The sequence below is a fragment of the Lithobates pipiens genome, unplaced genomic scaffold (genome assembly GCF_037356315.1).
Source record: "Lithobates pipiens isolate NorthernLeopardFrog02 unplaced genomic scaffold, aLitPip1_a1.2 Scaffold_73, whole genome shotgun sequence".
NCBI classification, from domain to species: Eukaryota; Metazoa; Chordata; class Amphibia; order Anura; family Ranidae; genus Lithobates; species Lithobates pipiens.
Genome location: NW_027507896.1, coordinates 68,200 through 135,644, shown reverse-complemented (window position 1 = coordinate 135,644; position 67,445 = coordinate 68,200). Strand labels below are relative to the sequence as shown.

At 54.6% G+C, this 67,445-nt stretch overlaps 1 protein-coding gene across 1 annotated transcript; it reads right to left on the bottom strand.

Moving 5' to 3' along the window:
- Positions 1-28,600: 28,600 nt before the first annotated feature.
- On the bottom strand, positions 28,601-38,815 carry LOC143959391 (claudin-7-like). Its single transcript, XM_077468028.1, has 4 exons — positions 38,554-38,815; positions 30,144-30,308; positions 29,329-29,413; positions 28,601-29,208 (listed from the first exon to the last, which is right to left on the bottom strand). Exons 1-4 carry the CDS (start codon positions 38,774-38,776, stop codon positions 29,031-29,033), a joined length of 651 nt encoding a protein of 216 aa, XP_077324154.1. The 5' UTR covers positions 38,777-38,815; the 3' UTR covers positions 28,601-29,030.
- Positions 38,816-67,445: the final 28,630 nt, after the last annotated feature.

Genomic DNA, 67,445 nt, shown 5'->3' with positions numbered 1-67,445 from the left:
CCCGTCCCTCATTCCCCCCGTCCCTCATTCCCCCCGTCCCTCATTCCCCCGTCCCTCCTTCCCCCCTCCCTGATCCCTCATTCCCCCGTCCCTCATTCCCCCCGTCCCTCATTCCCCCCTCACCCGTCCCTCATTCCTCCTCCCTCGTTCCCCCTCACCCGTCCCTCATTCCTCCTCCCTCATTCCCCCTCCCCGTCCCTCATTCCCCCCTCCCCGCCCCTCATTCCCCCCGTCCCTCATTCCCCCCGTCCCTCATTCCCCCCGTCCCTCATTCCCCCGTCCCTCATTCCCCCGTCCCTCATTCCCCCCGTCCCTCATTCCCCCCTCACCCGTCCCTCATTCCTCCTCCCTCGTTCCCCCTCACCCGTCCCTCATTCCTCCTCCCTCATTCCCCCCTCCCCGTCCCTCATTCCCCCTCCCCGTCCCTCATTCCCCCCTCACCCGTCCCTCATTCCTCCTCCCTCATTCCCCCCTCACCCGTCCCTCATTCCTCCTCCCTCATTCCCCCCTCCCCGTCCCTCATTCCTCCTCCCTCATTCCCCCCTCACCCGTCCCTCATTCCCCCCTCCCCGTCCCTCATTCCTCCTCCCTCATTCCCCCCTCACCCGTCCCTCATTCCCCCCTCCCCGTCCCTCATTCCTCCTCCCTCATTCCCCCCTCACCCGTCCCTCATTCCTCCTCCCTCATTCCCCCTCACCCGTCCCTCATTCCCCCCTCACCCGTCCCTCATTCCCCCCTCACCCGTCCCTCATTCCTCCTCCCTCATTCCCCCCTCCCCGTCCCTCATTCCCCCCTCCCCGTCCCTCATTCCCCCCTCCCCGTCCCTCATTTCCCCCCTCCCCGTCCCTCATTTCCCCCCTCCCCGTCCCTCATATTCCCCCCGTCCCTCATTCCCCCCGTCCCTCATTCCCCCCGTCCCTCATTCCCCCCGTCCCTCATTCCCCCCGTCCCTCATTCCCCCCGTCCCTCCTTCCCCCCTCCCTGATCCCTCATTCCCCCGTCCCTCATTCCCCCGTCCCTCATTCCCCCGTCCCTCATTCCCCCGTCCCTCATTCCCCGTCCATCCCTCATCCCCCGTCCCTCATTCCCCGTCCATCCCTCATTCCCCGTCCATCCCTCATTCCCCGTCCATCCCTCATCCCCCCGTCCCTCATTCCCCGTCCATCCCTCATCCCCCCGTCCCTCATTCCCCGTCCGTCCCTCATTCCCCGTCCGTCCCTCATTCCCCGTCCGTCCCTCATTCCCGTCCGTCCCTCATTCCCCGTCCGTCCCTCATTCCCCCCGTCCCTCATTCCCCCCGTCCCTCCTTCCCCCGTCCCTCCTTCCCCCGTCCCTCCTTCCCCCGTCCCTCATTCCCCCGTCCCTCATTCCCCGTCCATCCCTCATCCCCCCGTCCCTCATTCCCCGTCCATCCCTCATTCCCCGTCCGTCCCTCATTCCCCCCGTCCCTCATTCCCCCCGTCCCTCATTCCCCCCGTCCCTCATTCCCCCCGTCCCTCATTCCCCGTCCATCCCTCATTCCCCCCGTCCCTCATTCCCCCGTCCCTCATTCCCCCCTCCCCCGTCCCTCATTCCCCCCGTCCCTCATTCCCCCGTCCCTCATTCCCCCCGTCCCTCATTCCCCCCGTCCCTCATTCCCCCGTCCCTCATTCCCCCCGTCCCTCATTCCCCCCGTCCCTCATTCCCCCCCTCCCTGATCCCTCATTCCCCCGTCCCTCATTCCCCCCTCCCCGATCCCTCATTTCCCCCTCCCCCCGTTCCTCATTACCCTTCCCCCTCCCCATCCCTCATTCCCCCCTCCCTGATCCCTCATTCACCCCTCCCCCATCCCTCATTCCCCCGTCCCTCATTCCCCCGTCCCTCCTTCCCCCCTCCCTGATCCCTCATTCCCCCGTCCCTCATTCCCCCCGTCCCTCATTCCCCCGTCCCTCCTTCCCCCCTCCCTGATCCCTCATTCCCCCGTCCCTCATTCCCCCCGTCCCTCATTCCCCCCGTCCCTCATTCCCCCCGTCCCTCATTCCCCCCGTCCCTCATTCCCCCCGTCCCTCATTCCCCCCGTCCCTCATTTCCCCCGTCCCTCATTCCCCCCCCTCCCCGTCCCTCATTCCCCCCATCCCTCATTCCCCCCGTCCCTCATTCCCCCGTCCCTCATTCCCCACTCCCTGATCCCTCATTCCCCCGTCCCTCATTCCCCCCTCCCCGATCCCTCATTTCCCCCTCCCCCCGTTCCTCATTACCCTTCCCCCTCCCCATCCCTCATTCCCCCCCTCCCTGATCCCTCATTCACCCATCCCTCATTCCCCCCGTCCCTCATTCCCCCCGTCCCTCCTTCCCCCCTCCCTGATCCCTCATTCCCCCCGTCCCTCATTCCCCCCGTCCCTCATTCCCCCGTCCCTCATTCCCCCGTCCCTCCTTCCCCGTCCCTCCTTCCCCCGTCCCTCCTTCCCCGTCCGTCCCTCATTCCCCGTCCGTCCCTCATTCCCCGTCCGTCCCTCATTCCCCGTCCGTCCCTCATTCCCCGTCCGTCCCTCATTCCCCGTCCATCCCTCATTCCCCGTCCATCCCTCATTCCCCGTCCATCCCTCATTCCCCGTCCATCCCTCATTCCCCGTCCATCCCTCATTCCCCCCGTCCCTCATTCCCCCCGTCCCTCATTCCCCCGTCCCTCATTCCCCCCTCCCTGATCCCTCATTCCCCCCGTCCCTCATTCCTCCTCCCTCGTTCCCCCTCACCCGTCCGTCATTCCCCCCTCCCCATCCCTCATCCCCCCCCTCCCTGATCCCTCATTCACCCCTCCCCCGTCCCTCATTCCCCCGTCCCTCATTCCCCCATCCCTCATTCCCCCCGTCCCTCCTTCCCCCCTCCCTGATCCCTCATTCCCCCGTCCCTCCTTCCCCCCTCCCTGATCCCTCATTCCCCCGTCCCTCATCCCCCGTCCCTCATTCCCCCCGTCCCTCCTTCCCCCCTCCCTGATCCCTCATTCCCCCCGTCCCTCATTCCCCCCATCCCTCATTCCCCCCGTCCCTCCTTCCCCCCTCCCTGATCCCTCATTTCCCCCCGTCCCTCATTCCCCCCGTCCCTCATTCCCCCCGTCCCTCATTCCCCCCGTCCCCTCCTTCCCCCCTCCCTGATCCCTCATTCCCCCGTCCATCCCTCATCCCCCCGTCCCTCATTCCCCGTCCATCCCTCATTCCCCGTCCATCCCTCATTCCCCGTCCATCCCTCATTCCCCGTCCATCCCTCATTCCCCGTCCATCCCTCATTCCCCCGTCCCTCATTCCCCCCGTCCCTCATTCCCCCGTCCCTCCTTCCCCCCTCCCTGATCCCTCATTCCCCCCGTCCCTCATTCCCCCCGTCCCTCATTCCCCCCTCACCCGTCCCTCATTCCTCCTCCCTCGTTCCCCCTCACCCGTCCCTCATTCCCCCCTCCCCGTCCCTCATTCCCCCCTCCCCGTCCCTCATTCCCCCCTCCCCATCCCTCATTCCCCCCTCCCTGATCCCTCATTCACCCCTCCCCCGTCCCTCATTCCCCCCGTCCCTCATTCCCCCCATCCCTCATTCCCCCGTCCCTCCTTCCCCCCTCCCTGATCCCTCATTCCCCCGTCCCTCATCCCCCCGTCCCTCATTCCCCCCGTCCCTCCTTCCCCCCTCCCTGATCCCTCATTCCCCCCGTCCCTCATTCCCCCCATCCCTCATTCCCCCCGTCCCTCCTTCCCCCCTCCCTGATCCCTCATTCCCCCCGTCCCTCATTCCCCCCGTCTCTCATTCTCCCCGTCCCTCCTTCCCCCCTCCCTGATCCCTCATTCCCCCGTCCCTCATTCCCCCCGTCCCTCCTTCCCCCCTCCCTGATCCCTCATTCCCCCGTCCCTCATTCCCCCCGTCCCTCCTTCCCCCCTCCCTGATCCCTCATTCCCCCGTCCCTCATTCCCCCCCCGTCCCTCATTCCCCCCGTCCCTCATTCCCCCCGTCCCTCATTCCCCCCGTCCCTCATTCCCCCCGTCCCTCCTTCCCCCCTCCCTGATCCCTCATTCCCCCCGTCCCTCATTCCCCCCGTCCCTCATTCCCCCCGTCCCTCATTCCCCCCGTCCCTCATTCCCCCCGTCCCTCATTCCCCCCGTCCCTCATTCCCCCCGTCCCTCATTCCCCCGTCCCTCATTCATCCGTCCCTCCTTCCCCCCTCCCCATCCCTCATTCCCCCCCTCCCTGATCCCTCATTCACCCCTCCTCGTCCCTCATTCCCCCCGTCCCTCATTCCCCCCGTCCCTCATTCCCCCCGTCCCTCATTCCCCCCTCCCTGATCCCTCATTCCCCCGTCCCTCATTCCCCCGTCCCTCATTCCCCCCGTCCCTCATTCCCCCGTCCCTCATTCCCCCCGTCCCTCATTCCCCCCGTCCCTCATTCCCCCCGTCCCTCATTCCCCCCGTCCCTCATTCCCCCCGTCCCTCATTCCCCCCTCCCTGATCCCTCATTCCCCCTGATCCCTCATTCCCCCCGTCCCTCATTCCCCCCGTCCCTCATTCTCCCCGTCCCTCATTCCCCCCGTCCCTCATTCCCCCCGTCCCTCATTCCCCCTCCCTGATCCCTCATTCCCCCGTCCCTCATTCATCCGTCCCTCCTTCCCCCGTCCCTCCTTCCCCCCTCCCCGATCCCTCATTTCACCCTCCCCCCGTTCCTCATTACCCTTCCCCCTCCCCATCCCTCATTCCCCCCCTCCCTGATCCCTCATTCACCCCTCCCCCATCCCTCATTCACCCCTCCCCCATCCCTCATTCCCCCCGTCCCTCATTCCCCCCGTCCCTCATTCCCCCCGTCCCTCCTTCCCCCGTCCCTCCTTCCCCCGTCCCTCCTTCCCCGTCCGTCCCTCATTCCCCGTCCGTCCCTCATTCCCCGTCCGTCCCTCATTCCCCGTCCGTCCCTCATTCCCCGTCCGTCCCTCATTCCCCCCGTCCCTCATTCCCCCGTCCCTCCTTCCCCCCTCCCTGATCCCTCATTCCCCCGTCCCTCATTCCCCCGTCCCTCATTCCCCCGTCCCTCATTCCCCCGTCCCTCATTCCCCCGTCCCTCATTCCCCCCGTCCCTCATTCCCCCCTCACCCGTCCCTCATTCCTCCTCCCTCGTTCCCCCTCACCCGTCCCTCATTCCTCCTCCCTCATTCCCCCCTCCCCGTCCCTCATTCCCCCCTCCCCGTCCCTCATTCCCCCCTCCCCGTCCCTCATTCCCCCCTCACCCGTCCCTCATTCCTCCTCCCTCATTCCCCCCCTCACCCGTCCCTCATTCCTCCTCCCTCATTCCCCCCTCACCCGTCCCTCATTCCTCCTCCCTCATTCCCCCCTCCCCGTCCCTCATTCCTCCTCCCTCATTCCCCCCTCACCCGTCCCTCATTCCTCCTCCCTCATTCCCCCTCACCCGTCCCTCATTCCCCCTCCCCGTCCCTCATTCCTCCTCCCTCATTCCCCCCTCACCCGTCCCTCATTCCCCCCTCCCCGTCCCTCATTCCTCCTCCCTCATTCCCCCTCACCCGTCCCTCATTCCTCCTCCCTCATTCCCCCCTCACCCGTCCCTCATTCCCCCCTCACCCGTCCCTCATTCCTCCTCCCTCATTCCCCCCTCACCGTCCCTCATTCCTCCTCCCTCATTCCCCCCTCCCCGTCCCTCATTTCCCCCCTCCCCGTCCCTCATTTCCCCCCTCCCCGTCCCTCATTTCCCCCCGTCCCTCATTCCCCCCGTCCCTAATTCCCCCCGTCCCTCATTCCCCCCGTCCCTCATTCCCCCGTCCCTCCTTCCCCCCTCCCTGATCCCTCATTCCCCCGTCCCTCATTCCCCGTTTTCCTCATCCCCCCGTCCATCCCTCATTCCCCATCCATCCCTCATTCCCCGTCCATCCCTCATCCCCCCCGTCCCTCATTCCCCGTCCGTCCCTCATTCCCCGTCCGTCCCTCATTCCCCGTCCGTCCCTCATTCCCCGTCCGTCCCTCATTCCCCCCGTCCCTCATTCCCCCGTCCCTCATTCCCCCGTCCCTCCTTCCCCCGTCCCTCATTCCCCCCGTCCCTCATTCCCCCCGTCCCTCATTCCCCCCGTCCCTCATTCCCCGTCCCTCCTTCCCCCCTCCCTGATCCCTCATTCCCCCGTCCCTCATTCCCCCCGTCCCTCATTCCCCCCTCACCCGTCCCTCATTCCTCCTCCCTCATTCCCCCCTCACCCGTCCCTCATTCCTCCTCCCTCATTCCCCCCTCCCCGTCCCTCATTCCTCCTCCCTCATTCCCCCCTCCCCGTCCCTCATTCCTCCTCCCTCATTCCCCCCTCACCCGTCCCTCATTCCTCCTCCCTCATTCCCCCCTCACCCGTCCCTCATTCCCCCCTCCCCGTCCCTCATTCCTCCTCCCTCATTCCCCCCTCACCCGTCCCTCATTCCCCCCTCCCCGTCCCTCATTCCTCCTCCCTCATTCCCCCCTCACCCGTCCCTCATTCCTCCTCCCTCATTCCCCCCTCACCCGTCCCTCATTCCCCCCTCACCCGTCCCTCATTCCTCCTCCCTCATTCCCCCCTCCCCGTCCCTCATTCCTCCTCCCTCATTCCCCCCTCCCCGTCCCTCATTTCCCCCCTCCCCGTCCCTCATTTCCCCCCTCCCCGTCCCTCATTTCCCCCCGTCCCTCATTCCCCCCGTCCCTAATTCCCCCCCGTCCCTCATTCCCCCCGTCCCTCATTCCCCCGTCCCTCCTTCCCCCCTCCCTGATCCCTCATTCCCCCGTCCCTCATTCCCCGTTTTCCTCATCCCCCCGTCCATCCCTCATTCCCCATCCATCCCTCATTCCCCGTCCATCCCTCATCCCCCCGTCCCTCATTCCCCGTCCGTCCCTCATTCCCCGTCCGTCCCTCATTCCCCGTCCGTCCCTCATTCCCCGTCCGTCCCTCATTCCCCCCGTCCCTCATTCCCCCGTCCCTCATTCCCCCGTCCCTCCTTCCCCCGTCCCTCATTCCCCCGTCCCTCATTCCCCCCGTCCCTCATTCCCCCCGTCCCTCATTCCCCCGTCCCTCCTTCCCCCCTCCCTGATCCCTCATTCCCCCGTCCCTCATTCCCCCCGTCCCTCATTCCCCCCTCACCCGTCCCTCATTCCTCCTCCCTCGTTCCCCCTCACCCGTCCCTCATTCCTCCTCCCTCATTCCCCCCTCCCCGTCCCTCATTCCCCCCTCCCCGTCCCTCATTCCCCCCTCACCCGTCCCTCATTCCTCCTCCCTCATTCCCCCCTCACCCGTCCCTCATTCCTCCTCCCTCATTCCCCCCTCCCCGTCCCTCATTCCTCCTCCCTCATTCCCCCCTCACCCGTCCCTCATTCCTCCTCCCTCATTCCCCCCTCACCCGTCCCCTCATTCCCCCCTCCCCGTCCCTCATTCCTCCTCCCTCATTCCCCCCTCACCCGTCCCTCATTCCTCCTCCCTCATTCCCCCCTCACCCGTCCCTCATTCCCCCCTCACCCGTCCCTCATTCCCCCCTCACCCGTCCCTCATTCCTCCTCCCTCATTCCCCCCTCCCCGTCCCTCATTCCTCCTCCCTCATTCCCCCCTCCCCGTCCCTCATTTCCCCCCTCCCCGTCCCTCATTTCCCCCCTCCCCGTCCCTCATTTCCCCCCTCCCCGTCCCTCATTTCCCCCCTCCCCGTCCCTCATTTCCCCCCTCCCCGTCCCTCATTCCCCCCCGTCCCTCATTCCCCCGTCCCTCATTCCCCCCGTCCCTCATTCCCCCGTCCCTCCTTCCCCCCTCCCTGATCCCTCATTCCCCGTCCCTCATTCCCCGTCCATCCCTCATCCCCCCGTCCCTCATTCCCCGTCCATCCCTCATTCCCCATCCATCCCTCATTCCCCGTCCATCCCTCATCCCCCCGTCCCTCATTCCCCGTCCATCCCTCATTCCCCGTCCATCCCTCATTCCCCGTCCATCCCTCATTCCCCCCGTCCCTCATTCCCCCCCGTCCCTCATTCCCCCCGTCCCTCATTCCCCCCGTCCCTCATTCCCCCCGTCCCTCATTCCCCGTCCATCCCTCATTCCCCGTCCATCCCTCATTCCCCGTCCATCCCTCATTCCCCGTCCATCCCTCATTCCCCGTCCATCCCTCATTCCCCGTCCATCCCTCATTCCCCCCGTCCCTCATTCCCCCCGTCCCTCATTCCCCCCGTCCCTCATTCCCCCCGTCCCTCATTCCCCCGTCCCTCATTCCCCCCTCATTCATTCCCCCGTCCCTCATTCATCCGTCCCTCATTCCCCCGTCCCTCATTCCCCCCCCCCCATCCCTCATTCCCCCCTCCCCCGTCCCTCATTCCCCCCGTCCCTCATTCCCCCGTCCCTCATTCCCCCCGTCCCTCATTCCCCCCGTCCCTCATTCCCCCCGTCCCTCATTCCCCCCTCCCTGATCCCTCATTCCCCCGTCCCTCATTCCCCCCTCCCCGATCCCTCATTTCCCCCTCCCCCCGTTCCTCATTACCCTTCCCCCTCCCCATCCCTCATTCCCCCCCTCCCTGATCCCTCATTCACCCATCCCTCATTCCCCCCGTCCCTCATTCCCCCGTCCCTCCTTCCCCCCTCCCTGATCCCTCATTCCCCCGTCCCTCATTCCCCCCGTCCCTCATTCCCCCGTCCCTCCTTCCCCCCTCCCTGATCCCTCATTCCCCCCGTCCCTCATTCCCCCGTCCCTCATTCCCCCCGTCCCTCATTCCCCCCGTCCCTCATTCCCCCCGTCCCTCATTTCCCCCGTCCCTCATTCATCCATCCCTCATTCCCCCCCTCCCCCGTCCCTCATTCCCCCGTCCCTCATTCCCCCCATCCCTCATTCCCCCCGTCCCTCATTCCCCCGTCCCTCATTCCCCACTCCCTGATCCCTCATTCCCCCGTCCCTCATTCCCCCCTCCCCGATCCCTCATTTCCCCCTCCCCCCGTTCCTCATTACCCTTCCCCCTCCCCATCCCTCATTCCCCCCCTCCCTGATCCCTCATTCACCCCTCCCCCATCCCTCATTCCCCCCGTCCCTCATTCCCCCGTCCCTCCTTCCCCCCTCCCTGATCCCTCATTCCCCCGTCCCTCATTCCCCCGTCCCTCATTCCCCCGTCCCTCCTTCCCCCGTCCCTCCTTCCCCCGTCCCTCATTCCCCGTCCATCCCTCATTCCCCGTCCATCCCTCATTCCCCGTCCATCCCTCATTCCCCGTCCATCCCTCATTCCCCGTCCATCCCTCATTCCCCGTCCATCCCTCATTCCCCGTCCATCCCTCATTCCCCGTCCATCCCTCATTCCCCGTCCATCCCTCATTCCCCGTCCATCCCTCATTCCCCGTCCATCCCTCATTCCCCCCGTCCCTCATTCCCCCCGTCCCTCATTCCCCCCGTCCCTCATTCCCCCGTCCCTCATTCCCCCCGTCCCTCATTCCCCCGTCCCTCATTCCCCCCTCCCTGATCCCTCATTCCCCCCGTCCCTCATTCCCCCCGTCCCTCATTCCTCCTCCCTCGTTCCCCCTCACCCGTCCGTCATTCCCCCCCTCCCTGTCCCTCATTCCCCCCTCCCCATCCCTCATTCCCCCCCTCCCTGATCCCTCATTCCCCCCGTCCCTCATTCCCCCCATCCCTCATTCCCCCCGTCCCTCCTTCCCCCCTCCCTGATCCCTCATTCCCCCGTCCCTCCTTCCCCCCTCCCTGATCCCTCATTCCCCCGTCCCTCATCCCCCCGTCCCTCATTCCCCCCGTCCCTCCTTCCCCCCTCCCTGATCCCTCATTCCCCCCGTCCCTCATTCCCCCCGTCCCTCATTCCCCCCGTCCCTCCTTCCCCCCGTCCCTCATTCCCCCCGTCCCTCATTCCCCCCGTCCCTCATTCCCCCCGTCCCTCATTCCCCCCGTCCCTCATTCCCCCCGTCCCTCCTTCCCCCCTCCCTGATCCCTCATTCCCCCGTCCCTCATTCCCCCGTCCCTCATTCCCCGTCCATCCCTCATCCCCCCGTCCCTCATTCCCCGTCCATCCCTCATTCCCCGTCCATCCCTCATTCCCCCCGTCCCTCATTCCCCCCGTCCCTCATTCCCCCGTCCCTCCTTCCCCCCTCCCTAATCCCTCATTCCCCCCCCGTCCCTCATTCCCCCGTCCCTCATTCCCCCCGTCCCTCATTCCCCCCTCACCCGTCCCTCATTCCTCCTCCCTCGTTCCCCCTCACCCGTCCGTCATTCCCCCCTCACCCGTCCGTCATTCCCCCCCTCCCTGATCCCTCATTCACCCCTCCCCCGTCCCTCATTCCCCCCGTCCCTCATTCCCCCCGTCCCTCATTCCCCCCATCCCTCATTCCCCCCGTCCCTCCTTCCCCCCTCCCTGATCCCTCATTCCCCCGTCCCTCATCCCCCCGTCCCTCATTCCCCCCGTCCCTCCTTCCCCCCTCCCTGATCCCTCATTCCCCAGTCCCTCATTCCCCCCGTCCCTCATTCCCCCCGTCCCTCATTCCCCCCGTCCCTCATTCCCCCCGTCCCTCATTCCCCCCGTCCCTCCTTCCCCCCTCCCTGATCCCTCATTCCCCCGTCCCTCATTCCCCCCGTCCCTCCTTCCCCCCTCCCTGATCCCTCATTCCCCCGTCCCTCATTCCCCCCGTCCCTCCTTCCCCCCGTCCCTCATTCCCCCGTCCCTCATTCCCCCCGTCCCTCCTTCCCCCCGTCCCTCATTCCCCCGTCCCTCATTCCCCCCGTCCCTCCTTCCCCCCTCCCTGATCCCTCATTCCCCCGTCCCTCATTCCCCCCGTCCCTCCTTCCCCCCTCCCTGATCCCTCATTCCCCCGTCCCTCATTCCCCCCCGTCCCTCATTCCCCCCGTCCCTCATTCCCTCCGTCCCTCATTCCCCCGTCCCTCATTCCCCCCGTCCCTCCTTCCCCCCTCCCTGATCCCTCATTCCCCCCGTCCCTCATTCCCCCCGTCCCTCATTCCCCCCGTCCCTCATTCCCCCCGTCCCTCATTCCCCCCGTCCCTCATTCCCCCGTCCCTCATTCCCCCCGTCCCTCATTCCCCTGTCCCTCATTCATCCGTCCCTCCTTCCCCCCTCCCCATCCCTCATTCCCCCCTCCCTGATCCCTCATTCACCCCTCCTCGTCCCTCATTCCCCTGTCCCTCATTCCCCCCGTCCCTCATTCCCGCGGTCCCTCATTCCCCCCGTCCCTCATTCCCCCCGTCCCTCATTCCCCCCTCCCTGATCCCTCATTCCCCCCGTCCCTCATTCCCCCCTCCCTGATCCCTCATTCCCCCGTCCCTCATTCCCCCCGTCCCTCATTCCCCCCGTCCCTCATTCCCCCGTCCCTCATTCCCCCCGTCCCTCATTCCCCCCGTCCCTCATTCCCCCCTCCCTGATCCCTCATTCCCCCGTCCCTCATTTCCCCCGTCCCTCATTCCCCCCGTCCCTCATTCCCCCCGTCCCTCATTCCCCCCTCCCTGATCCCTCATTCCCCCGTCCCTCATTCCCCCCGTCCCTCATTCCCCCGTCCCTCATTCCCCCCGTCCCTCATTCCCCCCGTCCCTCATTCCCCCCTCCCTGATCCCTCATTCCCCCGTCCCTCCTTCCCCCGTCCCTCCTTCCCCCCTCCCCGATCCCTCATTTCACCCTCCCCCCGTTCCTCATTACCCTTCCCCCTCCCCATCCCTCATTCCCCCCCTCCCTGATCCCTCATTCACCCCTCCCCCATCCCTCATTCCCCCCGTCCCTCATTTCCCCCGTCCCTCATTCCCCCGTCCCTCCTTCCCCCGTCCCTCCTTCCCCCGTCCCTCATTCCCCCGTCCCTCATTCCCCGTCCGTCCCTCATTCCCCGTCCGTCCCTCATTCCCCGTCCGTCCCTCATTCCCCGTCCGTCCCTCATTCCCCCCGTCCCTCATTCCCCCCTCCCTGATCCCTCATTCCCCCCGTCCCTCATTCCCCCCCTCCCTGATCCCTCATTCCCCCCTCATTCATTCCCCCGTCCCTCATTCATCCGTCCCTCCTTCCCCCGTCCCTCCTTCCCCCCTCCCCGATCCCTCATTTCCCCCTCCCCCCGTTCCTCATTACCCTTCCCCCTCCCCATCCCTCATTCACCCCTCCCCCGTCCCTCATTCCCCCCGTCCCTCATTCCCCCGTCCCTCCTTCCCCCCTCCCTGATCCCTCATTTCCCCGTCCATCCCTCATTCCCCGTCCATCCCTCATTCCCCGTCCATCCCTCATTCCCCCCGTCCCTCCTTCCCCCCTCCCTGATCCCTCATTCCCCCCTCCCTGATCCCTCATTCCCCCCGTCCCTCATTCCCCCGTCCGTCATTCCCCCCTCCCCGTCCCTCATTTCCCCCCTCCCCGTCCCTCATTCCCCCCTCACCCGTCCCTCATTCCTCCTCCCTCATTCCCCCCTCACCCGTCCCTCATTCCCCCCTCCCCGTCCCTCATTCCCCCCTCACCCGTCCCTCATTCCTCCTCCCTCATTCCCCCCTCCCCGTCCCTCATTCCTCCTCCCTCATTCCCCCCTCCCCGTCCCTCATTCCTCCTCCCTCATTCCCCCCTCACCCGTCCCTCATTCCCCCCTCCCCGTCCCTCATTCCTCCTCCCTCATTCCCCCCTCACCCGTCCCTCATTCCTCCTCCCTCATTCCCCCCTCACCCGTCCCTCATTCCCCCCTCCCCGTCCCTCATTCCCCCCTCACCCGTCCCTCATTCCCCCCTCACCCGTCCCTCATTCCTCCTCCCTCATTCCCCCCTCTCCGTCCCTCATTCCTCCTCCCTCATTCCCCCCTCTCCGTCCCTCATTCCTCCTCCCTCATTCCCCCCTCTCCGTCCCTCATTCCTCCTCCCTCATTCCCCCCTCCCCGTCCCTCATTCCCCCCTCACCCGTCCCTCATTCCTCCTCCCCGTCCCTCATTCCCCCCTCACCCGTCCCTCATTCCTCCTCCCCGTCCCTCATTCCCCCCTCACCCGTCCCTCATTCCTCCTCCCTCATTCCCCCCTCTCCGTCCCTCATTCCTCCTCCCTCATTCCCCCCTCTCCGTCCCTCATTCCCCCCTCTCCGTCCCTCATTCCTCCTCCCTCATTCCCCCCTCTCCGTCCCTCATTCCTCCTCCCTCATTCCCCCCTCCCCGTCCCTCATTCCCCCCTCACCCGTCCCTCATTCCTCCTCCCCGTCCCTCATTCCCCCCTCCCCGTCCCTCATTCCTCCTCCCCGTCCCTCATTCCCCCCTCACCCGTCCCTCATTCCTCCTCCCTCATTCCCCCCTCTCCGTCCCTCATTCCTCCTCCCTCATTCCCCCCTCACCCGTCCCTCATTCCTCCTCCCTCATTCCCCCCTCTCCGTCCCTCATTCCTCCTCCCTCATTCCCCCCTCTCCGTCCCTCATTCCTCCTCCCTCATTCCCCCCTCCCCGTCCCTCATTCCCCCCTCACCCGTCCCTCATTCCTCCTCCCCGTCCCTCATTCCCCCCTCACCCGTCCCTCATTCCTCCTCCCCGTCCCTCATTCCCCCCTCACCCGTCCCTCATTCCTCCTCCCTCATTCCCCCCTCTCCGTCCCTCATTCCTCCTCCCTCATTCCCCCCTCTCCGTCCCTCATTCCTCCTCCCTCATTCCCCCCTCTCCGTCCCTCATTCCTCCTCCCTCATTCCCCCCTCTCCGTCCCTCATTCCTCCTCCCTCATTCCCCCCTCCCCGTCCCTCATTCCCCCCTCACCCGTCCCTCATTCCTCCTCCCCGTCCCTCATTCCCCCCTCCCCGTCCCTCATTCCTCCTCCCCGTCCCTCATTCCCCCCTCACCCGTCCCTCATTCCTCCTCCCTCATTCCCCCTCTCCGTCCCTCATTCCTCCTCCCTCATTCCCCCCTCTCCGTCCCTCATTCCTCCTCCCTCATTCCCCCCTCTCCGTCCCTCATTCCTCCTCCCCGTCCCTCATTCCCCCCTCCCCGTCCCTCATTCCCCCCTCACCCGTCCCTCATTCCTCCTCCCCATCCCTCATTCCCCCTCCCCGTCCCTCATTCCCCCCTCACCCGTCCCTCATTCCTCCTCCCTCATTCCCCCTCACCCGTCCCTCCAGTCAGGAATGGTCCTGGTCGCAGTATGGATTGCGGGGGATGTTTTTAGGAGAAAAACCGCACAAGGAGCAGACAGCTGAATTAAGCAGGCCGGTCTGGGCAGAGATGAAGCTGGATGAGAGTTACAGCGCCCTCCGGTGGCATGTATCCCAAGCATGTCCCTGGATAGCGGATGACAGCCCAATGGAAGGCCCGGGACTGATGTATGTGAAGCTGTCAGGGGACTCTGGGAGAGATTTGGAGTGGCGGGTGGATGGAATCATGGATTTCAGAGAAGAGATACTGAACGTCTGGGAAGTGCCCTGGAAGATGGAGAGAGTTCCCCTTTTTCCTGGGACTATCAGGAAATACCCCTGGACAAATCCTGGCTGAAGAGTCAGCAGTGTGGCCGAGTAGCAGTGTGCTTTGCCAACCTGCCCCCGCAGCTACGGACGCGGAGGTCTTATGGCGGATTGATGATCCTGTTTCTGCATGGGAGGAATGTGCCTGTCCAGCAGCATGCCGGAGAATCGGCAGTGGAAAATCTGGAGATTGCCATCCCCAAAGCAGAAGTGCTGACAACAGGGCAGAGTGCTAGCAAACTCTGCCCAGCACCGGCAGCAACTGTGGAGTTCCAGGGAGCCGGGGGCAGTTGTCTCATCTCTCCGGCCACAGATTACAGAATGTATGGACTGTTCATCAGAGGATGTTATAGATTGTGCATCACCTGCTCAAGTACTGGCAGCAGGACAGAGTACTGCAGACCCCCTGCTCCCCACACGTGGCGCAGGACAGACTACTGCAGACCCCCTGCTCCCCACACGTGGCGCAGGACAGACTACTGCAGACCCCCTGCTCCCCACACGTGGCGCAGGACAGAGTACTGCAGACCCCCTGCTCCCCACACGTGGCGCAGGACAGAGTACTGCAGACCCCCTGCTCCCCACACGTGGCGCAGGACAGAGTACTGCAGACCCCCTGCTCCCCACACGTGGCGCAGGACAGAGTACTGCAGACCCCCTGCTCCCCACACGTGGCGCAGGACAGAGTACTGCAGACCCCCTGCTCCCCACACGTGGCGCAGGACAGAGTACTGCAGACCCCCTGCTCCCCACACGTGGCGCAGGACAGAGTACTGCAGACCCCCTGCTCCCCACACGTGGCGCAGGACAGAGTACTGCAGACCCCCTGCTCCCCACACGTGGCGCAGGACAGAGTACTGCAGACCCCCTGCTCCCCACACGTGGCGCAGGACAGAGTACTGCAGACCCCTGCTCCCCACACGTGGCGCAGGACAGAGTACTGCAGACCCCTGCTCCCCACACGTGGCGCAGGACAGAGTACTGCAGACCCCCTGCTCCCCACACGTGGCGCAGGACAGAGTACTGCAGACCCCCTGCTCCCCACACGTGGCGCAGGACAGAGTACTGCAGACCCCCTGCTCCCCACACGTGGCGCAGGACAGAGTACTGCAGACCCCCTGCTCCCCACACGTGGCGCAGGACAGAGTACTGCAGACCCCTGCTCCCCACACGTGGCGCAGGACAGAGTACTGCAGACCCCTGCTCCCCACACGTGGCGCAGGACAGAGTACTGCAGACCCCCTGCTCCCCACACGTGGCGCAGGACAGAGTACTGCAGACCCCCTGCTCCCCACACGTGGCGCAGGACAGAGTACTGCAGACCCCCTGCTCCCCACACGTGGCGCAGGACAGAGTACTGCAGACCCCCTGCTCAACACACGTGGCGCAGGACAGAGTACTGCAGACCCCCTGCTCCCCACACGTGGCGCAGGACAGAGTACTGCAGACCCCCTGCTCCCCACCCGTGGCAGTTTCAGAGGCCCAAGGTGAGAAGGTGATGGTTCCTCTCTCCCAGTGGATTTCAGAGATGCAGGGAGGAGAAGCGGCCATTTTTCCAGCCCAACAAGGGTTCATGCACCCGGGAGACGAGTGAGTGAGTGACTTGTATAGCGCTACCTATGCGAACCGAATCGCCTCAGGGCGCTTTCTTGCCACCAGAGTCCATCTGTGGCTTGCATGGTCCTTTACCCCGTAAGGTCCCGACATGCTTACAAACACATACAGCATTGACATACACAGGCCAATTTTTTTTAGACAAGGTCTAATTAACCTACCAGCAGGTCTTTGGAGTGTGGAGGAAACCGGAGTACCCGGAGGAAACCCAGGCAGGCACAGGGAGAACATGCAAACTCCAGGCAGATGGTGTCGTGGTCGGGATTCGAACCAAGGACCCTATTGCTGCTAGGTGAAAGTGCTAACCACTACACCACTGTGCTGCCCAATACCAGTGAAAAGGAGTTCCAACAGCAGAAGGCGCCCCCAGAATGATGACACCAATCCAGCTGAAGCGCTGGCAACCGGGCAGAGTGCTACCAACCTCTGCCCAGCACTGGTAACGGCTGCAGAGTTCCAGGGGCCCGTCGGCCTCACCCCCCCAAAATTCAGCTGGAGTGGGTCCTCAGCTGAAGTGCTACCGGCCCCTACACACAACTGCAGCTTGAGCTGATATCGGTGGATGGGACTTCAGTCTCCACTGGTATACCCCGGGGATGGTGGGCGGTCGGCCCAGATCCCCAACAACTTGATGGAGTGAGCCCAGTCACCCCGTCTTCTCTCCAGCGGCTGAAAAGACTCCAGGTAAAAGGGCCAGTCCAGGCCTCTCCCCAGCGGCGGATGTGTTCTCTGAGAGAGGCAGAGGTTGGCTGGGTGAGGAATACTCTGGAACAAATTTGTTTGGGGGGTACTGTGTGGATACCGGCATTGGAGGACTGGAACCCCTGACTAACTTCGGAGAGTCAACCCGTCTGCCGAAAGGGGAGAAATGTGACAGACCGAGCCGGGACCGAGGCTTTTGGAGGGCACTGAATGCCAGCCTCTTGCCCACCGATTATGGGGCCTGGAATTTGGGGGAACGGTGCTCTTTGTGAAGTGTGTGCCTTGGGACCCCTGAGGTGGTGTTACTTCTTCAGGTCCGTGCCCCCCCCAAGACACAGACTCTGGATATGTATTTGCCATATTACCAATAGTGACGGAATCCCACTGTTGGGACACAAACTGTTAAATGCTAATGTCATCAACTCCAGACACCCGTCTGTTTTCATTCCAGACTAAAAAAGCAACAAGATTAGGGGGGGATTATTTTCTATACTCACTGTATAGAGAGGCGCCCCCATCCATAGTATACAAAATATCGATATGCAAGAAGTGGAACCATTATAACCCGTATCTTGAGCCCCGATTGGTTGAGGAACCACCAGAGGTGGAATGTTCCAGACAAATCCGCCCTCCCTCCCCGAAGTCCCGATCTCACCATCAAATCCTCCCCCGACTCTTCCTCACCACACCTCCAGATTACAGGCCCACAGGAGCAACATATATATCAGTGATCTTGGCAACCCCAGATGTTTTGGAACTACATTTCCCATGATGCTCCACTACACTGCAGAGTGCCAGAGCATCATGGGAAATGTAGTTCCAAAACATCTGGGGTTGCCAAGGTTCGTCATCACCGACCTAGGCAGACCGCCATTCCTGAAATGATTGCGAGGTGTTGGCGGCCATCGGAAACCTGCTGATTGGATTGAAGGGGAGAGCGGGTCTCTGGGGGAACGCGCCCCCAGAACCACTGCTCCAAACCAGGTACAGGTGCCTTCTCACGCGGGAAGACCACCCTGCCGCAGTATCTACATGTGGAGGTCCATAAAATGGTCCTCGTCACACTCGGACCAAGATTTAATACCACTCAATTTCCAGGAATTGTACTTTATAATATACAGGAGAGAAGTGGGCTGTCCCCACCATGGCATGTCACCACTAAAGAGGCAAGGTCGCTTCTAAGGGGGTGCGTTCTGTGCACCCCTCCAATTATGGGACATTCCACTGATCACATGTATGTATTTTACAATAAAAAGCAGATTAGGAACGAATGTTCCAGACAGATGATGTGGTCCAGTATGTAGACGAGTTGCAGAACGAGTACCAGTTCCCTTTTCTGTACCCCCAAGCCTCCATTGTGGTTGGGTGTCTTCACCACCCTGTCTGTACTTCTGGCCAGGCTGGCGCTTGGTAAAAGACAAGTTCCGCTTTTCTCCAGTCGGAGAGCGTCAAGGCTTTTTACCAAGAGGCACGCTACATAAAATTACAATGAAGCCCAAAGTTAGGGCAAGACAAAGAGGGGGGGGGGGGTCCTTCCCAATATCCTTTCAGGATTCATCCAAAGCTCCAATCTGACACACTGAGATAGAGAAGGCCAAGGAAGCTCAATATTTCTCATACGGAGGAACATCTAGAGCAGTGATGGGGAACCTCGGCACCCCAGATGTTTTGGAACTACATTTCCCATGATGCTCAGGCACTCTGCAGTGTAGTGGAGCATCATGGGAAATGTAGTTCCAAAACATCTGGGGTGCCAAGGTTCGCCATCACTGATCTAGAGGCACCTGCTGGATCACATCATACAGAATCCAAATATGGGGGGGGTGGAGGAATGCAGAGACCTGTGCTCAGATCTCCAAACTACGGCCCTCCAGCTGTTGTGAACTACATGTCCCATGAGGCATTGTGGAACGGGCATGATGGGAATTTTAGTTCCTGTCCAACTAGAGGGCCATAGTTTGAAGACCCTGAATATACATCATATCCTTCTCCACAAAACAGTGGTCTCCAAACTGCAGCCAGGTGCACCATTCCTCCCCTCCCCCCTTACTTTTACTGACCAGGCCCGACATTTATTCCCACTCATGCTGGGGCATTTTCTTCTCACGTCTGAAGCACAAGCCCTTTTGTTTAGAAAGTTATAGCCCATGGTCCAATGGATGCCTCTCCCAGTAGTGAGGAGCCCCCTGGTCTAATGGATGTCTCTCCCAGTAGTGAGGAGCCCCCTGGTCTAATGGATGTCTCTCCCAGTAGTGAGGAGCCCCCTGGTCCAATGGATGCCTCTCCCAGTAGTGAGGAGCCCCCTGGTCCAATGGATGCCTCTCCCAGTAGTGAGGAGCCCCCTGGTCCAATGGATGCCCCTCCCAGTAGTGAGGAGCCCCCTGGTCCAATGGATGCCTCTCCCAGTAGTGAGGAGCCCCCTGGTCCAATGGATGTCTCTCCCAGTAGTGAGGAGCCCCCTGGTCCAATGGATGCCTCTCCCAGTAGTGAGGAGCCCCCTGGTCCAATGGATGCCTCTCCCAGTAGTGAGGAGCCCCCTGGTCTAATGGATGTCTCTCCCAGTAGTGAGGAGCCCCCTGGTCCAATGGATGCCCCTCCCAGTAGTGAGGAGCCCCCTGGTCCAATGGATTTCTCTCCCAGTAGTGAGGAGCCCCCTGGTCCAATGGATGTCTCTCCCAGTAGTGAGGAGCCCCCTGGTCCAATGGATGTCTCTCCCAGTAGTGAGGAGCCCCCTGGTCCAATGGATGCCCCCTCCCAGTAGTGAGGAGCCCCCTGGTCCAATGGATGCCCCCTCCCAGTAGTGAGGAGCCCCCTGGTCCAATGGATGCCCCCTCCCAGTAGTGAGGAGCCCCCTGGTCCAATGGATGTCTCTCCCAGTAGTGAGGAGCCCCCTGGTCCAATGGATGCCTCTCCCAGTAGTGAGGAGCCCCCTGGTCCAATGGATGCCCCTCCCAGTAGTGAGGAGCCCCCTGGTCCAATGGATGCCTCTCCCAGTAGTGAGGAGCCCCCTGGTCCAATGGATGTCTCTCCCAGTAGTGAGGAGCCCCCTGGTCCAATGGATGCCTCTCCCAGTAGTGAGGAGCCCCCTGGTCCAATGGATGCCTCTCCCAGTAGTGAGGAGCCCCCTGGTCTAATGGATGTCTCTCCCAGTAGTGAGGAGCCCCCTGGTCCAATGGATGCCCCTCCCAGTAGTGAGGAGCCCCCTGGTCCAATGGATTTCTCTCCCAGTAGTGAGGAGCCCCCTGGTCCAATGGATGTCTCTCCCAGTAGTGAGGAGCCCCCTGGTCCAATGGATGTCTCTCCCAGTAGTGAGGAGCCCCCTGGTCCAATGGATGCCCCCTCCCAGTAGTGAGGAGCCCCCTGGTCCAATGGATGCCCCCTCCCAGTAGTGAGGAGCCCCCTGGTCCAATGGATGCCCCCTCCCAGTAGTGAGGAGCCCCCTGGTCCAATGGATGCCCCTCCCAGTAGTGAGGAGCCCCCTGGTCTAATGGATGCCCCCTCCCAGTAGTGAGGAGCCCCCTGGTCCAATGGATGTCTCTCCCAGTAGTGAGGAGCCCCCTGGTCCAATGGATGCCCCCTCCCAGTAGTGAGGAGCCCCCTGGTCTAATGGATGCCCCCTCCCAGTAGTGAGGAGCCCCCTGGTCCAATGGATGTCTCTCCCAGTAGTGAGGAGCCCCCTGGTCCAATGGATGCCCCCTCCCAGTAGTGAGGAGCCCCCTGGTCTAATGGATGCCCCCTCCCAGTAGTGAGGAGCCCCCTGGTCCAATGGATGCCCCCTCCTAGTGAGGAGCCCCCTGATTTAATGCAGTGGTTCCCAACCGCTCCTGAAGTTTTCTTTTGCAGAGTTGTTTTAACCACTTCAATACCGGGGGGGGGCACTTAAACACCTTCCTGCCCAGACCAATTTTCAGCTTTCAGCGCTGTCGCACTTTGAATGACAATTGCACGGTCATGCTACACTGTACCCAAATGAAATTTTTATAATTTTTTTCCCACAAATAGAGATTTCTTTTGGTGGTATTTGATCACCTCTACGGTTTTTATTTTTTGCACTACAAATAAAAAAAATACCGAAAATTTTGAAAAAAAAAAGTACCAGTTACTTACCGGTAACTGTCTTTCTGGGAAATCTTCCAGGACGGCACACCTGAGAGATGAGAGGCTCCTCCCTACAGGAAACACAACCGACAGCTGTTTTAAGTCCCCACCCTTCCCCTTGATCCTCAGTTTGTAGAGAAGTAACTCCTGAACCAGGTTCACAAGGGAAATCATTCCTCATAGGTACTCACCTTCTAGTGTTCTAGAATTTTCCCTCCTCCAACGGGCGGGAAGTAGGCCTGCCGTCCTGGAAGATTTCCCAGAAAGACAGTTACCGGTAAGTAACTGGTACTTTTCTCAAGTCATCTTCCAGGACGGCACACCTGAGAGGATAAACAAGTACCTCAGGCCTACCTTAGGGTGGGGCCACTGCAAGACCCTCTTGGTGAACCTTGGCTCTGCAGTGAGCTTTACCTCCACTCCATACGCTCATATGCTTGATGAAGGCATCTTAGCTGGATCATGCGGCTGATCTGCAGGTCTGCTCCACCGATGTCCCTGCCTTTTCCTCTTCGGATGCAGTATCTAGGTGAAATGGGCTCTTAAAAATGGAATTAGAAAACATGTTAAACTTGTAGGTTAGCAATGTTGCCTATCTCACACATCTAACAACCATGGCCTATTATGCCTGTAGGTGCTACTTAGAACCACTAAAAAGATAAATAAGAGACCTGTGTAAGACAAGGACACTACATTAATCAATAAGAGGGCCTGTCTTAACACTATCCTGTTGAGGGAAATAAAACTGCTTCCTTTTTATCTTTATGTCAGCAAAAGACCAAAGGGAAGCCTACTTAAGGGAAATAGATTAACAGAAGCTTGAACCCTGGGTTTAAGGCATGCCCAATCTATGTCCTTACTTACGCCTGAGAGCCTTCTTCAGGAGATTAAAGTCCCTAGCAGGAGTAGACTACCCATATTGCTACGTCTAGTTTTGCTGAAAGGGTGAAATGAAGGCCATGCACCGAGCCGAAACCTATTCGATCGGGTATACATCTTTATACTCCATCCTCAGGCCCTAATACTCCTCTGAACAGAGCTCTCCAAGTTCTTACTAAACAGGGCGATTCATTATCCCCTTCCTCCAGTGTCCCATAACCCTACAGGGCTTCAACCCTAGGAAATGGTTCTGGCATCCCTGAATGCAAGTGGTCAAGGTTTTCTGACATGTGGCAGCTGCAGCCCGAACTCCTCGCCCCTCCATGGAAAAGAAGGCTGAAATACAAAAAGGTGATACATGCATTATTAATATCACAAATACAATGATCATAGATTGTGGGCACGGCACAATAGATTTAGACAGAAAGGACACAAGCATAGACAACAATGTTGTGTGCCTGAGTGTGACTAGCTAAACCAATATATCAAATATGGGAAGAGACCCAAATCTGAACCTCAACGTAGACAAACAGTCCTCATAGTCTGGTTTTCTGATGTGCTGCCAAGACGTAAAAACATTAAGACTCAAGCAAACCCTAAATGCTGCGTATTTCTTTAGTGCAGCTAGCTAGGTCATAACTGATATATAAATACGGAAAAGACAGGAACCCCCCTTTACTGTTGTGCTTTACCTATGTACAGCAAAACAAGACTATAAATATAAAGACAGAAAGACCCAAACTTCTATGTTGTGTATTTCTGACAAACCACCAAATACAGTTATAAGATCAATATGAACACCAACTCCCGTGTTGTGCATTTCTGCTATGCCACAGGGAAAAAATATGGAACACAAGACATTCCTTTCTGTCATGCACTTCTGTAGTGTAGTTCAGATAGAACCAACACTGAGAAAGGACACAAGCAACCTGCAGCATTGTGTTTTTCTGAAACAGAAAGCACCAACAAGCTTCAATCTTGAGTATTTCTGCTGTGCAACAACATAAAAGCAGACACTGAGGAAAAAGACAGACAGCCTTTACAGCTGCAATCTTTCTGGTCTGCTGCAAAATAAAACAATAACGTCATGATGAGTATTCCTGCTGTGTAGCAAAACCTCAATCAGAAGGGACAGATAAGTTTAGGGTTCCCACACCCGTGCGACCCAACCTGCGACTTGGGACTGCAAGACGCATGAGAAGTCATATACTATGGCTTCCAATGGGTACCATTTGTGTCTGTGCGACACCAGCAGTCCCTGATTCCTGGATCCACAGACCTCAAGATTACACAGGTCGCAGGGAAAAAAAAAAAACAAATAGCAATTTTCAGGTCGAATAAGTAAGGGGTCCCCAATGCTGTGACTCCCTGGAGGATTGCAGCCAACAAACCCCTGCTGTGTATCCCTAAGATGCAGAAAGGTAGATCCATGAGAAACACTGCTTAGCCTGATATACAAACGATAAGGCAGTAAATATAGGACATACAGGACACAAACATTCAATCTTTGTGTATGTCTGATGTGTAGTAATATACCAATACTGAGCAGAGAGGCCACCATCCTCAATGTGTCTCTCAGCTGAGCAGCAAAAACAAAATCAGAAAAAGACAAGCAATCTTCACTGCTGTGTCCTTTCTGATATGCAGCCAATAAGGCAGTATAGGCAAGACATAAAAGGACAGACAACCTTCAATCTTGTATATGTCTGATGTGCAACAATATAACAATTCTGAATAGAGATAGCACATCCATATTGAAGCGATTTGGCCTTGCGACTCAACATGTCAAATCGCATGGCTAAAATCAGCACAACACCACTTTGTGGTGCTACATGGATTACCAAAGGCAGTATATGTACTACACCTGGCAGGGGTTCAATTTGTATTTCTACTATGTAGCCCAACAAATTCGAACCATCAATTTTCACTGCTGCCTTTCTGATAAGGCAGTAAAACAGGACACAAAGCCCCACAGACAGACCTCAATCTTGTGTATGTCTGATGTGCAGCAATATAACCATTATGAGCAGAGATGTCACCAGACTCAATGATGTGCATTTCTGCTGTGCAACACAAAACCAGAAAGTACAGACCACCTTCACTGTTGTATTCTTCTGATCTGTAGCCAAACAAAGCAGTACCTTTAGTATATAAAGGACAGAAAACAAGCTTCAGTGCAGTGCATTTCTGATGTACAGCAATATAGTCCTTATTAAGCAGAGATGTCACAAATCTCAATGTGTATTTCTGCTGTGCCACAAAAACATCCCAGCAAGCACAAACCTTCACTACTGAGGTCTACTGGTGTGCAGCCAATGAGGAGTCATGGTCTATCCCTTTATGAAATAACCAACAGGCAATTTATTTCATAGGCATAGCCTGGGCTGTAGATACTAAACCTTCACCACCAGAGAAGGAACAGATCCTAAAATGGTTGGACACCCTACTATTAGTAGTAGTTGTTGTCCTACCTTACCTCCATAGACTGAGCAAACGCTAGCCAGCACATATCCAGGTGGTGCTGATTAGCAACTAAAGTCTCAATGAGCCCAGCCCTAGAGACCAATTTAAGACCTCTCTAGAAGAGGTGGTTACCAGTTTAGCCTGGGAGGTAAATAGCTATTTGCAGGCTTCAAACAATCAATTATGTAGCTCTTGCATAGGTTTGCACAGAAAATCCTCAATTAAAAGGATGTAGGGAGCGATCTATGGTGAATCGCCTTTAGATCTGCCACTGCGTGGATTGTAGCCCAAACCAATAAAAAAAGTTTCTTCTTACATCCTACACTATAATATAAACACAGTGTAAAGGTGGAGTGGGAGGTTGGAGCTTATGAAAGTTAACTATAGCAAGCAACCCCCAAAAGGAGGATCTGTGACAAGGGAACCCCTACTGTGCCACACAGTAGCTTGGTCTCTGCCCATCCTTGAATGTTAGGTCAGCTTTTAAACATTGTGAAGCAACTTCAGATTCCTAGCAGCTGGGCTAATAGGGCCGGTAACCTAGTGCACCTGCTGACCAGGGGAGCTTCTGAATCCACCAACCACTGCCCAATTAATAACCTGTTCAGTGGTATACCTGGCCTGTAAGTAACTTTGTATCTACCAGGTCCCCTCTGTACGCTATATTCATCCCTACTAATGTACCACAACTGGGCATGTAGGGAGAGGCTGGCAACCTACTGCTGCGATAACCACAGTGTCTCTGCTGTAAGAGGGAGCTGTGGCTGGTGGTTTTAGCAGTGGCGTCTGCGCTATTTGTATCCCGACCCCAAGTTCTGCACTGCACCAGTCAGTATATACACGGGGAAGGGGGAGCAATGGCCTACCTACCTCTTTCTCATCTGAGGTGGTTTAGGCACACTCGTTCCTCTGCACCACCTGTCCACCATACAGCTTCTCTGATGTAAGAGGGGCTGCAGCTGGTGTTTTTAGCAGAAGCTTAAGGGCTATTTGAATCCAGACCCCAGGTGAGATCTCAAATGCCCAGGAACCCTCTGGCTGGAATTGGGGATTTTGCAGCTAATTTCCCACGGCAAAAGGAAAGTAAAGTACTCACCGTTGTCGTCTTCCTCTTTTTGCCACAGCCAGCGGGCTTGCTTTTCCATCCTTATGGTCCACACGCAAGGAGGATAGCCGCCAAAGTGCTCCCCCCCCCCCCAACTGCTGTCCCCATAGGGAGGTGCTAGGTTAGGCTGTGTCCTGCACTGTACCAGTCAGTCAGTCTATATACATGGGGGGGGGGCAATGCCTTCCATTCCTCATTCCCATCTTCATATCTGAGGTGGTTAAGGCAGACATCCACCGTAGTAAACTGGTGCCTCCTCGCTCTAGAGAAAGGAGGATGTGGGCGCCTGCTCCTACTGACTCTCAGCCTTCCCTCCTGGGTAAGAACGCCGCTGCCATTTTCCCGAAGTTTGAAAATGACGCGGGTGCTTGTTGCCACGCCCTCTCCGGCAGCCCACGCGAGCTACCGGGGACCCAGGAGTCGGGGACAAGATCCCCCTGGAAAGAACCGATGGCCAGCACCCCCGTCTGAACAGCCACCTGTACAGGTAAGGAGGGGGAGACAGGATAATGGCCCCTGAAGTTCTGGGTACACCACTGTACCCAGGGTCCTTCAGCTCTCAGGGGGGCTCTTCCAATTTCTGCTGCCCGCCCTGAGGAAAAGATAGGGGAACCCCCCAGGAAGGACAAGAATATCCTACCAGACCCAGAGGCTTCCCAGGCTTGTGGTCCGGCTCCCAGGGGGAGACCACCAGCCCCAGGCTTCGGGTCATTTGGAAAAAAACAAACAGTTTCGCTGTGTAGGGAGAAACACAATCAAAAACTGAGGATCAAGGGGAAGGGTGGGGACTTAAAACAGCTGTCGATTGATTGTGTTTCCTGTAGGGAGGAGCCTCTCATCTCTCAGGTGTGCCGTCCTGGAAGATGACTTGAGAAAAAAAAGTTTTTTTGTTTCAGTTTCAAAACTTTGTAAATAAGTACATTTTCTCCTTCACTGATGGGCACTGATAGGCGGCACTGATGGGGCTACACTGATGGGCACTCATAACAGGTGGGCACTCATAGGCAGCATTGGTTTTATACTGTACTAATGGATGCTAATCAGTGCCAAACAATAATGCATGCCAATCAGTGATGCCCATTGTGGGCACTGATCGGCATCCATTGTGCTGACCATGGGCATCCCTGGTGGTCTAGGGAGGATTACCTTTTCCCTGGTGGTGTCCCTGGTGGTCCAGTGTGGGCATCCTCGGGGGGGCTGTGCTGATAATCAGCACAGACTCCCCCCCCCTAAGGTAAGTTGCCAAAACCTGGCCCCTACATGAGGCCTGAGAACCACTGGTCTAATGGATACACCTCCAGTAGTGAGGAACCCCCCTGATCTAATGGAGTGGCTCTCAACCTGTCCAAGTTCCCCCAACAGGCCAGGATTTCAGGTTCTCTTACTTTGATTTAAAGAGGAAGTAAACCCTGATGAGTGTTACTTCCCCTTTCATTCCCTGCAAAGGTAAAGCATAATGGACTACTATGCATCGCATCGCAGTCCATTATGTGTCACTTACCTGACACAGGAGCCAGCGAAGTCACCGCTGTCCCCTGTAGTCCGAGCGTCCATCTTCTTGGTGGGTCTCGCTGCTCCGGCGCTGTGATTCGCCGGAGCAGCGATGACGTCACTCCCGCGCATGGGAGCCGACACTCACGGCATATTGCCACAATCTGCGGCTTACCCAGTGCGACAGCGGTGCCTGTCTTCAGGTAAATATCTCCTAAACCGTATAGGTTTAGGAGATATTGCTTGGACCTACAGGTAAGCCTTAATCTAGGCTTACCTGTAGGTCAAAGTGGTTTGTAAGGGTTTACAACCACTTTAAAGCAGCTCTGCAAAGTAAAGGAAAACCTGAAAGCACGACCCGTTGGGGGAACTTGGACAGTTAGACCACTGCATTAGACCAGGGGGCTCCTCACCACTGGAGGGGCATCCATTAGACCAATGGTTCTCAACCTCAAATACCCCCCAAGGGGCCATGTTTTGGGACCTTCCCAACGTCATTTATTTAAAGCAGCTCTGCAATGATATTGATAAGCCATTTTAATGGAAGGGAAGTTCTCAAAACCTGGCCTGTTGGGGGTACTTGATGACTGAGGTTGAGAACCCCCTTGTCTAATGGATGCCCCTCCCACAGCGAGGAGCCCCCTGGGCCAATGGCTGTATCCTGCCGTTTTCTTAGCTCTAGGTCTGTCAGCTCTATGGACCTCTCCAAATTCATATCCATTACCGGCACCATGTATGATGTTCTCTTCAGGTTTTAGATTCCATATTGTGTCCTCTGTTATCTCCAGAAGTTAAGGGGGGGGGAATCCCAAGAGTGATCTACCCTCCCTGATAGAGCCATGTTCCCATTGGTGAAGAGCATCTTCCTATTCTAGCCATCACCAGAAACTGAAAACCTTGTGATCTGGTACAGACCACCTTCCTTCCCCCCCCAGAGGTCCTAAACCACCAGTACTCCCAGAACTTGGAGACTATTCATAACGTAGGATATGCTGCATATACATCTCAGCTTGTAGACCCCCCCCCCCCATCTTATGTGGACAGGGTGGTGACTTTAAGGTTTTACCAATCTACGGAGGTCCATTCATCACCTGATCTCACAATCCCATTTGCATTCAGCTTCCCATGCTCTGCGAGGAGCCCCCTGGGCCAATGGCTGTATCCTGCCGTTTGCTTAGCTCTAGGTCTGTCAGCTCTATGGACCTCTCCAAATTTATATCCATTACCGGCACCATGTATTATGTTCTGGACACCGGTGGCAAGAAAAGCACCCTGAGGCGATTCAGTTCGTATAGGTAGCGCTAGATAATGAATGAATGACTTATGTTCTCTTCAGGTTTTAGATTCTATATTGTGTCCTACGTTGTCTCCAGAAGTTAAGGGGGGAATCCCAAGAGTGATCTACCCTCCCTGATAGAGCCATGTTCCCATTGGTGAAGAGCATCTTCCTATTCTAGCCATCATCAGAAACTGAAAACCTCGTGATCCGATACAGATCACCTCCCCCCCCCCCCCCAAAGGTCCTAAACCACCAGTACTCCCAGAACTTGGAGACCATCCATAACGTAGGATATGCTGCATGTACATATCCATCTCAGCTTGTAGACCCCCCTCTTATGTGGACATGGTGGGGACTTTAAAGGTCCATTCATCACCTGATCTCACAATCCCATTTGCATTCAGCTTCCCGTGCTCTGCGAGGAGCCCCCGAACCATCATTGGTGGATCTGCTCCTGCACATCCCAATGCAAGTCATGTGAATGGCCACGTGTCCCCTCAAACGGGTCTTACCAATTCAGGAAGGTGGTACTATGCCCCTTGAGTGTAGTCATGTGCCCACCAGGTCTTTTATAACATCAATACAAAAAAAGAGTTTATATATTTTAAACTTTTATTGGAAAAAAAAAGTTATTTACAAAATCTACTAAAAATGCAAAAACACTCATGTACATATGAAGGCCGAGAGGTCTCCGGGGACACTCCCATTATACCAGGATAAAAGATCAGATACCAACCCCCTCCTCCCACCCCCCCTCATATATAATTATAACAAACCAGTTACATTTCATAAGACACAATGGTGCAAAGTTACTCTGAAGCAAGGAGTAAAGCGGTCAGCTCCGTACTCCATGTGACCACACAATTTACACAGTCCTGGAAAGGCAGAAAAGGATGGCATCCGTCTCCACACTGCAGAGGTAAAACCATGGCAGCCCACCATCTCTGCTCAGGAATCCTTGAAAGTGCAGCATTATGGAAGTGTGGAGTCAGATGGAAGCTGGCAAGACACCGCGCCTTAAAGGTCAGACATATTCCTTGCCACCTGCGGATGAAGCCTTGGTCCGTGCACCTCCCGTCTTTGGGTAGCCTTTGGTGCTGTAGCCGGTTTTCCGGGGACACGAGCAGGCCAGGAGAGCGCCGCCGATCAGGGTCAAGAATGAGCCAGCCCAGCCAAGGAATACGCCAGCGCCGAATTCATACCTGGGGAGGGAAACAATGGAGAAAGTTAGAGATAAACCATCACATGCTGGGGGTTCACTACCCCCATCTAGTAGCAGATGGAGGACAGCTGAGAAAGCAATACTGGAAGTGGCAACTTACTTTGTGTTGATGGGAGTCAGAGGGTTGTAGAAGTCCCGGATGATTTGATTTCCATACCAGGAGCAGGCAATGAGGGCCGCCAGACCTGCAGGGCAAGACAATATACTATAAGTAAGGGTTCCACACAAAAAAGATTTGCCTCCCGCCAAAGACACCACCACAAAGACCTCGCCCTCAAAGCCCGTGTCAGAAAAGGTTCCCTTTCCAATAACCCTGCCAGACTTCCCAGACGAAAAAGTCTTTACCATAAAGGCCACCACACCAAAAAAAGTCCAAGCCAGAAGCCTTCCCACCAGAGACCCCTCTGCCAATATAGCCTGCACCACAAGCCCTCCTAACCAATAAACCATAGAGCTCTCCATGCCAAAGGCCCACCTACCTTTAAAGCACACACACTATACCACTAAAGTCCATGCCTTTCAAAAATGACCCCACTACTACAAAAAGCCATCCCTTCCAAAAGACCTATGAACAATTCCAAGCCCTGGTTGATATCAGTTTTCAGGTTTGGGCTCAGAGTCACCATCTGAGGTTCTAAAAGGTTCACTCCATCCAAACTGAAGTCAAGTCTTGGTGTTCAGTGGATGCTGAAACCAGAGGTCTCCTGTATCCGAGGCTCTGGGATCTGTGCCAGGTTTCCCCGTTCTAGAACAACCCACCTCAAACCTTGTAATGGGATCCCTCCCATGCCTTTATCTAAGAGATCCATTTGAAGTGGAAGACCAAAACGCCCTCAATGCCTGGAAGAGTTACCCCAGAACAGCTGGGTCTACCACCCTCTATGAACAGATTGCACCCACAAGCCTGGTACTCACCCCCCAGCAGGAAGATGAAGCCTCCGGTCATGGCAATCCGTGCCTTCTTCACCTTGTCATCACCCCCACATTTGGTGCACTTCATCCCCATGGTGGAAATGGCCATGCCGACTACCCCGAGAACAATGGAGAGCACCATGAGGGCCCGGGTGGCCTGCAGGGCGGCTGTGGAGAGAAGAGAAGAGGGTTAGTCATGTTCAATACTACGAGAACAATGCAGACTACTTTGGTTTTCAGGCCATGTACAGAGGAATAGTATAATAATCGGTATTTTACCAGCAGCTCGAGGTGACGGTCCTCTTATTTCTGGTTTAAAGCGTCTCTAGCCAAAACATTCCCTAAATTTGGATGGAGTGGAACTGGTGCCCTTTGTCCCAGTGTCATCCAGACAGAAAGGGAAGGGAAAGGCCTTTCCATTGTCACTAGAACAGGAAGTGGGGGGAAATGTACCTGGGGAATTTCTGTTACTTCCTGTTGGGTCACTGGGACAGGAAATGAAGGGAAATCTAATAGGACAAACCTGACAGAGCTACCAACTACTCTCTCCAACCAACACCACAGCTTTGTCCAGTTATACTTTATAGCACTTCAGTGTCCAGCACCCCCTAGAGAGGGAAAAATGTTCTGCCTCGTGTTCCCCCAGTGCAAGTCGCAGCTCTCCCCTAATGGCGGCCAGATCAGAACTACAGGAGAGCCTTATCTGCAGACCAGCTAAAGGCCACAGACCAGCTACCTGAACCAGCACCCCAAGCCCACATTATGGCCTCAACTAGAACCCCCAAGAGGGACCCCGTTATGACCCCCATCTGAAATGTGAATGGAGATTTCGGGAGGTTGTTCAGGGCAAGAAAAATCTAGAAACCAGCTGCAGAGATTTGCCACCATTATGGAAAGTCTCTAGAGACAGTAGAGTGATGTCCACATTCCTCCGGCCTCCTTCACACTTTGCCCTGTACAGGTAAGACCCTCCCGAGGACCAGGAGACGCTTCTGTGGATCACATTTCACATGGCCAGGAGGGAGTTCAAGTGAGCAATCTACCCCCCCCCCACCCCAGGAAAGCCCTGAAGCCACCATACCTGGGCCTGCCGATTCCTGTCCCCGGCAAATTCCTCAGTGCAGGAGGAGGAGAACAAAACAAGCCCCTTCCCTCCTTCCACAACGCTACCGCTCACGGCACCGACATCTGCCGGAACGGCTCATTTCTCATACACCCGACATCAGTCTGAACATCTTCCCCTGCCACACCCACCAATCAGAACATTCTGGCCACCGACAGGTAAGGACATCTGAATGTGGGTGTGATATATGAGGCTGCAAGTGAACATGTTGTCCCTGAAGTTGGTCATTGCAGTTTGTTTTATAGGAGGCTATGGAGGAGCCAGACCAATCAGGGTGTCCATGGTGACCCATGTCCACAGCTAAAGCCCCCCCCCCCCCCCCCCCCATTACAAATGGGCACATGAACTGGACAACAAGCAATGGAAGAAGGTGGCCTGGTCTGATGATGAACACAACAACGAGTTTGGGATGTCGAATTGGGTCTCCAAATTCTTCAGATCTCAAGTCGGTTGAGCATCTTGTGGGATGAGCTGGAGAAAAGTCTAATTCATGGAGGCCCTCACCTCCCAGCTTACAGGATCTACTACTAACAGCACACCTTCAGGAGGTCTAGTGGAGTCCAACTACGCCCAACCTCAAAACCAAACAAGATGGCCGGCACTGGAAAGTACTTCACACAACCAACTTCAGAGCCAACCACAGAATAAAAACCCCACCTCAAACTTCCCAAAACCTAAAAGATGAATAGTCCCAAAACACAGAAATCCACCATTCGAAAAGATCCAATTCTCTCTTCATTGAGATCCTCAACACGAGGAAAAGTGGACCACATCTCTCACCTTCATAAATAAGACCTCCGAAAACAGGAATGGTCTACAACAGTGATGGTGGAACCTCCCTTGAGGATGTACTTGTAGACCAGTGATGGTGAACCTCCCTTGAGATGTACTTGTAGACCAGTGATGTGAACCTCCCTTGAGATGTACTTGTAGACCAGTGATGGTGAACCTTGGCACCCTGGATGTTTTGGAACTACATTTCCCATGATGCTCATGCACTCTGCAGTGTAGTTGAGCATCATGGGAAATGTAGTTCCAAAACATCTGGGGGGTGCCGAGGTTCTCCATCACTGGTCTACAAGTACATCTCGAAGGAGGTTCCACCATTATTCATCAACTGCAACATATCAATCCGGGAAGGGTTCTCATCCTTCGCCTTCCCAGGACAATTGTTCCAAGAGAAGGAGGAGAGATCATAGTGCTCACTGCTGTCCTATAGAAAAGATTCTACTCACAAATCCCAAGCTTCAGCCCATACAAGTGCAACCCCTCCAGGGGGCTCCTCCAGGCATCAGTGGTTTCATCATGCTCCCTCCACACCCAACTACATCCAGTCTCAACAAAACGTCCAGCAGCTTCTGAAGTATAATGAGATCTACATCCTCCAAGGGGTCCATCCCCCCCATTGGGAATCTTTCATGCAGTTTGGTGGCATCTCGGTGTTTTGGCAAGTTTAGGAGTATTCTGGTGGAGTTCTGAGCCCTTCTGCACAGTTATGGAATTGTCTGGGGGAAGCGATGCCATGATGGGTCAGGGGCTGTTCAGGCAGGAAAAAGGGGGGAGGGGACCTAATCAGCATTATGTAGGTGGTCATAATGTTATGGCCGATTGGTGTGCAAGCCATGAACCGAGGGCCAGCTGGACATGAGCCATACTGCAGGTTGTCTGTATTGTCCTCCTAAATGCACCCCTGACCCCACCTATACCACACTACCTACCCCCCTCCCTGGCACAGACCACATGGCCCCCACTCTACCCCTGAGCACACACCACCATGCTCCCCCACCATACCCCTCCCCCTAGCACCAGACTACGCTATGCCCCGAGCACAGGCCACCCTGCCAAACTGCCCCCCCAAGCACCAGACTACACCCATGCCCCCCTGCAACATACATGCCCCAGTCCCTCCCCCACAACACCAGGACCTGTGCACAGGCTGACCCCATAATCAGGGGCCAGACCGGCTCTGTCTCCTCCAGATTGGATGACAAGAGACTCCTTATCGGCGGCTTCACCGAGACGGAAAGTAACCGGAGACCGTGCCGGGATCAATTATACAGAAGATGGTTTCCATGGGCTCTGCACTACTCTGATCTATGGAGGGGGGGTCACATGTACAAATGGGGGGGGGGACTTACCCCAGGAGGGCACTCACACATGTACAGAAGGGGGCACTCACCCCAGGGGGGCCTGAACCACATGCACAGAAGGGGGGCACTCACCCCAGGAGGGCACTCACCCCATGCACAGAAGGGGGGCACTCACCCCAGGGGGCCTGACCACATGCACAGAAGGGGGGCACTCACCACATGCACAGAAGGGGGGCACTCACCACATGCACAGAAGGGGGGCACTCACCACATGCACAGAAGGGGGCACTCACCACATGCACAGAAGGGGGCACTCACCACATGCACAGAAGGGGGGCACTCCACCCCAGGAGGGCCTGACCACATGTACAGAGGAAGTGGGGCCACTCAACCCCAGGAGGTCCTGACCACATGCACAGGAAGGGGGGACAAAACACATACAGGAGGGCACTCACCCCAGAGGGGCCCGACCACCATGTACAGAGGAAGTGGGGCCACTCACTCCCAGGAGGTCCTGACCACATGCACAGGAAGGGGGGACAAAACACATACAGGAGGGCACTCACCCCAGAGGGGCCCGACCACATGTACAGAGGAAGTGGGGCCACTCTCACCCAGGAGGTCCTGACCACATGCACAGGAAGGGGGACAAAACAAACAGGAGGGCACTCACCCCAGAGGGGCCCGACCACATGTACAGAGGAAGTGGGGCCACTCACCCCAGGGGGGCCCGACCCACATGTACAGAGGAAGGGGGGACAAAACACATACAGGAGGGCACTCACCCCAGGCCCCCCCCCCCCCCCCCCGACTACATGTACAGACATTCTGCAGATTTCCCCACTATGGGCAACCAATGTAAACCTACCAAATCCGGCCCCCCACAGTGCCAGGGAAACCTGAAGGAGAGGGTGCAATCAGATTGCCCCCCCCCCCCCCCCCCGGGTGTGGCAGCATTAGACGATACATGGCCTCCTACATTCTCCATACTACAAGAGGAAGGATAGTCTCCCTTTTATTGCTGCAATATGACGACATCTGTACAATGAGCAGTGGAGTGCGAGGAGTCGGGGGTTGTACTACGCAGCAGTATATGGCGGAGATGAGTCCAGCAGCCATTACAGGACAGGTAGGAGAGTCCCAGGTGACACAACAGAGTCACACCCCGAGAGGGGGGAGGGGAGGAGGGGGAGGGGGAGGGGAGTTTCATAGAAACTGTACAGAGACTAAGGAGGTAAACACAGGAGGAAACTACAAACTCCCCCCCTCCCCCTCCAACACTTCCTCCTCCGTCCAACCCCGAGAACAAATAACCACACGTCACCCCGGGGGGTCACCCCCAAGAGACCTCCTGAGGAGGGGCAACTGCTCCATTCCCTGCCCAATCACAGGCAAGCCCGAGACCCTTCTAGGGGCACATGGCTCACCCCTAACTTGCCCCAACGGGGCAATTCACCAGCTACCCCCCCCCCTTCAAACTAAAGAACCTTCCAGAAGCTCCTTCATAGGGCCCAGAGCTCACCAACTACCCCACCATCAACTCACAACGGGGCAATTCCACCAACTACCCCCCCCCCCCCCCCAAACTAAAGAACCTTCCAGAAGCTCCTTCATAGGGCCCAGAGCTCACCAACTACCCCACCATCAACTCACAACGGGCAATTCACCAACTACCCCCCCCCAAACTAAAGAACCTCCTTCATAGGGCCCAGAGCTCACCAACTACCCCACCATCAACTCACAATGGGGCAATTCACCAACTACCCCCCCAAACTAAAGAACCTCCTTCATAGGGCCCAGAGCTCACACAACTACCCCACCATCAACTCACAATGGGGCACCAGCATAACCCTGTTACAGAATGAGGGGGCCCTCTACAATACAGTATCGGGGCCCCTCTACCCTCATACAATATAGTATCAGGGCCCCCCCCCTACCCTCGTATACATATAGTATCGGGCCCTCATATACAATATAGTATGGGGCCCTCATATACAATATAGTATGGGGCCCTCTACCCTCATATACAATATAGTATGGGGCCTCGTATACAATATAGTATCGGGCCCCCCCTCTACCCTCGTACACAATATAGTATCGGGCCCCCTCTACCCTCGTACACAATATAGTATGGGGCCCCTCTACCCTCGTACACAATACAGTATCGGGCCCTCATATACAATACAGTATGGGGCCCCTCCACCCTCGTATACAATATAGTATCGGGCCCTGCAGTCTGTGGAGCGGCTCACACCTTGTGTAGAGGATTGGAGGCTCACGTGGCCCCCGCCCTCAGATAAGTCAGTGAAAGGGCCGATAACCCCCCTTATCAGCAGATAAGAGGTAGCGGAAAACAGGTAACGGAAGTGTCTGCACACCTGAGAATGCCACAGACACACCAACCGCCTTCCCGGGACCGTGCCTCATCTATAGGGGCATTGTAGGGACAATCCGGGGCTGGCACAGAGCCGGGAACACAGTCAGTCAATGTCGGGAGGAGAGGTGGGGGAGGGGGAGGAAAGTTCAAACTGAAACCGGTCTGACCGGTTCTGAGGAAGTCAGTGAATGAAACCGGCCACCGCCCAACCAGCTGGCCCTCCGATCACCAACGTCTGACCAAGAGGAACTCAGGGGGCGCACGCCCCCCCTCCAATAACCCACCATGAGGGGGCCTCACCTGGGAATCCCACCAATACAACGAGACTCAACCAGATCCACCCAACCGTACAGCCAATACACCTTCCAATCCTGAGCCACCCAACAAGTCACCGTACAACCAGATCCACCCAACCGTACAGCCAATACACCTTCCAATCCTGAGCCACCCACCAAGTCACCATACAACCAGATCCACCCAACCGTACAGCCAATACACCTTCCAATCCTGAGCCACCCAACAAGTCACCATACAACCAGATCCACCCAACCGTACAGCCAATACACCTTCCAATCCTGAGCCACCCAACAAGTCACCGTACAACCAGATCCACCCAACCGTACAGCCAATACACCTTCCAATCCTGAGCCACCCAACAAGTCACCGTACAACCAGATCCACCCAACCGTACAGCCAATACACCTTCCAATCCTGAGCCACCCAACAAGTCACCATACAACCAGATCCACCCAACCGTACAGCCAATACACCTTCCAATCCTGAGCCACCCAACAAGTCACCATACAACCAGATCCACCCAACCGTACAGCCAATACACCTTCCAATCCTGAGCCACCCAACAAGTCACCGTACAACCAGATCCACCCAACCGTACAGCCAATACACCTGCCAATCCTGAGCCACCCAACAAGTCACCGTACAACCAGCCAATACACCTGCCAATCCTGAGCCACCCAACAAGTCACCGTACAACCAGCCAATACACCTGCCAATCCTGAGCCACCCAACAAGTCACCGTACAACCAGCCAATACACCTGCCAATCCTGAGCCACCCAACAAGATCCAGCAAGTCACCGTACAACCAGATCCACCCATAAAGATCCAGCAATACAATAAAGTGCTGAACAATCAGATCCACCCAACAAGATAATAAACCACCAAACTGTACAATCAGCCACCCACGATCCAGGAAGGTCACCGTCCAACCAGATCCACCCAACAACCAGAACCAGGCAGGCACCCCACCATACGACCCGGACCCACCCAACACACCTTCTGTACAATGAGCTACACACCACCACCGGACCCACCCAGTCACCTTCCCATCAGGATAAACCCTCCACCTTCCAACCACCCAATGTCACCATTGATGTCCCCAACACTCAGAGGAGATAAATAATGAGTGGGGTGGAGGAGGAGACCTTGTACTGGGGTCCTGAAGGCACTCTTCCACCACCAGGGAGGGGGTAGTAGTAGATGGGGGGTAGTAGTAAATGGTGGGTGGTGTTGGTAGTTAGACAGGGAGAAGGGTGGATTATGGGGGAGGTTGTAGATTGTGAATGATGGGGGGGGGGGGGGGGTGGAATGTTGTGAGTAGTAGGTGGATGATGGGTGTAGTGGTAGATGGGGGATGGGATTAGTAGTAGATGGAGTGGTGGCAGTAGTAGGTGAGGGTAGATAATGAGTAGTAGTAGTAGGTGGGAGTAGCAGTAGATAGAGGGGAAGATAATGGGAATAGTAGTAAGGGAGGTGATGATGGGGTAGTAGTAGATGGAGGGGTGGTGGTAGTAGTAGTAGGGGAGGTGATGATGGGGTAGTAGTAGATGGAGGGGTGGTGGTAGTAGTAGTAGGGGAGGTGATGATGGGGTAGTAGTAGTAGTAGTAGGGGAGGTGATGATGGGGTAGTAGATGGAGGGGTGGTGGTAGTAGTAGTAGGGGAGGTGATGATGGGGTAGTAGATGATTGGGGCATAATGATGGGGGTTGTAATAGATGGGGTAGTAGTAGGCTGGGGAGTAGTAGTAGGTTGTGGGAGGGTGATGGAGGTAGTAGTACTCACCGTCCAGCTGCAGTAGGGAAGGCGATGGTGGTAGTAGTAGATGGGGGGGGTGATGGTGGTGAAAGATGGGTGATTGGGGGGGGGGGGTAGTAGTAATGGATGATGGGGTAGTAGTACTCACCATCCAGCTGCAGTAGGGAGGGTGATGGGGTAGTAGTAGATGGGGGGGGTGATGGTGGTGAAAGATGGGTGATTGGGGGGGGGTAGTAGTAATGGATGATGGGGTAGTAGTAGGTGGTGGATGATGGGGGTAGAAGTCGGATGATCTGGGTAGTAGTAGGTGGGAGTGGGGGGGGGTAGAAGACGGATGATGGGAGTATTAGTAGGTAGGGGGTGGATGATGGGGGTAGTAGTAATGAACGATGGGGGTAGTAGTAGTGGACGATGGGGGGTAGTAGTAGGTGGGGGGGTGGATGATGGGGGTATTAGGTAGGGGGTGGATGATGGGGGTAGTAGTACTCACCGTCCAGCTGCAGTAGGGAGGGTGATGGGGGGGTATTAGGTAGGGGGTGGATGATGGGGGGTAGTAGTAGTGGTGGATGATGGGGGTGGTAGTAGTAGTGGATGATGGGAATATTAGTAGGTAGGGGGTGGATGATGGGGGTATTAGGTAGGGGGTGGATGATGGGGGGGGTAGTAGTAGTGGATGATGGGAATATTAGTAGGTAGGGGGTGGACGATGGGGGTAGTAGTAGTGGACGATGGGGGTAGTAGTACTGCACGATGGGGGTAGTAGTACTCACCGTCCAGCTGCAGCAGGGAGTCGTAGACCTTGCACTGGATCTGGCCGGTACTTTGGGTCACACAGGACATCCAGAGCCCCTGATAAATGGCCACCGCGGTGATGATGTTGTCTCCGGCGTACGATGACATCCTCCACTGCGGCATTATAGTCGCTGCGATCAGCGCGATCCACCCGATCAGAGCGAGGACGAATCCCAACATCTGTAGCCCGGAGTTCGCCATCTTCACCGACTGACCGACCGACTGATCTCACCTGAGCCCGACCGCCCCTTATATACCGCCCCGCCCCTCCCTCCCAGGTGAGACTGTGACGTCACCAAAACTCACAACACCGGTATCGGTGCTAGGAAGAGTATCGGAGAGACCGGAAGTGACTCACCGGAGACCCCGATCAGTATCATCGATATCATCGATATCCTCCTCCAATCTATTACTATCATCATCGTCTCCGATAATATCCCTGAGCCCCAGGAGCTGACACTCTAATGTCCCCTCCCCCACACTCTCCTCATAATGAGAGGAGGAAATCCGATTCACTTTCTGTTACATTTATTTTCTCTGTTTATTTAGATTTGTGTTCATTTGATTTATTTTTATTTATTGCTATTGATAGAAAAATGTTTTTAGAAAGTTTTGTGTTTGTTGGATTTAGAATACACAAAAATGTGACCTCCGAAGACCTCCAAAGACATCAGAAGACCTCCAAAGACCTCAGAAGACCTCCAAAGACATCCGAAGACCCCCAAAGACCTCAGAAGACCTCCAAAGACATCCGAAGACCCCCAAAGACCTCAGAAGACCTCCAAAGACATCCGAAGACCCCCAAAGACCTCAGAAGACCTCTGAAGACCTCCAAAGACATCAGAAGACCTCCGAAGACCTCTGGAGACCTCCAAAGACATCCGAAGACCCCCAAAGACCTCAGAAGACCTCTGAAGACCTCCAAAGACATCAGAAGACCTCCGAAGACCTCTGGAGACCTCCAAAGACATCCGAAGACCCCCAAAGACCTCAGAAGACCTCTGAAGACCTCCAAAGACATCAGAAGACCTCCGAAGACCTCCGAAGACCTCTGAAGACCTCCAAAGACATCAGAAGACCTCCAAAGGCATCACAAGACCTCTGAAGACCTCCAAAGACATCAGAAGACCTCTGAAGACCTCCAAAGACATCAGAAGACCTCAGAAGACCTCTGTTGACCTCCAAAGACCTCTGATTACCTCTGATGTACATAGGAGGAAGCCCCCCCCCCTCTCTCTGATTGATCAATGATGAGATATGAATTGATCTGGAGATTGGAGTGTATGGGGTGACAGAAGACATGTGGAGTGGGAGTGTCACTTGTAATAGCAGTGCTGAGTATAAAGGTCTCGCACTGATAGGCGCTGGGTGTGGCCCTGTGTACACAAACACCTCCTTATCAGGTAATGCAGCCAGCCGCACTCCTGTATATCTCAGTTTATACACCTTGTATATACCGATTATGATATTCATTGTCACACGTTGTATGAGGGCTGAGATTGGCGGATGTCTGGAGTTTCCAATCTTCTGCCACCAATACTGGTCATATAAAAGGAAAATAATCCCCACCATCCCATCTACTGATATCACCTCTACTACTTCACATGGGCCACGTGGAATCTGCTCTACTCAAGGGCCTGGGGTAGGAGAGGAACAATCACCTACCTCAGCAGTTTTACCAAATCTGAGCAGTCTCCATTCATGCTGGTATCTGTCAATGGTGGTGTCTACCATGGTGGTATCTGTCATTGGTGGTTTCTACCATGGTGGTATCTGTCATTGGTGGTGTCTGCCATGGTGGTATCTGTCATTGGTGGTGTCTGCCATGGTGGTATCTGTCATTGGTGGTGTCTGCCATGGTGGTATCTGTCATTGGTGGTGTCTGCCATGGTGGTATCTGTCATTGGTGGTGTCTGCCATGGTGGTATCTGTCATTGGTGGTGTCTACCATGGTGGTATCTGTCATTGGTGGTGTCTGCCATGGTGGTATCTGTCATTGGTGGTGTCTACCATGGTGGTATCTGTCATTGGTGGTGTCTGCCATGGTGGTATCTGTCATTGGTGGTGTCTACCATGGTGGTATCTGTCATTTGTAGTGTCTACCACCTTAGTATCTCTCAATGATGGTATCTGGCAATTGTAGTGTCTTCCATGTTAGTATCTCTTGATGGTGGTGTCTACTATGGTGATATCTGTCAATGGTGGTGTTTACCATGGTAATATCTCTCATTGGATACCATAGTGGTATCTCTCAACGGTGGTGTCTGCCATGGTGGTATCTGTCAATTGTAGTGTCTACCATGTTAGTATCTCACAATGGTGGTGTCTACCATGGTGGTATCTTTCAATGGTGGTGTCTACCATGGTTGTATCTGTCAATTGTAGTGTCTACCATGTTAGTATCTCCCAATGGTGGGGTCTACCATGGTGGTATCTCCCAATGGTGGGGTCTACCATGGTGGTATCTTTCAATGGTGGGGTCTACCTTGGTGGTATCTCCCAATGGTGGGGTCTACCATGATGGTATCTCCCAATGGTGGGGTCTACCATGGTGGTATCTTTCAATGGTGGGGTCTACCATGGTGGTATCTCCCAATGGTGGGGTTTACCATGATGGTATCTCCCAATGGTGGGGTCTACCATGGTGGTATCTCTCAATGGTGGGGTCTACCATGGTGGTATCTTTCAATGGTGGGGTCTACCATGGTGGTATCTCCCAATGGTGGGGTGTACCATGATGGTATCTCCCAATGGTGGGGTCTACCATGATAGTATCTTTCAATGGTGGGGTCTACCATGGTGGTATCTTTCAATGGTGGGGTCTACCATGGTGGTATCTCCCAATGGTGGGGTCTACCATGGTGGTATCTTTCAATGGTGGGGTCTACCATGATGGTATCTTTCAATGGTGGGGTCTACCATGATGGTATCTTTCAATGGTGGGGTCTACCATGGTGGTATCTCCCAATGGTGGGGTCTACCATGGTGGTATCTTTCAATGGTGGGGTCTACCATGATGGTATCTTTCAATGGTGGGGTCTACCATGGTGGTATCTTTCAATGGTGGGGTCTACCATGGTGGTATCTTTCAATGGTGGGGTCTACCATGGTGGTATCTCCCAATGGTGGGGTCTACCATGATGGTATCTCCCAATAGTGGGGTCTACCATGATAGTATCTTTCAATGGTGGGGTCTACCATGGTGGTATCTCCCAATGGTGGGGTCTACCATGATGGTATCTTTCAATGGTGGGGTCTACCATGATGGTATCTTTCAATGGTGGGGTCTACCATGATGGTATCTCCCAATGGTGGGGTCTACCATGATGGTATCTTTCAATGGTGGGGTCTACCATGATGGTATCTCCCAATGGTGGGGTCTACCATGATGGTATCTTTCAATGGTGGGGTCTACCATGATGGTATCTTTCAATGGTGGGGTCTACCATGATGGTATCTCCCAATGGTGGGGTCTACCATGATAGTAACTTTCAATGGTGGGGTCTACCATGGTGGTATCTCCCAATGGTGGGGTCTACCATGATGGAATCTTTCAATGGTGGGGTCTACCATGGTGGTATCTCTCACATGGCAGTCTCTGATTGGGGCTCTATAGATATCGGTCTCTCTGGTTATGGCGCACCGCTGCGATGGAATAGCAGAGCAGGTTGACCAATCAGTCTTGTGCCCAATGTACCACATACAATATGATCGCAGTACCATACAAAGGTTGGGGTGGCACATGTGGTCTGTGTGTTCACTGATTGGTCCAGCAGCTCTGTTCCAGTTCCAGGACGTTCCACCAGCTGATTGTTGGCTCGGGATCACTGGCCGGTATGGTGGATGATGTGTAGAAGATGGAGGTGGAAACTCGAAGGGGGTCAATCTATCAACGTTTTCACCCAAGTTTCACCCATATTGTACTGTACATACAATTCATGAGAAACACGGATAAGTCATAGGTGAACGTTGTGCCCCCAGACCCCTGATTGGTGACCTAATTCAGCACAGGCTTTTATATTTCCAACTATCTAGTAATCCAATGTACATTCAGACTGACATGACCTCTGACCCCCCCCCGTCCGGGAGACTCCATGTCCGGTTTGTGAAGACCTCTGACCCCCCCGTCCGGGAGACTCCATGTCCGGTTTGTGAAGACCTCTGACCCCCGTCCGGGAGACTCCATGTCTGGCTTGTGAAGACCTCTGACCCCCGTCCGGGAGACTCCATGTCCGGCTTGTGAAGACCTCTGACCCCCCGTCCGGGAGACTCCATGTCCGGCTTGTGAAGACCTCTGACCCCCCGTCCGGGAGACTCCATGTCCGGCTTGTGAAGACCTCTGACCCCCCGTCCGGGAGACTCCATGTCCGGTTTGTGAAGACCTCTGACCCCCCGTCCGGGAGACTCCATGTCCGGCTTGTGAAGACCTCTGACCCCCCGTCCGGGAGACTCCATGTCCGGTTTGTGAAGACCTCTGACCCCCGTCCGGGAGACTCCATGTCCGGCTTGTGAAGACCTCTGACCCCCGTCCGGGAGACTCCATGTCCGGCTTCTGAAGACCTCTGACCCCCGTCCGGGAGACTCCATGTCCGGCTTGTGAAGACCTCTGACCCCCGTCCGGGAGACTCCATGTCCAGCTTGTGAAGACCTCTGACCCCCCGTCCGGGAGACTCCATGTCCGGCTTGTGAAGACCTCTGACCCCCCGTCCGGGAGACTCCATGTCCGGCTTGTGAAGACCTCTGACCCCCGTCCGGGAGACTCCATGTCCGGCTTGTGAAGACCTCTGACCCCCCGTCCGGGAGACTCCATGTCCGGCTTGTGAAGACCTCTGACCCCCGTCCGGGAGACTCCATGTCCGGCTTGTGAAGACCTCTGACCCCCCGTCCGGGAGACTCCATGTCCGGCTTCCGAAGACCTCTGCCCCCCGTCCGGGAGACTCCATGTCCGACTTCTGAAGACCTCTGACCCCGACACAGGCTGGAGTGTCCGGCTTCTGAAGACCTCTGACCCCGACACAGGCTGGAGTGTCCGGCTTCTGAAGACCTCTGACCCCGACACAGGCTGGAGTGTCCGGCTTCTGAAGACCTCTGACCCCCGTCCGGGAGACTCCATGTCCGACTTCTGAAGACCTCTGACCCCGACACAGGCTGGAGTGTCCGGCTTCTGAAGACCTCTGACCCCGACACAGGCTGGAGTGTCCGGCTTCTGAAGACCTCTGACCCCGACACAGGCTGGAGGGTCCGGCTCCTGAAGACCTCTGACCCCCGACACAGGCTGGAGTGTCCGCCTTCTGAAGACCTCTGCCCCCCCGTCCGGGAGACTCCATGTCCGGCTTCCGAAGACCTCTGACCCCCGACACAGGCTGGAGCGTCCGGCTTCTGAAGACCTCTGACCCCGACACAGGCTGGAGGGTCCGGCTTCTGAAGACCTCTGACCCCCGACACAGGCTGGAGGGTCCGGCTTCTGAAGACCTCTGACCCCCGACACAGGCTGGAGGGTCCGGCTTCTGAAGACCTCTGACCCCCGACACAGGCTGGAGGGTCCGGCTTCTGAAGACCTCGGCCCCCCGTCCGGGAGACTCCATGTCCGTCTTCTGAAGACCTCTGACCCCGACACAGGCTGGAGGGTCCGGCTTCTGAAGACCTCTGACCCCGACACAGGCTGGAGTGTCCGGCTTCTGAAGACCTCTGACCCCGACACAGGCTGGAGGGTCCGGCTTCTGAAGACCTCTGACCCCCGACACAGGCTGGAGGGTCCGGCTTCTGAAGACCTCTGACCCCCGACACAGGCTGGAGGGTCCGGCTTCTGAAGACCTCTGACCCCCGACACAGGCTGGAGGGTCCGGCTTCTGAAGACCTCTGACCCCCGACACAGGCTGGAGGGTCCGGCTTCTGAAGACCTCTGACCCCCGACACAGGCTGGAGGGTCCGGCTTGTGAAGACCTCTGACCCCGACACAGGCTGGAGGGTCTGGCTTGTGAAGACCTCTGACCCCGACACAGGCTGGAGGGTCCGGCTTCTGAAGACCTCTGACCCCGACACAGGCTGGAGGGTCCGGCTTCTGAAGACCTCTGACCCCGACACAGGCTGGAGGGTCCGGCTGGTGCTAAATTAGGAGGAAGGAAAAATCCTCTTCAGGTAAGTTATGACAGATGACGGAGAATGCAACTGCTACTTGGGTCTGACCAGGCGCTAAATGTGTACAGTGCCCCTGGGACAAACTGCTTCTACATTTCTGACCCCTTCTAGGGAGAAGACCACCCTGCAACCTCCTCTACTGGTGAGAAGACCACCCTGCAACCTCCTCTACTGGTGAGAAGACCACCCTGCAACCTCCTCTACTGGTGAGAAGACCACCCTGCAACATCCTCTACTGGTGAAAAGACCACCCTGTAACATCCTCTACTGGTGAGAAGACCACCCTGCAACCTCCTCTACTGGTGAGAAGACCACCCTGCAACCTCCTCTACTGGTGAGAAGACCACCCTGCAACCTCCTCTACTGGTGAGAAGACCACCCTGCAACCTCCTCTACTGGTGAGAAGACCACCCTGCAACCTCCTTATACTGGTGAGAAGACCACCCTGCAACCTCCTTATACTGGTGAGAAGACGACCACCCTGCAACATCCTCTACTGGTTAGAAGACCACCCTGCAACCTCCTCTACTGGTGAGAAGACCACCCTGCAACATCCTCTACTGGTGAGAAGACCACCCTGCAACCTCCTCTACTGGTGAGAAGACCACCCTGCAACCTCCTCTACTGGTGAGAAGACCACCCTGCAACCTCCCACTACTGGTGAGAAGACCACCCTGCAACCTCCCACTACTGGTGAGAAGACCACCCCGCAACCTCCTTATACTGGTGAGAAGACCACCCTGCAACCTCCTTATACTGGTGAGAAGACCGCTCTGCAACCTCCAACTACTGGTGAGTAGACAACCCTGCAACCTCCTCTACTGGTGAGAAGACCACCCTGCAACCTCCCACTACTGGTGAGAAGACCACCCTGCAACCTCCCACTACTGGTGAGAAGACCACCCTGCAACCTCCTCTACTGGTGAGAAGACCACCCTGCAACCTCCTCTACTGGTGAGAAGACCACCCTGCAACCTCCTCTACTGGTGAGAAGACCACCCTGCAACCTCCCACTACTGGTGAGAAGACCACCCTGCAACCTCCCACTACTGGTGAGAAGACCACCCCGCAACCTCCTTATACTGGTGAGAAGACCACCCTGCAACCTCCTTATACTGGTGAGAAGACCGCTCTGCAACCTCCTTATACTGGTGAGTAGACAACCCTGCAACCTCCTCTACTGGTGAGTAGACAACCCTGCAACCTCCTCTACTGGTGGGAAGACCACCCTGAAACCTCCTCTACTGGTGAGAAGACCACCCTGCAACCTCCTCTACTGGTGAGAAGACCACCCTGCAACCTCCTACTACTGGTGAGAAGACCACCCTGCAACCTCCTTATACTGGTGAGAAGACCACCCTGCAACCTCCTTATACTGGTGAGAAGACCACCTCTCAACCTCCCCTGCTGGTCAGTACAGTGTGATATCTCTATAGAGACCCCTGCTGGTCAGTACAGTGTGATATCTCTATAGGGCCCCCTGCTGGTCAGTATAGTGTGATATCTCTATAGATCCCCCTGCTGGTCAGTACAGTGTGATATCTCTATAGGGCCCCCTGCTGGTCAGTACAGTGTGATATCTCTATAGGGCCCCCTGCTGGTCAGTATAGTGTGATATCTCTATAGATCCCCCTTCTGGTCAGTACAGTGTGATATCTCTATAGGGCCCCCTGCTGGTCAGTATAGTGTGATATCTCTATAGAGACCCCTGCTGGTCAGTACAGTGTGATATCTCTATAGGGCCCCCTGCTGGTCAGTACAGTGTGATATCTCTATAGGGCCCCCTGCTGGTCAGTACAGTGTGATATCTCTATAGAGACCCCTGCTGGTCAGTACAGTGTGATATCTCTATAGGGCCCCCTGCTGGTCAGTACAGTGTGATATCTCTATAGGGCCCCCTGCTGGTCAGTACAGTGTGATATCTTTATAGGGCCCCCTGCTGGTCAGTACAGTGTGATATCTCTATAGGGCCCCCTGCTGGTCAGTACAGTGTGATATCTCTATAGAGACCCCTGCTGGTCAGTACAGTGTGATATCTCTATAGGGCCCCCTGCTGGTCAGTACAGTGTGATATCTCTATAGAGACCCCTGCTGGTCAGTACAGTGTGATATCTCTATAGAGACCCCTGCTGGTCAGTACAGTGTGATATCTCTATAGAGCCCCCTGCTGGTCAGTACAGTGTGATATCTCTATAGGGCCCCCTGCTGGTCAGTACAGTGTGATATCTCTATAGGGCCCCCTGCTGGTCAGTACAGTGTGATATCTCTATAGGGCCCCCTGCTGGTCAGTACAGTGTGATATCTCTATAGGGCCCCCGCTGGTCAGTACAGTGTGATATCTCTATAGGGACCCCTGCTGGTCAGTACAGTGTGATATCTCTATAGGGCCCCCTGCTGGTCAGTACAGTGTGATATCTCTATAGGGCCCCCTGCTGGTCAGTACAGTGTGATATCTCTATAGAGACCCCTGCTGGTCAGTACAGTGTGATATCTCTATAGGGCCCCCTGCTGGTCAGTACAGTGTGATATCTCTATAGAGACCCCTGCTGGTCAGTACAGTGTGATATCTCTATAGATCCCCCTGCTGGTCAGTACAGTGTGATATCTCTATAGGGCCCCCTGCTGGTCAGTACAGTGTGATATCTTTATAGGGCCCCCTGCTGGTCAGTACAGTGTGATATCTCTATAGAGACCCCTGCTGGTCAGTACAGTGTGATATCTCTATAGAGCCCCCTGCTGGTCAGTACAGTGTGATATCTCTATAGGGCCCCCTGCTGGTCAGTACAGTGTGATATCTCTATAGGGCCCCCTGCTGGTCAGTACAGTGTGATATCTCTATAGGGCCCCCTGCTGGTCAGTACAGTGTGATATCTCTATAGAGACCCCTGCTGGTCAGTACAGTGTGATATTTCTATAGGGCCCCCTGCTGGTCAGTACAGTGTGATATCTCTATAGAGCCCCCTGCTGGTCAGTACATTGTGATATCTCTATAGAGACCCCTGCTGGTCAGTACAGTGTGATATCTCTATAGGGCCCCCTGCTGGTCAGTACAGTGTGATATCTCTATAGAGACCCCTGCTGGTCAGTACAGTGTGATATCTCTATAGAGACCCCCTGCTGGTCAGTACAGTGTGATATCTCCATAGGGCCCCCTGCTGGTCAGTACAGTGTGATATCTCTATAGGGCCCCCTGCAGGTCAGTACAGTGTGATATCTCTATAGGGCCCCCTGCTGGTCAGTATAGTGTGATATCTCTATAGATCCCCCTGCAGGTCAGTACAGTGTGATATCTCTATAGTGCCCCCTGCTGGTCAGTACAGTGTGATATCTCTATAGAGACCCCCTGCTGGTCAGTACAGTGTGATATCTCTATAGAGACCCCCTGCTGGTCAGTACAGTGTGATATCTCTATAGATCCCCCTGCAGGTCACTACAGTGTGATATCTCTATAGGGCCCCCTGCTGGTCAGTACAGTGTGATATCTCTATAGAGACCCCCTGCTGGTCAGTACAGTGTGATATTTCTATAGGGCCCCCTGCAGGTCAGTACAGTGTGATATCTCTATAGGGCCCCCTGCTGGTCAGTACAGTGTGATATCTCTATAGAGACCCCCTGCTGGTCAGTACACTGTGATATCTCTATAGAGACCCCTGCTGGTCGGTACAGTGTGATATCTCTATAGGGCCCCCTGCTGGTCAGTACAGTGTGATATCTCTATAGAGACCTCTGCTGGTCAGTACAGTGTGATATCTCTATAGATCCCCCTGCTGGTCAGTACAGTGTGATATCTCTATAGGGCCCCCTGCTGGTCAGTACAGTGTGATATCTCTATAGAGACCCCTGCTGGTTAGTACAGTGTGATATCTCTATAGCGCCCCCTGCTGGTCAGTACAGTGTGATATCTCTATAGGGCCCCCTGCTGGTCAGTACAGTGTGATATCTCTATAGGGCCCCCTGCTGGTCAGTACAGTGTGATATCTCTATAGGGCCCCCTGCTGGTCAGTACAGTGTGATATCTCTATAGGGCCCCCTGCTGGTCAGTATAGTGTGATATCACTATAGGGCCCCCTGCTGGTCAGTACAGTGTGATATCTCTATAGAGCCCCCTGCTGGTCAGTACAGTGTGATATCTCTATAGAGACCTCTGCTGGTCAGTACAGTGTGATATCTCTATAGGGCCCCCTGCTTGTCATTACAATGTGATATCTCTATAGGGCCCCCTGCTGGTCAGTACAGTCTGATATCTCTATAGAGACCGCTGCTGGTCAGTACAGTGTGATATCTCTATAGGGCCCCTGCTGGTCAGTACAGTGTGATATCTCTATAGCGCCCCCTGCTGGTCAGTACAGTGTGATATCTCTATAGGACCCCCTGCTGGTCAGTACAGTGTGACATCTCTATAGGGCCCCCTGCTGGTCAGTACAGTGTGATATCTCTATAGGGCCTCCTGCTGGTCAGTACAGTGTGATATCTCTATAGGGCCTCCTGCTGGTCAGTACAGTGTGATATCTATATAGAGACCCCTGCTGGTCAGTACAGTGTTATATCTCTATAGAGACCCCTGCTGGTCAGTACAGTGTGATATCTCTATAGGGCCTCCTGCTGGTCAGTACAGTGTGATATCTCTATAGGGCCTCCTGCTGGTCAGTACAGTGTGATATCTCTATAGGGCCTCCTGCTGGTCAGTACAGTGTGATATCTCTATAGGGCCCCCTGCTGGTCAGTACAGTGTGATATCTCTATAGGGCCCCCTGCTGGTCAGTATAGTGTGATATCTCTATAGGGCCTCCTGCTGGTCAGTACAGTGTGATATCTATATAGAGACCCCTGCTGGTCAGTACAGTGTGATATCTCTATAGAGACCCCTGCTGGTCAGTACAGTGTGATATCTCTATAGGGCCTCCTGCTGGTCAGTACAGTGTGATATCTCTATGGGGCCTCCTGCTGGTCAGTACAGTGTGATATCTCTATAGGGCCCCCTGCTGGTCAGTACAGTGTTATATCTCTATAGAGACCCCTGCTGATCAGTAGTGTGATATCTCTATAGGGCCCCCTGCTGGTCAGTACAGTGTGATATCTCTAAAGAGACCCCTGCTGGTCAGTACAGTGTGATATCTCTATAGGGCCCCCTGCTGGTCAGTACAGTGTGATATCTCTATAGAGACCCCTGCTGGTCAGTACAGTGTGATATCTCTATAGAGCCCCCTGCTGGTCAGTACAGTGTGATATCTCTATAGAGACCCCTGCTGGTCAGTACAGTGTGATATTTCTATAGGGCCCCCTGCTGGTCAGTACAGTGTGATATCTCTATAGAGACCCCTGCTGGTCAGTACATTGTGATATCTCTATAGAGACCCCTGCTGGTCAGTACAGTGTGATATCTCTATAGGGCCCCCTGCTGGTCAGTACAGTGTGATATCTCTATAGAGACCCCTGCTGGTCAGTACAGTGTGATATCTCTATAGAGACCCCCTGCTGGTCAGTACAGTGTGATATCTCTATAGGGCCCCCTGCTGGTCAGTACAGTGTGATATCTCTATAGGGCCCCCTGCAGGTCAGTACAGTGTGATATCTCTATAGGGCCCCCTGCTGGTCAGTATAGTGTGATATCTCTATAGATCCCCCTGCAGGTCAGTACAGTGTGATATCTCTATAGTGCCCCCTGCTGGTCAGTACAGTGTGATATCTCTATAGAGACCCCCTGCTGGTCAGTACAGTGTGATATCTCTATAGAGACCCCCTGCTGGTCAGTACAGTGTGATATCTCTATAGATCCCCCTGCAGGTCACTACAGTGTGATATCTCTATAGGGCCCCCTGCTGGTCAGTACAGTGTGATATCTCTATAGAGACCCCCTGCTGGTCAGTACAGTGTGATATTTCTATAGGGCCCCCTGCAGGTCAGTACAGTGTGATATCTCTATAGGGCCCCCTGCTGGTCAGTACAGTGTGATATCTCTATAGAGACCCCCTGCTGGTCAGTACACTGTGATATCTCTATAGAGACCCCTGCTGGTCGGTACAGTGTGATATCTCTATAGGGCCCCCTGCTGGTCAGTACAGTGTGATATCTCTATAGAGACCTCTGCTGGTCAGTACAGTGTGATATCTCTATAGATCCCCCTGCTGGTCAGTACAGTGTGATATCTCTATAGGGCCCCCTGCTGGTCAGTACAGTGTGATATCTCTATAGAGACCCCTGCTGGTTAGTACAGTGTGATATCTCTATAGCGCCCCCTGCTGGTCAGTACAGTGTGATATCTCTATAGGGCCCCCTGCTGGTCAGTACAGTGTGATATCTCTATAGGGCCCCCTGCTGGTCAGTATAGTGTGATATCACTATAGGGCCCCCTGCTGGTCAGTACAGTGTGATATCTCTATAGGGCCCCCTGCTGGTCAGTACAGTGTGATATCTCTATAGGGCCCCCTGCTGGTCAGTACAGTGTGATATCTCTATAGGGCCCCCTGCTGGTCAGTATAGTGTGATATCACTATAGGGCCCCCTGCTGGTCAGTACAGTGTGATATCTCTATAGAGCCCCCTGCTGGTCAGTACAGTGTGATATCTCTATAGAGACCTCTGCTGGTCAGTACAGTGTGATATCTCTATAGGGCCCCCTGCTTGTCATTACAATGTGATATCTCTATAGGGCCCCCTGCTGGTCAGTACAGTCTGATATCTCTATAGAGACCGCTGCTGGTCAGTACAGTGTGATATCTCTATAGGGCCCCTGCTGGTCAGTACAGTGTGATATCTCTATAGATCCCCCTGCTGGTCAGTACAGTGTGATATCTCTATAGGGCCCCCTGCTGGTCAGTACAGTGTGATATCTCTATAGAGACCCCTGCTGGTTAGTACAGTGTGATATCTCTATAGCGCCCCCTGCTGGTCAGTACAGTGTGATATCTCTATAGGGCCCCCTGCTGGTCAGTACAGTGTGATATCTCTATAGGGCCCCCTGCTGGTCAGTACAGTGTGATATCTCTATAGGGCCCCCTGCTGGTCAGTACAGTGTGATATCTCTATAGGGCCCCCTGCTGGTCAGTATAGTGTGATATCACTATAGGGCCCCCTGCTGGTCAGTACAGTGTGATATCTCTATAGAGCCCCCTGCTGGTCAGTACAGTGTGATATCTCTATAGAGACCTCTGCTGGTCAGTACAGTGTGATATCTCTATAGGGCCCCCTGCTTGTCATTACAATGTGATATCTCTATAGGGCCCCCTGCTGGTCAGTACAGTCTGATATCTCTATAGAGACCGCTGCTGGTCAGTACAGTGTGATATCTCTATAGGGCCCCTGCTGGTCAGTACAGTGTGATATCTCTATAGCGCCCCCTGCTGGTCAGTACAGTGTGATATCTCTATAGGACCCCCTGCTGGTCAGTACAGTGTGACATCTCTATAGGGCCCCCTGCTGGTCAGTACAGTGTGATATCTCTATAGGGCCTCCTGCTGGTCAGTACAGTGTGATATCTCTATAGGGCCTCCTGCTGGTCAGTACAGTGTGATATCTATATAGAGACCCCTGCTGGTCAGTACAGTGTTATATCTCTATAGAGACCCCTGCTGGTCAGTACAGTGTGATATCTCTATAGGGCCTCCTGCTGGTCAGTACAGTGTGATATCTCTATAGGGCCTCCTGCTGGTCAGTACAGTGTGATATCTCTATAGGGCCTCCTGCTGGTCAGTACAGTGTGATATCTCTATAGGGCCCCCTGCTGGTCAGTACAGTGTGATATCTCTATAGGGCCCCCTGCTGGTCAGTATAGTGTGATATCTCTATAGGGCCTCCTGCTGGTCAGTACAGTGTGATATCTATATAGAGACCCCTGCTGGTCAGTACAGTGTTATATCTCTATAGAGACCCCTGCTGGTCAGTACAGTGTGATATCTCTATAGGGCCTCCTGCTGGTCAGTACAGTGTGATATCTCTATGGGGCCTCCTGCTGGTCAGTACAGTGTGATATCTCTATAGGGCCCCCTGCTGGTCAGTACAGTGTTATATCTCTATAGAGACCCCTGCTGATCAGTAGTGTGATATCTCTATAGGGCCCCCTGCTGGTCAGTACAGTGTGATATCTCTAAAGAGACCCCTGCTGGTCAGTACAGTGTGATATCTCTATAGGGCCCCCTGCTGGTCAGTACAGTGTGATATCTCTATAGAGACCCCTGCTGGTCAGTACAGTGTGATATCTCTATAGGGCCCCCTGCTGGTCAGTACAGTGTGATATCTCTATAGAGCCCCCTGCTGGTCAGTACAGTGTGATATCTTTATAGGGCCCCCTGCTGGTCAGTACAGTGTGATATCTCTATAGGGCCCCCTGCTGGTCAGTACAGTGTGATATCTCTATAGAGACCCCTGCTGGTCAGTACATTGTGATATCTCTATAGAGACCCCTGCTGGTCAGTACAGTGTGATATCTCTATAGGGCCCCCTGCTGGTCAGTACAGTGTGATATCTCTATAGAGACCCCTGCTGGTCAGTACAGTGTGATATCTCTATAGAGACCCCCTGCTGGTCAGTACAGTGTGATATCTCTATAGGGCCCCCTGCTGGTCAGTACAGTGTGATATCTCTATAGGGCCCCCTGCAGGTCAGTACAGTGTGATATCTCTATAGGGCCCCCTGCTGGTCAGTACAGTGTGATATCTCTATAGAGACCCCCTGCTGGTCAGTACAGTGTGATATTTCTATAGGGCCCCCTGCAGGTCAGTACAGTGTGATATCTCTATAGAGACCCCCTGCTGGTCAGTACACTGTGATATCTCTATAGAGACCCCTGCTGGTCGGTACAGTGTGATATCTCTATAGGGCCCCCTGCTGGTCAGTACAGTGTGATATCTCTATAGAGACCTCTGCTGGTCAGTACAGTGTGATATCTCTATAGATCCCCCTGCTGGTCAGTACAGTGTGATATCTCTATAGGGCCCCCTGCTGGTCAGTACAGTGTGATATCTCTATAGAGACCCCTGCTGGTTAGTACAGTGTGATATCTCTATAGAGACCCCTGCTGGTCAGTACAGTGTGATATCTCTATAGCGCCCCCTGCTGGTCAGTACAGTGTGATATCTCTATAGGGCCCCCTGCTGGTCAGTACAGTGTGATATCTCTATAGGGCCCCCTGCTGGTCAGTACAGTGTGATATCTCTATAGGGCCCCCTGCTGGTCAGTACAGTGTGATATCTCTATAGGGCCCCCTGCTGGTCAGTATAGTGTGATATCACTATAGGGCCCCCTGCTGGTCAGTACAGTGTGATATCTCTATAGAGCCCCCTGCTGGTCAGTACAGTGTGATATCTCTATAGAGACCTCTGCTGGTCAGTACAGTGTGATATCTCTATAGGGCCCCCTGCTTGTCATTACAATGTGATATCTCTATAGGGCCCCCTGCTGGTCAGTACAGTCTGATATCTCTATAGAGACCGCTGCTGGTCAGTACAGTGTGATATCTCTATAGGGCCCCTGCTGGTCAGTACAGTGTGATATCTCTATAGCGCCCCCTGCTGGTCAGTACAGTGTGATATCTCTATAGGACCCCCTGCTGGTCAGTACAGTGTGACATCTCTATAGGGCCCCCTGCTGGTCAGTACAGTGTGATATCTCTATAGGGCCTCCTGCTGGTCAGTACAGTGTGATATCTCTATAGGGCCTCCTGCTGGTCAGTACAGTGTGATATCTATATAGAGACCCCTGCTGGTCAGTACAGTGTTATATCTCTATAGAGACCCCTGCTGGTCAGTACAGTGTGATATCTCTATAGGGCCTCCTGCTGGTCAGTACAGTGTGATATCTCTATAGGGCCTCCTGCTGGTCAGTACAGTGTGATATCTCTATAGGGCCTCCTGCTGGTCAGTACAGTGTGATATCTCTATAGGGCCCCCTGCTGGTCAGTACAGTGTGATATCTCTATAGGGCCCCCTGCTGGTCAGTATAGTGTGATATCTCTATAGGGCCTCCTGCTGGTCAGTACAGTGTGATATCTATATAGAGACCCCTGCTGGTCAGTACAGTGTTATATCTCTATAGAGACCCCTGCTGGTCAGTACAGTGTGATATCTCTATAGGGCCTCCTGCTGGTCAGTACAGTGTGATATCTCTATGGGGCCTCCTGCTGGTCAGTACAGTGTGATATCTCTATAGGGCCCCCTGCTGGTCAGTACAGTGTTATATCTCTATAGAGACCCCTGCTGATCAGTAGTGTGATATCTCTATAGGGCCCCCTGCTGGTCAGTACAGTGTGATATCTCTAAAGAGACCCCTGCTGGTCAGTACAGTGTGATATCTCTATAGGGCCCCCTGCTGGTCAGTACAGTGTGATATCTCTATAGAGACCCCTGCTGGTCAGTACAGTGTGATATCTCTATAGGGCCCCCTGCTGGTCAGTACAGTGTGATATCTCTATAGAGCCCCCTGCTGGTCAGTACAGTGTGATATCTTTATAGGGCCCCCTGCTGGTCAGTACAGTGTGATATCTCTATAGGACCCCCTGCTGGTCAGTACAGTGTGATATCTCTATAGAGACCCCTGCTGGTCAGTACAGTGTGATATCTCTATAGGGCCCCCTGCTGGTAAGTACAGTGTGATATCTCTATAGGGCCCCCTGCTGGTCAGTACAGTGTGATATCTCTATAGATCCCCCTGCTGGTCAGTACAGTGTGATATCTCTATAGGGCCCCCTGCTGGTCAGTACAGTGTGATATCTCTATAGGGCCCCCTGCTGGTCAGTACAGTGTGATATCTCTATAGGGCCCCCTGCTGGTCAGTACAGTGTGATATCTCTATAGGGCCCCCTGCTGGTCAGTACAGTGTGATATCTTTATAGGGCCCCCTGCTGGTCAGTACAGTGTGATATCTCTATAGGGCCCCCTGCTGGTCAGTACAGTGTGATATCTCTATAGAGACCCCTGCTGGTCAGTACAGTGTGATATCTCTATAGGGCCCCCTGCTGGTCAGTACAGTGTGATATCTCTATAGAGACCCCTGCTGGTCAGTACAGTGTGATATCTCTATAGGGCCCCCTGCTGGTCAGTACAGTGTGATATCTCTATAGGGCCCCCTGCTGGTCAGTACAGTGTGATATCTCTATAGGGCCCCCTGCTGGTCAGTACAGTGTGATATCTTTATAGGGCCCCCTGCTGGTCAGTACATTGTGATATCTTTATAGGGCCCCCTGCTGGTCAGTACAGTGTGATATCTCTATAGGGCCCCCTGCTGGTCAGTACAGTGTGATATCTCTATAGGGCCCCCTGCTGGTCAGTACAGTGTGATATCTCTATAGGGCCCCCCGCTGGTCAGTACAGTGTGATATCTCTATAGGGCCCCCTGCTGGTCAGTACAGTGTGATATCTCTATAGGGCCCCCTGCTGGTCAGTACAGTGTGATATCTCTATAGAGACCCCTGCTGGTCAGTACAGTGTGATATCTCTATAGGGCCCCCGCTGGTCAGTACAGTGTGATATCTCTATAGATCCCCCTGCTGGTCAGTACAGTGTGATATCTCTATAGGGCCCCCTGCTGGTCAGTACAGTGTGATATCTCTATAGAGACCTCTGCTGGTCAGTACAGTGTGATATCTCTATAGGGCCCCCGCTGGTCAGTACAGTGTGATATCTCTATAGATCCCCCTGCTGGTCAGTACAGTGTGATATCTCTATAGGGCCCCCTGCTGGTCAGTACAGTGTGATATCTCTATAGCGACCCCCTGCTGGTCAGTACAGTGTGACATCTCTATAGAGCCCCCTGCTGGTCAGTACAGTGTGATATCTCTATAGAGCCCCCTGCTGGTCAGTACAGTGTGATATCTCTATAGGGCCCCCTGCTGGTCAGTACAGTGTAAAATATCTCTATAGAGCCCCCTGCTGGTCAGTACAGTGTGATATCTTTATAGGGCCCCCTGCTGGTCAGTACAGTGTGATATCTCTATAGGGCCCCCTGCTGGTCAGTACAGTGTGATATCTCTATAGAGACCCCTGCTGGTCAGTACAGTGTGATATCTCTATAGGGCCCCCTGCTGGTCAGTACAGTGTGATATCTCTATAGGGCCCCCTGCTGGTCAGTACAGTGTGATATCTCTATAGGGCCCCCTGCTGGTCAGTACAGTGTGATATCTCTATAGAGACCCCTGCTGGTCAGTACAGTGTGATATCTCTATAGGGCCCCCGCTGGTCAGTACAGTGTGATATCTCTATAGGGCCCCCTGCTGGTCAGTACAGTGTGATATCTCTATAGGGCCCCCTGCTGGTCAGTACAGTGTGATATCTCTATAGGGCCCCCTGCTGGTCAGTACAGTGTGATATCTCTATAGAGACCCCTGCAGGTCAGTACAGTGTGATATCTTTATAGGGCCCCCTGCTGGTCAGTACAGTGTGATATCTCTATAGAGACCCCTGCTGGTCAGTACAGTGTGATATCTCTATAGGGCCCCCTGCTGGTCAGTACAGTGTGATATCTTTATAGGGCCCCCTGCTGGTCAGTACAGTGTGATATCTCTATAGAGACCCCTGCTGGTCAGTACAGTGTGATATCTCTATAGAGACCCCTGCTGGTCAGTACAGTGTGATATCTCTATAGGGCCCCCTGCTGGTCAGTACAGTGTGATATCTCTATAGAGACCTCTGCTGGTCAGTACAGTGTGATATCTCTATAGAGACCCCTGCTGGTCAGTACAGTGTGATATCTCTATAGGGCCCCCGCTGGTCAGTACAGTGTGATATCTCTATAGATCCCCCTGCTGGTCAGTACAGTGTGATATCTCTATAGGGCCCCCTGCTGGTCAGTACAGTGTGATATCTCTATAGGGCCCCCTGCTGGTCAGTACAGTGTGATATCTCTATAGAGACCCCTGCTGGTCAGTACAGTGTGATATCTCTATAGGGCCCCCTGCTGGTCAGTACAGTGTGATATCTCTATAGGGCCCCCTGCTGGTCAGTACAGTGTGATATCTCTATAGGGCCCCCTGCTGGTCAGTACAGTGTGATATCTTTATAGGGCCCCCTGCTGGTCAGTACATTGTGATATCTTTATAGGACCCCCTGCTGGTCAGTACAGTGTGATATCTCTATAGGGCCCCCTGCTGGTCAGTACAGTGTGATATCTCTATAGGGCCCCCTGCTGGTCAGTACAGTGTGATATCTCTATAGGGCCCCCCGCTGGTCAGTACAGTGTGATATCTCTATAGGGCCCCCTGCTGGTCAGTACAGTGTGATATCTCTATAGATCCCCCTGCTGGTCAGTACAGTGTGATATCTCTATAGAGACCCCTGCTGGTCAGTACAGTGTGATATCTCTATAGGGCCCCCTGCTGGTCAGTACAGTGTGATATCTCTATAGCGACCCCTGCTGGTCAGTACAGTGTGATATCTTTATAGGGCCCCCTGCTGGTCAGTACAGTGTGATATCTCTATAGGGCCCCCTGCTGGTCAGTACAGTGTGATATCTCTATAGAGACCCCTGCTGGTCAGTACAGTGTGATATCTCTATAGGGCCCCCTGCTGGTCAGTACAGTGTGATATCTCTATAGGGCCCCCTGCTGGTCAGTACAGTGTGATATCTCTATAGGGCCCCCTGCTGGTCAGTACAGTGTGATATCTTTATAGGGCCCCCTGCTGGTCAGTACATTGTGATATCTTTATAGGGCCCCCTGCTGGTCAGTACAGTGTGATATCTCTATAGGGCCCCCTGCTGGTCAGTACAGTGTGATATCTCTATAGGGCCCCCTGCTGGTCAGTACAGTGTGATATCTCTATAGGGCCCCCCGCTGGTCAGTACAGTGTGATATCTCTATAGGGCCCCCTGCTGGTCAGTACAGTGTGATATCTCTATAGATCCCCCTGCTGGTCAGTACAGTGTGATATCTCTATAGAGACCCCTGCTGGTCAGTACAGTGTGATATCTCTATAGGGCCCCCTGCTGGTCAGTACAGTGTGATATCTCTATAGCGACCCCTGCTGGTCAGTACAGTGTGATATCTTTATAGGGCCCCCTGCTGGTCAGTACAGTGTGATATCTCTATAGGGCCCCCTGCTGGTCAGTACAGTGTGATATCTCTATAGAGACCCCTGCTGGTCAGTACAGTGTGATATCTCTATAGGGCCCCCTGCTGGTCAGTACAGTGTGATATCTCTATAGGGCCCCCTGCTGGTCAGTACAGTGTGATATCTCTATAGGGCCCCCTGCTGGTCAGTACAGTGTGATATCTTTATAGGGCCCCCTGCTGGTCAGTACATTGTGATATCTTTATAGGGCCCCCTGCTGGTCAGTACAGTGTGATATCTCTATAGGGCCCCCTGCTGGTCAGTACAGTGTGATATCTCTATAGGGCCCCCTGCTGGTCAGTACAGTGTGATATCTCTATAGGGCCCCCCGCTGGTCAGTACAGTGTGATATCTCTATAGGGCCCCCTGCTGGTCAGTACAGTGTGATATCTCTATAGGGCCCCCTGCTGGTCAGTACATTGTGATATCTTTATAGGGCCCCCTGCTGGTCAGTACAGTGTGATATCTCTATAGAGACCCCTGCTGGTCAGTACAGTGTGATATCTCTATAGGGCCCCCGCTGGTCAGTACATTGTGATATCTCTATAGGGCCCCCTGCTGGTCAGTATAGTGTGATATCTCTATAGATCCCCCTGCTGGTCAGTACAGTGTGATATCTCTATAGGGCCCCCTGCTGGTCAGTACAGTGTGATATCTCTATAGATCCCCCTGCTGGTCAGTACAGTGTGATATCTCTATAGGGCCCCCTGCTGGTCAGTACAGTGTGATATCTCTATAGGGCCCCCTGCTGGTCAGTACAGTGTGATATCTCTATAGGGCCCCCTGCTGGTCAGTACAGTGTGATATCTCTATAGGGACCCCTGCTGGTCAGTACAGTGTGATATCTCTATAGAGCCCCCTGCTGGTCAGTACAGTGTGATATCTCTATAGAGACCCCTGCTGGTCAGTACAGTGTGATATCTCTATAGGGCCCCCTGCTGATCAGTACAGTGTGATATCTCTATAGGGCCCCCTGCTGGTCAGTACAGTGTGATATCTCTATAGAGCCCCCTGCTGGTCAGTACAGTGTGATATCTCTATACAGACCCCTGCTGGTCAGAACAGTGTGATATCTCTATAGGGCCCCCTGCTGGTCAGTACAGTGTGATATCTCTATAGAGACCCCTGCTGGTCAGTACAGTGTGATATCTCTATGGAGACCCCTGCTGGTCAGTACAGTGTGATATCTCTATAGAGACCCCTGCTGGTCAGTACAGTGTGATATCTCTATAGGGACCCCTGCTGGTCAGTACAGTGTGATATCTCTATAGGGCCCCCTGCTGGTCAGTACAGTGTGATATCTCTATAGGGCCCCCTGCTGGTCAGTACAGTGTGATATCTCTATAGGGACCCCCGCTGGTCAGTACAGTGTGATATCTCTATATGCCCCCCTGCTGGTCAGTACAGTGTAATATCTCTATAGGGACCCCTGCTGGTCAGTACAGTGTGATATCTCTATAGAGACCCCTGCTGGTCAGTACAGTGTAATATCTCTATAGGGACCCCTGCTGGTCAGTACAGTGTGATATCACTATAGGGCCCCCTGCTTGTCAGTACAGTGTGATATCTCTATAGGGCCCCCTGCTGGTCAGTACAGTGTGATATCTCTATAAGGCCCTCTGCTGGTCAATACAGTGTGATATTTCTATAGAGCCCCCTGCTGGTCAGTACAGTGTGATATCTCTATAGGGCCCCCTGCTGGTCAATACAGTGTGATATATCTATAGAGCCCCCCGCTGGTCAGTACAGTGTTATATCTCTATAGAGCCCCCCGCTGGTCAGTACAGTGTGATATCTCTATAGAGCCCCCCGCTGGTCAGTACAGTGTGATATCTCTATAGGGCCCCCTGCTGGTCAGTACAATGTGATATCTCTATAGGGCCCCCTGCTGGTCAGTACAGTGTGATATCTCTATAGGGCCCCCTGCTGGTCAGTACAGTGTGATATCTTTATAGGGCCCCCTGCTGGTCAGTACATTGTGATATCTTTATAGGGCCCCCTGCTGGTCAGTACAGTGTGATATCTCTATAGGGCCCCCTGCTGGTCAGTACAGTGTGATATCTCTATAGGGCCCCCTGCTGGTCAGTACAGTGTGATATCTCTATAGGGCCCCCTGCTGGTCAGTACAGTGTGATATCTTTATAGGGCCCCCTGCTGGTCAGTACATTGTGATATCTTTATAGGGCCCCCTGCTGGTCAGTACAGTGTGATATCTCTATAGGGCCCCCTCCTGGTCAGTACAGTGTGATATCTCTATAGGGCCCCCTGCTGGTCAGTACAGTGTGATATCTCTATAGGGCCCCCTGCTGGTCAGTACATTGTGATATCTTTATAGGGCCCCCTGCTGGTCAGTACAGTGTGATATCTCTATAGGGCCCCCGCTGGTCAGTACAGTGTGATATCTCTATAGAGACCCCTGCTGGTCAGTACAGTGTAATATCTCTATAGGGACCCCTGCTGGTCAGTACAGTGTGATATCTCTATAGGGCCCCCTGCTGGTCAGTACAGTGTAATATCTCTATAGGGACCCCTGCTGGTCAGTACAGTGTGATATCTCCTTAGGGCCCCCTGCTGGTCAGTACAGTGTGATATCTCTATAGGGCCCCCTGCTGGTCAGTACAGTGTGATATCTCTATAGGGCCCCCTGCTGGTCAGTACAGTGTGATATCTCTATAGGGCCCCGTGCTGGTCAGTACAGTGTGATATCTCTATAGGGCCCCCTGCTGGTCAGTACAGTGTGATATCTCTATAAGGCCCTCTGCTGGTCAATACAGTGTGATATTTCTATAGAGCCCCCTGCTGGTCAGTACAGTGTGATATCTCTATAGGGCCCCCTGCTGGTCAGTACAGTGTGATATCTCTATAGAGACCCCTGCTGGTCAGTACAGTGTGATATCTCTATAGGGCCCCCTGCTGGTCAGTACAGTGTGATATCTCTATAGAGACCCCTACTGGGCAGTACATTGTGATATCTCTATAGAGACCCCTGCTGGTCAGCACAGTGTGATATCTCTATAGGGCCCCCTGCTGGTCAGTACAGTGTGATATCTCTATAGGGCCCCCTGCTGGTCAGTACAGTGTGATATCTCTATAGGGCCCCCTGCTGGTCAGTACAGTGTGATATCTCTATAGGGACCCCTGCTGATCAGTACAGTGTGACATCTCTATAGGGCCCCTTGCTGGTCAGTACAGTGTGATATCTCTATAGAGACCCCCTGCTGATCAGTACAGTGTGACATCTCTATAGGGCCCCCTGCTGGTCAGTACAGTGTGATATCTCTATAGGGACCCCTGCTGATCAGTACAGTGTGACATCTCTATAGGGCCCCTTGCTGGTCAGTACAGTGTGATATTTCTATAGAGCCCCCTGCTGGTCAGTACAGTGTGATATCTCTATAGGGCCCCCTGCTGGTCAGTACAGTGTTATCTCTCTAGGGCCCCCTGCTGATCAGTACAGTGTGATATCTCTATAGGGCCCCTTGCTGGTCAGTACAGTGTGATATCTCTATAGAGACCCCTGCTGGCCAGTACAGTGTGATATCTCTATAGGGCCCCCTGCTGGTCAGTACAGTGTGATATCTCTATAAGGCCCTCTGCTGGTCAATACAGTGTGATATTTCTATAGAGCCCCCTGCTGGTCAGTACAGTGTGATATCTCTATAGGGCCCCCTGCTGGTCAGTACAGTGTTATCTCTCTAGGGCCCCCTGCTGATCAGTACAGTGTGATATCTCTATAGAGACCCCTGCTGGTCAGTACAGTGTGATATCTCTATAGCGCCCCCTGCTGGTCAGTACAGTGTGATATTTGTATAAGGCCCCCTACTGGTCAGTACAGTGATATCTCTATAGGGCCCCCTGCTGGTCAGTACAGTGTGATATCTCTATAGAGAACCCTGCTGGTCAGTACAGTGTGATATCTCTATAGAGACCCCTGCTGGTCAGTACAGTGTGATATCTCTATAGAGACCCCTGCTGGTCAGTACAGTGTGATATCTCTATAGAGACCCCTGCTGGTCAGTACAGTGTGACATCTCTATAGGGCCCCCTGCTGGTCAGTACAGTGTGATATCTCTATAGGGCCCCCGCTGGTCAGTACAGTGTGATATCTCTATAGGGCCCCCTGCTGGTCAGTACAGTGTGATATCTCTATAGAGACCCCTGCTGGTCAGTACAGTGTGATATCTCTATAGGGCCCCCTGCTGGTCAGTACAGTGTGATATCTTTATAGGGCCCCCTGCTGGTCAGTACAGTGTGATATCTCTATAGAGACCCCTGCTGGTCAGTACAGTGTGATATCTCTATAGGGCCCCCTGCTGGTCAGTACAGTGTGATATCTCTATAGAGACCCCCTGCTGGTCAGTACAGTGTGATATCTCTATAGGGCCCCCTGCTGGTCAGTACAGTGTGACATCTCTATAGGGCCCCCTGCTGGTCAGTACAGTGTGATATCTCTATAGAGACCCCCTGCTGGTCAGTACAGTGTGATATCTTTATAGGGCCCCCTGCTGGTCAGTACAGTGTGATATCTCTATAGAGACCCCCTGCTGGTCAGTACAGTGTGATATCTCTATAGGGCCCCCTGCTGGTCAGTACAGTGTGACATCTCTATAGGGCCCCCTGCTGGTCAGTACAGTGTGATATCTCTATAGAGACCCCCTGCTGGTCAGTACAGTGTGATATCTTTATAGGGCCCCCTGCTGGTCAGTACAGTGTGATATCTCTATAGGGCCCCCTGCTGGTCAGTACAGTGTGATATCTCTATAGAGACCCCTGCTGATCAGTACAGTGTGATATCTCTATAGGGCCCCCTGCTGGTCAGTACAGTGTGATATCTCTATAGGCCCCCTGCTGGTCAGTACAGTGTGATATCTCTATAGGGCCCCCTGCTGGTCAGTACAGTGTGATATCTCTATAGGGCCCCCTGCTGGTCATTACAGTGTGATATCTTTATAGGGCCCCCTGCTGGTCAGTACATTGTGATATCTCTATAGGGCCCCCTGCTGGTCAGTACAGTGTGATATCTTTATAGGGCCCCCTGCTGATCAGTACAGTGTGACATCTCTATAGGGCCCCCTGCTGGTCAGTACAGTGTGATATCTCTATAGGGCCCCCTGCTGGTCAGTACAGTGTGATATCTCTATAGATCCCCCTGCTGGTCAGTACAGTGTGACATCTCTATAGGGCCCCCCGCTGGTCAGTACAGTGTGATATCTCTATAGTGCCCCCTGCTGGTCAGTACAGTGTGATATCTCTATAGGGCCCACTGCTGGTCAGTACAGTGTGATATCTCTATAGAGCCCCCTGCTGGTCAGTACAGTGTGATATCTCTATAGAGCCCCCTGCTGGTCAGTACAGTGTGATATCTCTATAGGGCCCCCTGCTGGTCAGTACAGTGTGATATCTCTATAGGGCCCCCTGCTGGTCAGTACAGTGTGATATCTCTATAGGGCCCCCTGCTGGTCAGTACCGTGTGATATCTCTATAGGGCCCCCTGCTGGTCAGTACAGTGTGATATCTCTATAGGGCCACCTGCTGGTCTGTACCGTGTGATATCTCTATAGAGACCCCTGCTGGTCTGTACCGTGTGATATCTCTATAGGGCCCCCTGCTGGTCAGTACATTGTGATATCTCTATAGGGCCCCCTGCTGGTCAGAACAGTGTGATATCTCTATAGATCCCCCTGCTGGTCAGTACAGTGTGATATCTCTATAGAGACCCCTGCTGGTCAGTACAGTGTGATATCTCTATAGAGCCTCCTGCTGGTCAGTACAGTGTGATATCTCTATAGAGCCCCCTGCTGGTCAGTACAGTGTGATATCTCTATAGAGACCCCTGCTTTTCAGTACAGTGTGATATCTTTATAGGGCCCCCTGCTGGTCAGTACATTGTGATATCTTTATAGGGCCCCCTGCTGGTCAGTACAGTGTGATATCTCTATAGGGCCCCCTGCTGGTCAGTACAGTGTGATATTTCTATAGAGACCTCTCCTGGTCAGTACAGTGTGATATCTCTATAGGACCCCCTGCTGGTCAGTACAGTGTGATATCTCTATAGAGACCCCTGCTGGTCAGTACAGTGTGATATCTCTATAGAGACCCCCGCTGGTCAGTACAGTGTGATATTTGTATAAGGCCCCCTACTGGTCAGTACAGTGTGATATCTCTATAGGGCCCCCTGCTGGTCAGTACAGTGTAATATCTCTATAGAGACCCCTGCTGGTCAGTACAGTGTGATATCTCTATAGGGCCCCCTGCTGGTCAGTACAGTGTGATATCTCTATAGAGACCCCTGCTGGTCAGTACAGTGTGATATCTCTATAGGGCCCCCTGCTGGTCAGTACAGTGTGATATCTCCATAGGGCCCCCTGCTGGTCAGTACAGTGTGATATCTCTATAGGGCCCCCTGCTGGTCAGTACAGTGTGATATCTCTATAGAGACCCCTGCTGGTCAGTACAGTGTGATATCTCTATAGAGACCCCCGCTGGTCAGTACAGTGTGATATCTCTATAGAGCCCCCTGCTGGTCAGTACAGTGTAATATCTCTATAGGGCCCCCTGCTGGTCAGTACAGTGTGATATTTCTATAGAGACCTCTCCTGGTCAGTACAGTGTGATATCTCTATAGGACCCCCTGCTGGTCAGTACAGTGTGATATCTCTATAGGGACCCCTGCTTGTCAGTACAGTGTGATATCTCTATAGGGCCCCCTGCTGGTCAGTACAGTGTAATATCTCTATAGATCCCCCTGCTGGTCAGTACAGTGTGATATCTCTATAGGGCCCCCTGCTGGTCAGTACAGTGTAATATCTCTATAGGGCCCCCTGCTGGTCAGTACAGTGTGATATTTCTATAGAGACCTCTCCTGGTCAGTACAGTGTGATATCTCTATAGGACCCCCTGCTGGTCAGTACAGTGTGATATCTCTATAGGGACCCCTGCTTGTCAGTACAGTGTGATATCTCTATAGGGCCCCCTGCTGGTCAGTACAGTGTAATATCTCTATAGATCCCCCTGCTGGTCAGTACAGTGTGATATCTCTATAGGGCCCCCTGCTGGTCAGTACAGTGTGATATCTCTATAGGGCCCCCTGCTGGTCAGTACAGTGTGATATCTCTATAGGGCCCCCTGTTGGTCAGTACATTGTGATATCTCTATAGGGCCCCCTGCTGGTCAGTACAGTGTGATATCTCTATAGATCCCCCTGCTGGTCAGTACAGTGTGATATCTCTATAGAGACCCCTGCTGGTCAGTACAGTGTGATATCTCTATAGAGCCCCCTGCTGGTCAGTACAGTGTGATATCTCTATAGGGCCCCCTGCTGGTCAGTACAGTGTGATATCTCTATAAGGCCCCCTGCTGATCAGTACAGTGTGATATCTCTATAGGGCCCCCTGCTGGTCAGTACAGTGTGATATCTCTATAGGGCCCCCTGCTGGTCAGTACATTGTGATATCTCTATAGGGCCCCCTGCTGGTCAGTACAGTGTGATATCTCTATAAGGCCCCCTGCTGATCAGTACAGTGTGATATCTCTATAGGGCCCCCTGCTGGTCAGTACAGTGTGATATCTCTATAGGGCCCCCTGCTGGTCAGTACATTGTGATATCTCTATAGGGCCCCCTGCTGGTCAGTACATTGTGATATCTCTATAGGGCCCCCTGCTGGTCAGTACAGTGTGATATCTGTATAAGGCCCCCTGCTGGTCAGTACAGTGTGATATCTCTATAGGGCCACCTGCTGGTCAGTACATTGTGATATCTCTATGAGGCCCCCTGCTGGTCAGTACAGTGTGATATCTCTATAGAGACCCCTGCTGGTCAGTACAGTGTGATATCTCTATAGAGCCCCCTGCTGATCAGTACAGTGTGATATCTCTATAGGGCCCCCTGCTGGTCAGTACAGTGTGATATCTCTATAGAGCCCCCTGCTGGTCAGTACAGTGTGATATCTCTATAGAGACCCCTGCTTTTCAGTACAGTGTGATATCTCTATAGGGCCCCCTGCTGGTCAGTACAGTGTGATATCTCTATAGAGACCCCCGCTGGTCAGTACAGTGTGATATCTCTATAGAGACCCCTGCTGGTCAGTACAGTGTGATATCTCTATAGAGACCCCTGCTGGTCAGCACAGTGTGATATCTCTATAGAGCCCCCTGCTGGTCAGTACAGTGTGATATCTCTATAGGGCCCCCTGCTGGTCAGTACAGTGTGATATCTCTATAGAGACCCCTGCTGGTCAGTACAGTGTGATATCTCTATAGGGCCCCCTGCTGGTCAGTACAGTGTGATATCTCTATAGGGCCCCTTGCTGGTCAGTACAGTGTGATATCTCTATAGAGCCCCCTGCTGGTCAGTACAGTGTGATATCTCTATAGGGCCCCCTGCTGGTCAGTACAGTGTGATATCTTTATAGGGCCCCCTGCTGGTCAGTACATTGTGATATCTTTATAGGGCCCCCTGCTGGTCAGTACAGTGTGATATCTCTATAGGGCCCCCTGCTGGTCAGTACAGTGTGATATTTCTATAGAGACCTCTCCTGGTCAGTACAGTGTGATATCTCTATAGGACCCCCTGCTGGTCAGTACAGTGTGATATCTCTATAGAGACCCCTGCTGGTCAGTACAGTGTGATATCTCTATAGAGACCCCTGCTGGTCAGTACAGTGTGATATCTCTATAGAGACCCCTGCTGGTCAGTAC

Coding starts and splice junctions, on each gene's coding strand:
- LOC143959391 (XM_077468028.1), bottom strand. CDS start 38,776: ATGGCGAACTCCGGGCTACAGATGTTGGGATTCGTCCTCGCTCTGATC. Junction 29,414..30,143: donor CTTCATCTTCCTGCTGGGGG/GTGAGTACCAGG, acceptor CTTGCCCTGCAG/GTCTGGCGGCCCTCATTGCC. Junction 29,209..29,328: donor CTGACTCCCATCAACACAAA/GTAAGTTGCCAC, acceptor TTCCCTCCCCAG/GTATGAATTCGGCGCTGGCG.